Source organism: Drosophila persimilis, unplaced genomic scaffold, assembly GCF_003286085.1.
Source record: "Drosophila persimilis strain 14011-0111.01,24,50 unplaced genomic scaffold, DperRS2 tig00000191-arrow-pilon, whole genome shotgun sequence".
In the NCBI taxonomy this organism is placed as follows: Eukaryota; Metazoa; Arthropoda; class Insecta; order Diptera; family Drosophilidae; genus Drosophila; species Drosophila persimilis.
This window is the reverse complement of record NW_020825298.1, coordinates 10,415,070-10,486,308: the sequence shown is the minus strand read 5'-3', so window position 1 is coordinate 10,486,308 and position 71,239 is coordinate 10,415,070. Positions and strand designations below refer to the sequence as shown.

The 71,239-nt window shown below is 46.9% G+C and overlaps 5 protein-coding genes across 5 annotated transcripts; 2 read left to right on the top strand and 3 right to left on the bottom strand.

The window, feature by feature from the left end:
• Nucleotides 1-16,485: 16,485 nt before the first annotated feature.
• Nucleotides 16,486-19,176, top strand: LOC113565651 (ataxin-2 homolog; the record flags this gene model as incomplete). Its single annotated transcript, XM_026988297.1, has 1 exon — nt 16,486-19,176. A coding segment is annotated over one exon (2,691 nt), but the record flags the coding sequence as incomplete, so codon positions are not given.
• Nucleotides 19,177-26,065: 6,889 nt separating this feature from the next.
• Nucleotides 26,066-26,615, bottom strand: LOC6589202 (acylphosphatase-1). The gene has a single exon (XM_002014656.2). The coding sequence runs from the start codon at nt 26,587-26,589 to the stop codon at nt 26,263-26,265; it is 327 nt and encodes a 108-aa protein (XP_002014692.1). The 5' UTR covers nt 26,590-26,615; the 3' UTR covers nt 26,066-26,262.
• An 11,559-nt stretch (nt 26,616-38,174) lies between these two features.
• On the bottom strand, nt 38,175-42,066 carry LOC6589203. The gene is made up of 7 exons (XM_002014657.2): nt 40,857-42,066; nt 40,351-40,793; nt 39,963-40,294; nt 39,372-39,897; nt 39,049-39,315; nt 38,847-38,996; nt 38,175-38,790 (listed from the first exon to the last, which is right to left on the bottom strand). The coding sequence occupies exons 1-7, from the start codon at nt 42,025-42,027 to the stop codon at nt 38,656-38,658; spliced, it is 3,024 nt and encodes a 1,007-aa protein (XP_002014693.2). The 5' UTR covers nt 42,028-42,066; the 3' UTR covers nt 38,175-38,655.
• A 3,567-nt stretch (nt 42,067-45,633) lies between these two features.
• LOC6589204 (putative uncharacterized protein DDB_G0294196) lies at nt 45,634-46,492 on the bottom strand. The gene has a single exon (XM_002014658.2). It carries the CDS (start codon nt 46,440-46,442, stop codon nt 45,723-45,725), a length of 720 nt encoding a protein of 239 aa, XP_002014694.1. The 5' UTR covers nt 46,443-46,492; the 3' UTR covers nt 45,634-45,722.
• A 722-nt stretch (nt 46,493-47,214) lies between these two features.
• LOC6589205 (platelet binding protein GspB) lies at nt 47,215-48,670 on the top strand. The gene has a single exon (XM_002014659.2). It carries the CDS (start codon nt 47,340-47,342, stop codon nt 48,543-48,545), a length of 1,206 nt encoding a protein of 401 aa, XP_002014695.2. The 5' UTR covers nt 47,215-47,339; the 3' UTR covers nt 48,546-48,670.
• The last annotated feature ends 22,569 nt before the right edge of the window (nt 48,671-71,239 follow it).

Below are 71,239 nucleotides of genomic sequence, written 5' to 3'. Positions count from 1 at the left end.
GGGCGAAGCTTCGAAGGCAACAAGGAACACCAATCGAAGGACCGAAAACAGGAGCCCGTAAAGTTTTCTCAGTGTAAAATCGCGGGAAAATATGAACCCATCAAGCGAATACCTTCAAAAAAAAAGCAGCACTAGCTTCTGCTGCCCTCCAAAGGGTGGGGCATAGAGCCAACTATATATCACAATGTCGGCGCACTTAACATAGTTTATTCCTTATCCTTTATCCTCTATCCCCTGTCGCTGTCCCTGCCCCTGTCTGTGTCTCCTCCTTTGGCCATTATGCACACGTCGCGCATAACCATAACGATTATGTTAATGCTCCACAGGATGGGGGGGACTGGCGCTGGTTACCTGCTCATCACTCGCCTTGGCTTATTTCTGGGTTATTTACATGCCCTAAGTAGTTGTAATGGGTTTCCACTGTCGCGTGCGTGGCGCTTCGTGGCGCTTCGTGGCGGCGACAAAGTGTTGGCAATAAAGCCCCAGCCGCGTCCTTGGCGTCTGTCACCCACCGAGTGGCTGTAGAAATTCTGAATGGGGGCTGAGCACAGAGAGCTAGTGTGTTTTTTTCTTCTATTTTTGGACCACTGCAGATGTCTCTGGCTTATGAAAGGGATTTGGCTTATTCCGTGCGGCACTCAGGGGCGGGATAATGAGTGGGCGAAAGTGAATTATACAACCCAATGAATGGCTATACGGCAAATCCTTTATATAAAGGCATTCTCTGTCGCCCAGCCTTGGCGATTTCTATCCGATGAAATGTCATAAAGAAGGCATTACGAATCAGAGACCCAAAAAACTCAATTGCGCATGCAACGGGGCCCCCACGGGGCCCCCACGAGGCCCGGGAGGCCCGGGAGGGGCTTAAAAGCGTAAAACTTTCAATTTGCGTTAATGGCATTAAATAAAGTCACTCTCCTGCCACTCCCACATGCCCACATGCCCACATGGAGAACATTATCTCAGGAGCGACCCCCCTGTATGCGAAACCGAAACCGAATACGAGCCACTTCCATGGGCCGGCAGCCACTTAAAAAAGGTTGCCCTGTCAGGCCAAAGCCGCTCAAATGGCTCCACACACTACATCGATACTTTTGAGGGGGGGTGGAGCCAGGGGGGGCACTGCTTTTTTACTTTATTTTTGTATTTTTTAAATCGCATTAAAAATCATTGGAGCCCCCAACACGACACGAATGGAGGGGTGGTGGTGTGGGGTTGGGAAAGTAAATAAAAACTCGACAGAGAAAAATACCAACATGAGATGGGGGGGCAACGGCCAACAACAGTTTCGTTTTCGGCTTAAAGCAGGTGAATTCTTGGCCAAAACAACAAAACAACAAGAAATGATAAAGAGCCCACCCACTGGGCGGGAGAACAACAACGAAAAAAAGGATGAAGCCACCCAGGGAGTACCCCTCCTTCTTTGCCAGGGAGTACCCTTCCTCCTGCCCTCCCTTCTGGCCAAAACCATAACACCCTCTGGGGCAGGGTATTTAAACATGAAACTGCTTTGGGAGGCTACTGTTACCAAAGAGCCCGATGGGGAGGGGGCTGTACGGTGGCAGGGGGAGGGGGAGGGGGTGTTGTACTTTAGATAAAGTTGCCACAGCTAGATGTTGTTTTTTGTTAGACTTTGTTACCAACATTCGACATGCAATGCACGTAATGCCACAAAAACACACAGATACACACGCACACACACACACCGGCACACACACACCTGGCCAAAGTTTTCCTTCGGAGACTTTTATCCCCCAGTTTTGCAGGTTTTTGCTCTCTCTCTCTTTTTAGACGAGCCTGATATCTTGGTGGCGCGGGCAGGGAGTTTATAAAAAACGAGAAACACTCTACCATTTGCCAGGACAAACCTCAGATCAGCCCCCAGCCCCCACCACCCCCCCTGGGGGTAAAGTGTGTTTGTGTGGCAAGGCCGAATGCGTTCAACATGATTTGTATTTTACTAACATGCCGCTGTGTAAATCACAGGCACAGACAGCCAACCACCCACCCACCCACCGACACCGAGAAAACTTGGGCATTTACCAGCAGAGAAGAGCAAAGAAAAGGGTGGCCTTTGAGGCCGAAACTTGGAATACTCTGTAGTTACCCTTACATGGTAGTACTGGAGGTGTTTCCACCGATCTTCCACAGATATCCTGCCTATCGAGGGATAAAGAGAAGGCCCTAAGGAATATGATCTCAAAAATTTGCTAGAATTACATGGGCAGGGTCTATGGAGAGGCCTGGCTATGGGCTTGCCTTCTGCCAAAGAACATTTAGCCCTCTTCCAGTCGAGTACCCCTTGTGAGGGCAGCAAATTCGATTCTAGAGACCCACTTCGAGGTCTCACTGCAGTAATAATAATAAAGGGAATGGTTATTGTTTTCTATTAATTTACTTTTCTTGTCTGCTGTTACACGTTGTAGTTTCCATTGTGTATCTGTATCTTTTTTCGTGTCTGCATTTGATTTGATTTTATCGTTTGAAAGAGTGGCAGGCAGTGGCCATAAATGGTTTGGAATTCGATTGGGGATGGGGCTGGGGGGGAACTGACAGCCACAATGATTTAATTGAACAAAGGTGGCCTGGCCTGGCCGTTTCCCAAACAATTTGCATTGCCTCAAATCGGGTCGTCGTCGTTGCATTGGGCTTTGGGCGATACGGGTTTGGGTCCTGGGTCCTGGCCACGGGATTTCAATAATAATAAAAGCAAAATACTTGAGAGAGCCGTCTTTGGTAGCAATTGCGAAACATTTCTCATAAAATGCCCGCGCTTGCATAAATATTTAAACTAAAGCAAAGGCATGAAAGGCAGCAGGACTCCTCGCCACTCTTCTGCACTTAGGACTCTGTGAAATAAAAGCCCTCTACCCAGATGGTGGGCTGTAGTTGCCCAACAAGAAGAGGAGGAGGAGCAGGAGGAAGGAGCAACGTTTTGGCTGGCAATATTCAGCCTCTGAGGCAGCAGCACGCTGACTAAGTGAGTGAGTGATGAATATGTAGGGATGTAGGCCAAGCCCAGAGCAGGCCATCTGTCCTTGCGCCAGAAAAACGCTTTTCAATAGAACAACTCGAAACGGGCAACATGTTACAGATTGCTAGCTAAGACTCCGGCACGGGGCTGGGTCTCCGGCACGGGGCTGGGTCTCCGGCACGGGGCTGGGTCTTCGGCACGGGGCTGGGTCTCCAGCACGGGGCTGGGTCTCCGGCACGAGGCTGGGTCTCCGGCTCCATCACGGGGCTTGGTCTCCGGACTAAAGCTGAATGCATTGCGTGCAAGGCCTGAAATGATGCCACTCTCGAAATACTGTGTACTTTGTGGAAATTTATGCTAAAACCTTTCATTCCACTGGCTGGAAAATGCTGGAAAATCCTTCAACTATCGATGTTTCCACTTCATGGAACTTCCATTATGTTTGGTTCGATTTTGTGGAATTGTTTAGAAATCCCTGAATTTCCATTGAAAGCATTCGAACATCTTGTCTGTCAATTGGCATTTGTTCGCTTGCCGAGCTTGCCTCAATTTGTTGCACGCACGCACTTTCGACGCCTTTCGGTTGCACAACCGACGGCTGCGGCATGTGGCAGGCAGGATATAAGCCAAGTGTCTATCTCGTTGCCGTCATTCCAGGCTAATGTCTTCGCTCCAGTTTCCCTTTTCGTGTTCAATGTCTATCGTTATTCGCATTCGCATTCGCCTTCGCATTTCCATTCCCATTTTTGTTTTCCTCTCGGCCTTGTTCCTCTTTTTTTTCCCCCATCCATTGAGTCCTGTTCCTTCGTTCTTTCATTTTGTGCTGACACAGTTGGTAGTTTTGCTCCCCCCAACCCCCTCCCCTACACATCATTCAGGCCAAGATGCCAGCCGGGGGTTTCTGGAGTGTCAGCCTCCATCAAGATTGAGCGCGAGTTTTCCCCCTGAATTAATTATTTTATTAAAATGAGCCTTCTTCTCCACTCCACTTGCAGATCTCCTTCAGCGAACTACAAGCGAAACTCCACTCTGGAAAGGTATGTAAATGGCGGATGATATTTCCAGGAACCACTCCAGGTAGAGGCCTCACAACGAGTGGAAAATTCCTCATCATAGAAGACTTTGATATTCGAAGAGACACAAATTTCGACAAAGAGTAGATGTGGGGAATTCTCAGATATTTTTATAAGCTTTTGGCACGACTTTCCATTATCAATGCATTAGAAATTTAATTACCAAGTCCTTGAACCCAGCACCCGCCATGTGAGAGCTTTTCGGCTTAGCCAAAAGAGCAGCCTGCCAGAAAAAAGAAAAAAAAAACACCTGCCCAGGAGGCCACCATCACGAGACCACGTTAAGCAGCTTATGGCCGAAACTGATCAATAATAAACGAATTTTAGTTGGCTCCGAGTCGGAGGAGCCCTGCTGGCCCCTGGCTGGTGGGTAGTGGGGGGAAGGGAGGGGCCAATTTATAATCCACAAGGCAAACTGCAATTAAAACGACTTAATTGTTTATTAATGCGCACTTCCCGGGCTTGGCGTGAAAAAATAAATTAATTAGTTGCTATTTTAAATATGGCGCAGACAATTTAAAATGCCACGGCCCTGGATTCCCATCTCCCAATGCCGAGGGGCCCTCCTTTGATTTATGCTCCCTGCACTTGTTCGTTGAGGGCTGGGAGTGGAGGCCTGCATCGCTGCTGCTTCCGAGGGGGAGCCAATTTAATTGCTGGCTGGATTTTCACACTAAATCCATGTTTCCTGCAAACAGCACAGAAATAGCTTTGGTCTTGGAGCAGGGGAGGAACACGTACCCCTACGCGGGCTTCGGCGTGTCGTGTGATGATTAATGAGACAATTTTTATGACGACGAACAGTGGAGTCACAAGAGGTAGTAGGGGAGTCCATGCAGAGCCTCTACTCATTCCTTCAGGGTCTACAGATTCCCCCTTTTTCCATCCATCTCCCACAACTGTGCCCCCGACTGTCTCTGGCCCCGAAGACTTGTCGCTGCCACATGAATAACATGAATTGCGTTATGAAAAATGTACAACAGAAGTTCGTGCAGATGGATGGCTGCTACATGGGGGCTGGAGGCTGGGGAGGGGGGCCTCTTTTGGGGTCTGCTGCCATCATTACAGAGCTGAGCGATAAGCGACGTTGCATGCGGCGACGGCGACACCACTGACGATTGCAGAATGATGGATACGTCTATGGGAGATGGGAGAGTGGGTGCCTGCCTGCCTGCGACAGACAAGAATGCGAATTGATGTGGCACGTGGGTGCAATGCTGTTGACTTTGAAAGATTTATATGAAGAGCAACGTCGACAGCTAGCAAAAATTAGCTGCCACTCTGACAGACTGCCACATGCAACGTCCATGCGGCACAATTAACCCAGGGCCGCCGGCACACACAGACAGGAGTCATCGTCTTCGTCTCTCAAGGACCTCGTTTCGTGGCCATGCAAAAGTCAGGCAACAGTCTTTTATTCGTTAGACTCTTACAGATTTTCATCCACGGTCTCCGAGTCCGAGCGCTGGCAGCACTTCTTGACCCTGTGACATTTGGGCCAGGGCAGACACAGCTGCGGTATGTACTCGTCCATAGATGCCAGCGAGGGGGTGGCGCGCAGGGCCAACCCCACCAATAGGGCCAGCAACAAGCACTTCCAGCCGGTAATCATTGTATTCCACCTAAAGGCTTACCCTAGAGGCTACACCGAAGTTTTGAAGAGTGCGGAACGGCTTTCGGGAATCGGTTTGTTCCAGGCCCGAACCGTGCTGAAAGACCAAGACTTCTGACGCCTCAAAGTCCCGGGTTCTAGCCCCCCCCCCCAATCCCACCTTCCACACACTCGTTCTATTTCAGCTTTTTATCAGCTTTGGGTGTATTTGAACTCTGTTTCGGGATCGTATTCCTCCTCTTCAGACCAAACCAGCTGCGTACTCCCCTCGTTATGGGTTCGCTGGCAGCACAGCTTGAGGTAGGTACATCTTGGCCAGGGCGGACAGTGATGAACGGCACAGTCTAGGAGCGGCAGAAGACTGGCAATGCAGACGATTACCACAAAACCATAATAGTACCTCCAAGTCGATACCATACCTACAAAGAATACTCAGTTATTTGGTATATTCTTTACGATTTACTGAAATGCTGATTACCGAATGCCTGGGCAAATATTTCGACCTATCTTCGGCCCTTGTTCCACACGTTCTGTGCCCCAGAGCTTCGTTGTTGCCTGATTGTGTTAGGGCCGTGACAAATCCATTTCAAAACCCCAGCAGGTGGCTAGAAAATGGGTAAAATTAGCAGCTATTGGGGTGGAGGAATGGCAGTTCTCTCTGACAATGTCTTCTGGGAGATTTACTATAGTTTTGGGGTGATCTGGAATGATAAAGGCTGATAGATTGACAACTGAGGAGACGACTGACTGACAAAGGCCTACAACTGAATAATTAGGGCCCTCTCTTGGGCCTCGGGCGGCTCTCGCGCTCTCGAGATCGGCTCTCTGTTCTTGCACTCTCGGCATAGGGTAACCTAGGTGGCTAGATTGCAGCAAAGGAGCATTTAGAGATCAGACCAACAAGTTTTCTGCTCATTTTTTACATATTTGGAATCTAAAAAGACTGAAATTTCCCAGAAAATTGAACAAAACTTTGAAATATTGTTTCAGTAGGAGGTACGTCGTAGTTCAAAGCCTTATCCGCCTCAGAAAGGCGCATGGTGCCCCTCCAATAAAATCAAATAAAATGTTATGAGACACAACTGTTGTGCAGTCGATCAAAAGCGTTGCCGCTGATCTGAAATTCTCTCAGATGACAGTTGAGCAGATTGTCGACTAATTAAACGCATGTGCATTCATGCACCGGATCCCCTTATGGGAGGGGCGCACAGCATGAGCGCTAATTAGTTTCTGGGGCACAGGCACAGGCATAGCCAGAGAGGCCTAGATCAAACAGTTGACTTGTGGGACATCCCATCGAGGCGTTCGCGTTCGCGTCTCATCTGTCCTTCGGCGTGTCCAGGGGGGACAGAGCCTCTGTGCTCCCCGTTGGGCTCCCGCCTTTGTTAAATGCTCTGCATCCAGGCGGCAAACACAGCCCCCCCTTCGGAAAAGATCACAGGGAATGGCGACAGGTCTTTGGGGAAACTGAAAACTGTTATGGCAAGGAATTCATTCGATTTACCTTCAAGTTGCAGCTCCCCAATAACTATTATCGAGGGTTCCCCTCTCCACGGGTCCTCCGCGATAATGGCGCCAAAGAACTCAATGAATCAAATGTAATTCTCTTGGAAAATCGACGCAAAACGAACACTTGCACGGAATAATGAGGCCAAATCGCATTAGAGGCGGCAGCATCTGCGAAAGTCTCTAATTGTCAATGGCTAAATAATTGAGAGCAAAAAAGAAGGGAGAGGGGGCGAGGGGGCGGCAGGACATAATAGCATTAAGGCAAAATCCAAATGAAAATCACTTTAAATGCTAAACAGATGGCCGCTGGAAAATAAAATACAAAAAAAAACACACATAAAGCGCCTTCGGGCCTTTAAGCAGCCATAAAAATTTAATAACTTTGGCCCGGGCCCCGAGCCAGGGCCGAATGCAATTTTCTAGCAAAATTAATTAGTCAAACAATCCATCAGGACCTTAACGTGGCCAAGCTGGCCCCGAGACCACACAACGAAAAAAAAAAAAGGTAGAAAGACAAACAGGAAGCAGAACGTGACCAGCCCACACTTTTGGGACTCCTCCTCTCCCGCTCTCTCTCTCCTCATCCCATCTCGGGCTCATCTCGGGCCCGGCTCTCCTAAGCTGCCAAAATATTGACCCTCTCGAGAGTGTTGGGACACTTCAAAGGCGCGCAACAAATGTAATTTTAATCAAAAACTGTTCAGCCCCAGAAAATCCCAATACATAACGAATAAAGGACCTCGAAAATAGGGTCGAGCCGAATTTCGACCCGAATGGCAATACATATAATTCTGACAATTTATTTGATCCATATTTATGGTTGAGGTCTTTGGATGAAGTTTTAATGGCCTCGAAGTTAGGGCACAAGTATTTTCGATTGCGAGTATCGCCAGGACAACAGACAGACAGACAAGAGACATTTCGTGCTCAACAATTTGCTTGTTTAATCGACTTTTGTGCTGCACAATCACGAAGAGATACAAGATACAAGAGACGGCCACAGACAGGGGACCATTAATTTTTAAATGCAACTCTCGGTGCGGATCAGTCCGGCCGGACAGCAAACAAAAAGCGGCATCGTTGAGAGCAAGTGGCACTGCTAATTGCACTCATTCACACGGCAAGCGACAACAAAGACGGTCTGAAGTGGCATCCACAACAGCAGCAAAAGCAGGAGGAGCATCCTCAATGGCAAGGAGCGGCCCGGCAAGAGTCTTCCCCCTTGACGCACGGAAACGGAAGCGCTAGTTGCAAGGATATGTTGGCATAGTGGCACGGCACTGTGGAACGAAATGGTGCTTTCAGGTGGCATAAAAAAAGCTACAAATGGGCAAAGAATGGGCACAATCATTTGGTAGACCTCGAAAATTCCCTTGAATTCCCCTACACTTTGCCCCACTGTGCCTCGTGCTGTGTGCACTGTGTGCACTGCAATTACGTGCCATTGAGGCGGCCATTGTTAGTGCATTGCAGATAGCAAATATCCCGGGCCGAAGGCGTTGCCAGAGCCTGGTCCTGCTCCAGCTCCTGCTCCTTCGTCCATTGCCTATTTCCGAGGTAATTGTTATGCCAATTTTTAAGGCGAAATTAAATGAAAATCAAATAAAGTCTGGCCGCACACAAGACAAGAGACACACACACACACACACACACACAGCAGCGTTAAATGTCGACAGTCGATTTTCCAATCCACACACACAGACACATAAAAATATCAGAGCTCCTTTAGACCCCACTCGGCGCTCCCCCCGGCATTGCTCGTCATCATCATTCCGGCTTAGACTTTGGGGCGAGTGCAAATTGACAATTTCTGTGAAATTGCACAAATACGAGCCTGTGCTCCAATTTTTTATGGCAAATTACCCCCAGCCACATGTGTGTGTGTGTGTGTGCGGCAGGGGCGTGGCTCTGGCAGGATCCCAGGATCCCCATAAAACCGTTTGGTAGACGCTGCGCTTCGGTAGGGTTTTACGATTGGTTTTTTGCCGAAAAGGGGGAACAAAATAAATAAAATATAAACTGCGTTATGTTTATGCGCCAAAAAAAAAAAGGGGTGCAGAGGGGGGGCAAGGAAAAGCTATCAGGACATCATCAGGACGGCGTATAATTAAACATTACGCAAAGGCAATAAAATAAAAGACAAAAAATGTATATGATCCTGGGGGAAAAGGTTTTTTGTGGTACATTTGAATGGGATCGTGTGTGGGCTTTAAAACACAACCAATAGGGCCTTTAAAAAAAAGATTTAAAGGTATTTTGTATACCCCTTAGGGGTACAATGAATCTTGCAGGCTAGCTCCAATGATCCGTCAGTGAAAAAAACCCGCTTTATCTTCGGGAACTCTGCTTTGCGGATAGATACCCAACTTTACCTTGTAAAGCAGAACTTTTTGAATGAAATAACTTGGGGGAGAATTACACCAAAAAGGAATCAAGAAAGTAATTCACTCTTGTAGCCGAAACTTTGCAACTTTCTTGAACAACTTGCTTGAGAGGTCAATAATCTTTTGAGGGGGAAAAATGGTAAACAAATTTCGTTCAATTCTATGCAAAAATGTGTTCACCCCCCCCCCTGGGCAGCCTTTTGGCTCAATTAATCTGCATATAAAAGTAAGTGAAAAAAGCAAGGAACGGCTCTTTTTATATATATTGATATTTTATTAATATACATTTATTAAGCAACATGGAAATTATGTCCACGAACAGGGGTGGGGGGCGGGGGGGGGGGGGGTGTTTTTTTTTTTGCGAAACTTTAAAAGCAATTAAGAAGTTTTTTTCCTCTTTCTAGGAAAGTTTTGGCCCAAAACACCTCACGGCTCCTTAGGCAGAGGGAAATGAACTTTTCGGCCAGCAGCTGTGGCCAGGAGAAAGGCAACAGCATTAGGGCCAACCATACACTCGTGGCACAAACATAATGATAAGCATAATATGATGCTGAGAGCCGGCAAGTGTGCTTAATTTTGTGCAACTTTAGTGCCTTTAAGTTTCAGGCAGCCTTGGATACCCTTGTACGTTCAAATAGGGTATTCCTTGCAGTCCAAGGCCGTTTTTCTGTACGATTTATTCGCTACCCCTTTAACAGCGGCAAAATCAAAATACTCTCCGTGAGAGAGGGTAGGGAAAAAAAAGTTAAGAAAAATCCCCTTAAGTGTGCGCTGGACGCTGGAAGCCCGGGAACTTATGCCCCTTCCACGGCTCCACGGCTCCGTTCAGTGGCTCTAAGTGCACATGCCACAAACAGCTTAAGCTGCTAGGCAAATGTATTGTACAGCAGCCACCGACAACCGGCAACCGGCAACCGGCTCCAGAGGCATGCCACATCGCAATGCTCTCTGGCAAATGGGGGCCCAAGTGCTCAAAGGAATGCAAGGAGCCGTGGGGCCTGGGGCCTGGGCCCGAGACGAGTCGTTGGCGTTTATTTGCGTTTATAATGTGTGAGCTATTAAAATTTTAGAGGCTGTTAGTGTGGGCGTGTGGGCTTGTGCGTGTCTGGCGCTCTTGAATTAAAAATGTTCTCAGCAGCAGCATAAAATGAAAATTAGTTGATTTTTTTATGCGCTGCTCGCAGGGCGTGAGGCTCTTAAAGCTTTCAGCGCCAGCTGGCAAAGTTTTCAAAAAAAAAAATGTATATATATATATATTTTAATTGAAATTTTGCCCGGCGCTTGTTTCATATTCATATTTGTATTTGTGTTTGCTTTGGCAAGCGTAAAGTGGAAATTAACATAAAGCCAGGAGACAGGAGGGGGGGACGCAGTGCAGACATACCAAATGTCAAGCCGAAGCGGGCATACCCTTGATATTCATTAAGTTTCGTATGAAGTCTCTGCCTCAGAAAAGACTTACTGCAGGGACTGTAAATCAATGTCCAGAGGGAGAGAGAGGGAGAGGTCTTACTGCGCCTTTTTTCATCCTGTTTACCTATAGAGCAAGGGTATATTTTACAGACAGAAGGACGTTTTTTTTTATGTACTAAAGTATGTTTATATATACATACATATATATATATTTATGTTTAAGTAATTTTTTTTTTTTTTTTTACATTAGGGGTTGGTTTATTTTTAATAATACATATTCTTGTTTTCTATTACTTTTAAATTTTATGTGTTAATTTTTATATACACATTTATATATACAAATTATTATTAATCATTTAAATAAATGTTAATATTCATAAAAAAAATTTTTAAAAATTCAACAAATAAATCTTATTTTTTGTTTGTTTAATTTTTTTAAATATTAATTTAATATAAATATTAAATATTTCATTTAATTAAATGATTTAATTTAAATGAAAAAAATTACAAATAATCTTTATATCAAAATTTGTATATAAAAATTAAAACATAAAATTTAAAAGTTATGCCATAAACTTTTTTCTATAAAAATTATAATCGTTACGTTGCCCGACTAAAACATATAGTAAATATGAATTAAAATGTGTGACAAATCTTACAGATGTTCCACTCAGACTCTGGCTACCCTGACTACAGGGTATCCCAGGGTTTACCCACTCGCTTTGGTCGCTCAATCTTGTGCTTTTTTGTGGCATTTTTTGCACCTTTCGGATTCAGCTGCAGCTTATTTCTGATGCATATTTTATTTTGCCATTGCATGCGTAATTTTATTTGCTGCCACGCCCAGGAGTGCCCCCATCACCAACCCCCCGCGCTCTGCGGCTAGTTGCGGGCTCGTAATTCGTAGGGAAAGGTATAAGTTTTATGACCATTGCTGCGATTTCTGTTGCTGCTGCTATGCCAGAGCTCTGGCGGGTTGTAAAAAATGCATGCATTTTACAACAAAATGGAGCCCAGCCCGGTCCGGTCCGGTCCCTGTCCTGGTCCCTGTCCCTGTCCATGTCCGTGTCCGTATCCCTGCCCCGCACGGCCATGTTGTCGCCACTGTGGCTGCACCTGAGCGGATTGTTGTCGTCGACTCAGTGGCTTTGGGCCCGGCCAGAATATGCACGGCAATGTGCCAAATTAAGTGCTCGGCCTGCCAAAAAGAAGGCGAGGAGGGGGGTCGGCCCCCCCCGGCGACCAGCCGGGACAAGAGCCCCAGCCAGGACGTCGCTTAAGTTGTGTTGTAAATTTTAATTTTCACATGTTATGACATGTTCGTAGCGCCACTTTGAAGTTCCCCGGATTGCATGACCAATTCCGGTCGAGAGCGAAACAGGCGCGACGACTTCATTGCAAGGCCTTAAAAAGTAGAGCTACTTTTTTGGTGGAAATTTAATTTAGTTCCCTTTTTGGAAGGCACTGAAGTTAGGGGACTTGTGTGAGTCTTTTGGTACATGTCGGTTCCTAACATTATTCTCAGTGTATTCTGTTCGCAGGGTGCCCTTTCGTTGCCTTCTTTACCATTTACCGTTGGTTACTGTCCACTGCCTGGACTATTGCTGTGCTTGTTCATTCGCGTTCAGTTTCTGTCCCATTGCTGTGTGGGTGTTTGGGAGAGAGACGACAACTCGCTCAGAGAGGATCAAAAGCGTCGAGATGAAGAGAGCGCGCGTTGAGCGTGTGCTTCTGCTGCAATGTGTATGCGTTGGAAAGAGAAAGACCGACCACTGTACTCATAATTGCGTTGCACACAGTGAGTATCGGAGAGGAATAGTTCGGCAAGGCTCGGAGAGTGATTGGAGTCTGCAATGGGAACAGATTCGAATTGTAATAGAAACCGCACATACATATTTCTATTAATTTGACACGAAAATACTGCTTGTCTTCCTCCTCTCGAAGATACCACAAGCCCCGCCTTGAATCGTTTTTTTTTTATCGGGTGTACCCACTGTTTTTCGAGTGCCAGGTACTGCAGCCCGTCAAAAATCTCCCAAAGTTGTTTACTATTTCGGTTGGCTGAGCGAAAGAGCGAGACGGGGCGAGGCCGCCACTTGGCTTTGTGGTCTGTAGTGGTGGGGTGGCGGTGCTCTGTGGCTGATTTTCATTGTGGCGTTGCCAAAGGCAACTGAAGCGCCTGCCAAATTGCCGTTTGGCATACCCGTTGATAAGTTTTTAATTAAGTTTAAGCTTATTAGGCGGCAGTTTAGTTGGGCTGCTTAAGCATTTACTTTGACGACAGAGAAAACGGATATCTTGAGGTTTCAAGTGTTTTGTGATTCAGGTATTTAGCTAATTACAGCACATCCCTACATCCCTATATCCCTACAAATCGTTTTCCTGTCCAAGTCCATCAATAATTCAAAGGAATCGACATGACCCCGATAACGCAATGAATTTCTTATAAACTTTTCATTTGTCTGCGAGTGAAAGGCCCATTGATTTTTACTGGCCCAAACTAGAGGTAGAGAGCAATGGAATGAAATTGAAATTGAAATTATGCCCAATGACAGCAGTTTAGGGGACGTGTCAATGCCGGAGTCCGACAGGACATGGGACATGTGCAAAAATAAAATAAATATTTATCTATTTACAGCCAGTGCCAGTGCCAGTAGAGAGCTTGAACAAATCTCTCAAATTGCCCAAGGCTTCCTCGTTCTTGTCATCTTATTAAATCACACAAAATAGAAAAACTTCTAGACAGGCCAGCAGTGAAAGAGATAGATACAGATACAAAAGGGAGGACAGGGGACAGGGGACGGAGAGAAAGAGCCTTAGAGGAAAAAAGTGGGATAGGAGCCGAGAGAATGTTACTCGCATAGGAAGCCAGTTCAAATGCCTCTTGGTCTCGACTGTCAAATCATTTTGTGATAAGGATATAACAAATGTGCACACACACACACCCCCACACCCACACACACACACACACCCACACAGATACTCCACTCCACACATCTATCTATCCATCTGACTTGACTGTCAGTCCGCAGACTGTCTGTCTGTCTGTCTGTCTCTCTCTTTCTCTCTCTCTGCCTGCTTCATAACTGACAAATGAAAATGTCAAAAAATGTTTTGCTGACAAGCCAAGCAAATGAGAATATTTCGTGCTTCTGCATTGGAATATTTCTAAAAATTTAATTTAAAAACAAAAAAAAAACTGCCTTCTGCAAAATGAAAACTTAAATTCACAGAAAATGGCAGGCAAATGTTCCAATTAGTAAGAAAACTAATGGCTATACCAGAGGACTGGCAAATAGTATTTATAGTTGGAGATTGATTTTGTGGGCATTCGAAAAGGAAATACATTTTCATTACTTATAAATTGTGTAGAGAAGAATATGGCAAATACTTAATTCTGGGGATCTCCAATGGGAGACACGGCCAACAGGCCGTCCCTCTATTGTGCTCGGATTACAGTAATTATAATAAACATTTATATGGTCTATATAGCTCCATAATAATCCATTCAAAGTAGGCTCTTGTACATTTCTGTAATTAACATTGTGGCAGTCCTGGCAAGTCAAGTCCAGGACTCGGGCTCGATGCATGACCACCTGTCCGGGGATTCACTTCCATTACTTGTTAAGCACCAAAACATTTGGGCAAAGGACCAAGGCAGCTGCGGCCGGGTCTGAGGCCATAGAAAATACCCTCGCAATGATTAATGTTTGCTTATTAATAATGTCTCCATGCCCAAAAGGCAGGTCTTCAGGTGGGCCCCTGGGCAGCAAATCAAGTCAATTTGTTGGCCCAGGCATACGACTATCCATTAGGTATTTGCATTTGGCGCCAGACTGGTCTTCAACGGAAATTCTAGAGCCTGTCAGGCTGTCAGGCACGGCCACGGCTGGCATCTTTTTTTTTTATTCGGCTATGGTTACGCAGATCTGGTGGGGGCTTTTGTTTTATGGCAGGCACCCCCCCAAGTAATCTCTTGGTCCGCACAATAAACTTGCATTTAACTTAATTTTACTGTAATTTATTTGTTATTTAACTAGAGGCTCTGTGCGGCGGTACAATGCAATATGTTGCATGATTTATGCCCGACATTCCCCAATTGTTTATTGCCCGCCTGTCACGGCCCATTGTCTTTGGTTGTGCGCTGCTCTGTCTTTTGTTTTTGCCTGCCTAAAGTCCTTTGATTAATTTCGACAAATATAAATTTCGGCCCCCCCGCCCACACAGCTGTCTGCGGTGAATAAATATGAATAACAAGGACAAGGTGGAATATAATGAGGTGCCCCTAATAGGGCAAGCAAATAATTGCAATAACATCCAATTAAAGCCACGACAATTGCGGCTCAATTTTTTACACAGCCAATGCTCGAAATGCCATTATCCTTTCATCGAGGGGGGCCAGAGGGGGTAGACATATAAGTATTTGCATATCAGGGGGGGGAAAGTACCGTAATGAGATTGTTGTCGTTGCGGATGAAATCGAGCAATCCGATTCATTATGCAAGAAAACAAACACTCACACAGACAGACAGAGAGAGAGAGAGAGAGAGAGAGAGAGAGAGAGACACCCAGACAGACTCACTTTAAGCTGAATAATTGTGTCCAATCGTGGATATATTGCACACGATTGTAGGCCAATCGAATGGCTTTATTATCGGGAATAAATTATCTCGACCGCACTGTAATTTATGCTTCGACATTGTTTAATATTTCTAACAAAAACAGGATGGCCAGCGAGGCATATATTCATATATATTTATATTCAAAATTTAGCCCTCAACTAATCCCTCTTTGATGGTGTGTTTAATTTTCTTGCAGTGTCCCCAGGAGCAGCGACAGGAACAGGAACAGGAAATGCATTACATTATAATTTCATTAAGGACAAAAGCCTCTCTTTGCCATCAGTGAGACAACGTTGCCATCGGAGACAGGGCCTCCCCCCCCCCCGAAAAGGAAAATAGAAAGGCAGAAAAACAGACAGGAGAAAGGCAGAAAAACCACAAGACACAGGAGAGAAACGCCGCAAGAGGCGACAATAGCGAAAGCCATTGCCTACTTCTGGGCGCTGTCAGGGGAAAAAATCAAGAGGCTGGCATTTTTATGAAATTAATACAAAAGGAAAGGCTGTACAAGGAGTACAAGTGGCAGCCATGACAAAACTGACAAGGACAGGACAATGATGAGCATCACTCTGAATATAATGGCGACGCAGCCACAATGCGGGCCTTGCAACGGAGCGGCGACGCCCGTCGCGTAGAGACAGACGCGGCTGGCGGCTGGAGGACGTGACAAGAGTCCGATCAACGTTCTAGTAAAGCAACTGCCACACTGTGAGGGCTAATCATATTGGCGGCAGAGCTTCCAAGCCATATTTTTTGACAGGCAAACGTGACCAGGCGGGATCCCTGAAGGAAAATACTTAAAAAATCCAAAGAGTTCTTGAAAAATTAAACTCAAAGAGAGACAGAGAGAGAGAGAGACAGAATGTCTTTTGCAGCATTTGTGGTTTTGCTGCTCCTCGTGACCAGCGTCGCCGGCTGCCCGCCGGAGGTCTGCATCTGCAAGTGGAAGGGCGGCAAGCAGACGGTGGAGTGCGGGGCCCAGCAGCTGGCCAACATACCGGAGGGCATGGATCCGGGCACCCAGGTGCTCAACTTCAGCGGCAACTCGCTGCAGGTGCTGCAGTCGGAGCGCTTCCTGCGCATGGACCTGCTCAACCTGCAGAAGATCTATCTGTCGCGCAACCAGCTGATCCGCATACACGAGAAGGCCTTCCGGGGGCTGACCAACCTGGTGGAGCTGGACCTCAGCGAGAACGCGCTGCAGCACGTGCCGAGCGAGACGTTCCAGGACTACAGCTCGCTGATGCGCCTCTCGCTGAGCGGCAACCCGATCAGGGAGCTGAAGACGTCGGCCTTCCGCCACTTGTCGTTCCTGACCACCCTGGAGCTGTCCAACTGCCAGGTGGAGCGCATCGAGAACGAGGCCTTCGTGGGCATGGACAATCTCGAGTGGCTGCGGCTCGACGGCAACCGCATCGGCTTCATCCAGGGCAGCCACATCCTGCCCAAGTCCCTGCACGGCATCAGTCTGCACAGCAATCGCTGGAACTGCGACTGCCGCCTGCTGGACGTTCACTCGTGGCTGGTGAACTTCAACACGCCGTTGGCGGAGGAGCCCAAGTGCATGGAGCCGGCCCGGCTCAAGGGGCAGGTCATCAAGGGGCTGCAGCGCGAGCAGCTGGCCTGCCTGCCGGAGGTCAGTCCGCAGTCGAGCTACACGGAGGTGAGCGAGGGCCGCAACATGTCCATCACGTGCCTGGTGCGGGCCATTCCGGAGCCGAAGGTCCTGTGGCTCTTCAACGGCCAGGTGATGAGCAACGACAGCCTGATGGACAACCTGCACATGTTCTACTACATCGACGAGAGCATCGGCAGCAGCGGGGCCGAGGAGAAGCGCAGCGAGATCTTCATCTACAACGTGGGGGCCGAGGACAACGGCACCTTCTCGTGCGTCGGCCAGAACATAGCCGGCACCACCTTCAGCAACTACACGCTGCGGGTGATCATCAAGGAGCCGCCGGTGGTCAACGAGGTCTCCTTTCCGCGCGACTACATGAACTACATTGTGGCCAGCAGCGCCGGGGGCGGGATCATCTTCGTGGTCCTCCTCTGCACGATCGTGGTCAAGTGCAAGCGCACCGCGGAGCCGGCCAAGCAGCGCAAGAAGTGCGACCAGGTGACGAGCATAGCCGGCGGCACGGACTCCTCGGCGGGCAGCAACCAGGACACCGGCATGGGCATGATGAAGTGCGCCTCGATCCTCAACGACGGGGCGGACAGCTTGACCGGCAACGCCGGCATGCTGCTGGGCGACACCATGACCCCCACGAAGGCCACCAACGGGGCGGCTGGCGGGGGCATCATCCTGGGCGGACAGATGAAGCAGAACCTCCTGCTGTACGCCGGCCCGAATCAGGGCCAGCAGCAGCTCCAATTGAACGTCAACCTGATGGGCAGCGGGGCGGGCTCGCCGCCCCTGCTGCTGGGCAACGGGCACGGGCTGGCCGCCGCCTACTGCTCGCCCCCCGCCTCCCTGCGCAACTACCAGGAGAAGAACCCCGATCTGGTCAACGACGCCGAGAGCGTCAAGCACAAGCTGAAGACGGCCGTTTCGCTGGACGGCACCGGGGACTACGAGACGTCCAGCGACTGCGGCCAGTACGAGGGCTGCTACCAGCTGGCCGCCGCCGCCCACCCCCATCCCCACCAGCACCCGCACGCCCATCCGCTGATGGGACGCTTCACCCAGGCCATGACCACGCTGCCGCGGGGCATCCAACTCAAGTCGGTGATGGCGGGCACCCACCAGCCGGCGCCCCACCAGGTCGACGTCCACTTGAATCCCGTCTGCTTCCTGGGACAGGATGGCTTCGCCTACGACTACAGCAGCGCCCATTTGGTGCAGCAAACGCCCCAGCAGCAGCAGCAGCAGCAGCAGATGCAGCAGCAGCAGCAGCTGCAGCCAGCAGGACCCCAGCCGGCCGCAAACTTTTACCGAACACTGCCGCACAATCGGCTGCACAAACAGCAGCAGTTCCAGGGGGCAGCGGCCCCCAACTCGAGCCTCCGCTACAGCCTCGAGGCGGAGTTCATCCAGCGCGGCCCCGTCAGCTATGAGAAGTACCAGATGCCGAATGTCCGATTCACCGCCGAGGGCTATCCGCAGCAGCAGCAGCAGCAGATGCAGCTCCAGCAGCAGCAGCAGCAGCAGTTCCCCTCTCCCCCCGAGGGCTATAAGAGCGATCTATCGATGCTGCCGGCCCCGTTCCAGCAGTGGCCCAGCTGTCTGCCCGGCTACCGCTACGCCCAGTCCCCCACCCAGGCAGCCATCTCGCCCACCCCACAGGCCCAGGCACCACCGCCTCCCCCACCAGCAGCAGCAGCGGCAGCAGCATCGACCTCCACAGGGACTGGCACTATTCCGGAGCTGGACGAGAGCGAGGCCATCTCGCCGCGATTGGAGGAGACCGCCGAGGACGGGGACGGGGCTGGGGCCGGGGCCGGGGCCGGTGCTCCCCCAGACGCGTCTGCCGCGGAGGAGAGTGCCGGCGGGGGGGACACCTCGAAGCTGAAGCAGTTGAACGGTCCCCTGGCGGACAGCCCCGACGAGGGCTATGTGGGCGATGGCCAGGAGACGAGCGACATATGACAAGGCCCCCCCAACGGGGCCCCGCTGCCAGCTGAAGCTGCCTTAGACGATTCAGTGGCTCTGTAAATAGGCATGCTGATCAGATACACACACACACCCACACATATACAGACCTACCTACAAATATACCTAAAACTCTGGCCAAGACTTCAGTTGGTCCTTCCGGGCTTTCCCTTCCTGTTTGTTGGCTGTTGGCTGTTGGCTCTGTGTATCCCATCCGACTTGGCCAACACAAAACCCGCAAAAGAAGCAAACAAAAGGCAGACCCAAGTTTAACCCAATAATTGGCACAGCTAGAAATGGGAAGCCAAAGCCAAAGAGCCAAACCGAAGGATGAATACTCCATGACAAGATTTTTACCACAATTTTTGCCGAGTCTCTAAAAGAAGAGTTCACAGTTCTATTGGGTTGGCATTGGGGACCCGGATTAGGTTAGAGTATAGAACAATGGACCCGTCGAGGGGCCTAACCTAATAAAGCCGAAAAACAAAGACGAGCCGCTAAACAAAAGGCTCTTGTCGCCGATTGTTTGTTTCTGTTTGCCGGCTCCCTGCCTCCCAGCTCCCAGCTTCCAGCTCCCAGCTCCGTGCCTCGAGTGCCAGGCCCGGCAGCGTTTTATTTCCGCTGATGTAATTGAAAAACTTTTTCATTTAATATAAAGTTTTCAGCGTCTTTCCCCCCGGCCCCCCCCGACACAAGCCATATAAAGAATAGAAACAGAGACAGAGAGAGAGAGTTGAGGGAAAGCTGGGCCTACGAGGAGACATGTGAGTGTTTTTTTGCGGGTCTGTTGGCTTGTCGATTGAGTTGTTCATCCTCCTCCAGCTCTGCCAGCCCAGCTCCAAGTCGGTGGAGCACACTTCAGAGCCAAGTGGCATGTGTTTTCATCATGGCGACACCTGCTCGTTGCCACAAAGGACTCGAGCTCCGGCTCCAGGAAGTCCGAGTGTGAGGGTTCCGCCCCGAAAATCGCGAGTGGCATCAAGGGGTTTTCCCTTTGTAGTGTGTTCTAGTTTATGAAATTTTAATTTGGGCTACATCCGTCCCCCCCACCAACCCCCAAACCCCAGATCTCCCCCCCCCCCCAGAAAAATCTTCAATCCTGAGTTTTGGTAGAGCCGCGAAGAGAGACAAGTGTTGCCGGGTAGCAACCACAGTAGATATCGTAAATTAGTGATTAATTAAACGTGTCTAACTAAGTAAGAACTAACTAAACATAGGCTAACTCCCAAAAGACACCTTGAGACTTGTATCTAAATGTAGTTTCGAGGCAGAAACTATCGAAAATTGCAGTTTAAATGTTCTACAAAGAGTGTGTACATAAAGCATAAGAATATTTCGAAAAATCCGAAAAAACAATTAGCAATAGCAGACGAAAGTGGGAGGGAGAGGGAGAAGAAGAAAGCAATCATTTAAGCACAATATGGAATATTATTGTAAATTGCATAAATAAATCATTAGATCTAAGGACAAACACTACACTCTCCCCGGACACTCACTCCACACCCATAAATGTTTAAGTTTTATTTTCACCAAAAGAGAAAGGAATGCACCTAAAGGAATATAGCAACAAAAACTAAATTTAGAAGAGAAAAACCGAGAAAATTTTAGCCTAGAAAAAGCATTAAAAATTGTTTAAATCTCGACACAAAAACACACACACATACAGAGCCACACAAAAGAAATATTCAACAGAGAAATTTGCTGGTAAAAATAATTTTAAATATTCTATAACAAAAAAAAAAAAACATAAAGGAGTGGCAAGGAGAGGAGAGTATAAGTTAGTTGTTAGCAAAGCAAAAAAAAAAACACACATATGAATAAATAAAATTTAAAAAAAATATTGTATGAAAAGCCATAAAAGGCCAGCAAACATTTAAAAAAAAATAAATAAAAACAAACAAAAGAGAGAATCCAACAGACGAGCAACAAACAGAAAAACAATCTAGTTATTAATTTAAAATCTAAGTTAAATTACAATTAAAATGCATTATGATAATAACAGAGGCAAAAGTGTAAAAAAGGATAAGTGGAAATTAAACCAAATAAAACGCATTAAACTGAAGAATTTAATAAAAACTAAATTATGCCGCCGTTTTTGATGGAAGGAGGCAGCGCGATTGAATTGGAAATGTAAGACCATCGGCCAGAATAATGCAAAAGGGGGGGGGGGGGGGGGGGGGGGGGGGGGGGGGAAAAATCCAATAGAAATTGAGGAAAATGCCAGGCGAAATATTCAAGGGAAATTAATTGAGATAAATCGCAAAAAAAGAGCCCCTCTTGCGCCCCACCGAAGGGAGAAATTTAAGAAATAATATAAATATTCATCAGGTGCAAGTGTATGAGTGTGGAGCGTGCCTCCAATACAATGGTCTTGGTCTTACGTCTTGGAGAAATCAAGTCGTTGCGTCACAAGGTCGAGCCCAGGCCTTTGGCGCACACACATCACGCATACGCAGTGTCTGCCCAAAATGAGCACAGCTACGGGGCAAGGCCATAGCCATAGCGATGACTTGCACGGCTCAAAGAAGAGTCAGAGCAGAGCTCACACGGTCGCATTATACGTTCCAGTGCGCAATAATGTCATTAAAAGGCGCAAAAGGAAAAGCGACGAGCGAGTGCCAAAAGGGAAGGCACAACTGGGTCAGTTAATGCAGCCAGTTGTTACCTCGACCTGACATTTATGAGCAGAAGCAGCAGCAGCAGGGGAGAGCAGAGATAGTCGCCCCTCAGGCGAAAGACCTTTTTAAACGGCCAGCAATTAAAAGCAAGGTTTAAAGCAGCCAGCACCACATGAGTGTCGAAATTTATTGAAAGTGCCTTGAGCCCGGGCCCAGAGGCGACTAAGACTGGGCAAAAAATATGAGCCCCAGTGGGAGGGGGGGTGTTGGGGGTAGCCACAGTGCTGACAGCACCACAGAGAGAGACAGAGAGAGAGGGAGCCAAACCAAATCCAAGCTGAAATTGTGGCAACGGCATCAAAATCAAAGACAAGCACCAGGCTCCAGGCTCCAGTCTCCGGTCTCCGACCAAAAACCAAAGTCAGAGGCGCGCATAATTAATGTAGGCATAAAAACAAGTGACTTGTAAATATTGCCAAGGCAATGCAGGATTCAAGGAGGAGCACACACACACGCACACGCACACACGCACGCACACAGACGCATGTCGAGTATCTTTGGTGTGGCTACTTACAAAGTAGCAGCAAGGACGACTCCCCATGCCCGCCACACTGGGCCAGAAGCGAAAGACTGGCAAGGGAAAGTACTTGGTGTCCTTGTCGATACAATTTTGTGGCACTGTACCGCCCGAGTGGGCAAGACGCAGAGCCACTTAAAAGCGCACACAAAGCCAACTCCACAGCCTTGGTCCTTGTTTTTCTCTCTGTCTCTGTGTCTGTGTGTCTCTCTCTGTCTCTCTGTGTGTGTGCGAGATGGTCCTCCTGGTGGCTGTGGCCGTGTCTTCCGTCTCTTTCTTGCTGTTTGCCTGCGCTTATATGGTCTGGTGGTGATTGTGACATTGTAGCTACAATTACAAGCGGAAGCGACGCACATCAACGCACAAATATGGAGGCGTCTATCTCTGCTTTATGTATGGCTAATGCCCCACTAAAGCGGCGCACAAATTGAGCTTATCGTATGGTTATTTCCAGCCAACACAGAGCTCCTCTCTCTCTCTGTCTCAGTGTGTGAAAAATGTCGAGCCAAAGGGAGGGAGGGGGGAGGGGGGTGTGTGTGTGTTAGTTATTAACCAAAATTAATGTTTGTTATAAAATTCGGATTCCATCTTCTAGGAACTTGGTCGGTGTTTAGGCCAGAGAGCGAGAGAGTTGATTAACTATTGGGCGCAATACATATATGTATTTATGAAATCAAATTACTTGAAACTTTTCGGCCACAGAGCGGCTTTAGGCCTCGTTTCGGGCTGTCGCATGCACGCACATTAATTTGCATAACTAATGGCAGAAAAAAGGAACTTCGAGCGGCCCAAAACTCTGAAAAATATGTCAAAAACTGCAAAACTTGGGATGACACACAATGGACAGAAAGAGAGAGCCCGAAACGTGCCTGGATACGCATCGACCAGCTGCAAGAATGTCTTCAAAATTAATTCAAACTCATAAAATATTGACATTCAACAGAGTCTGTTCTAAAATGAGGGGGGGTGGTGGAGGGGGGCCCACACGTATTCCAGGACAGGACCCTGCTTCATCTCGTATTTGTCTAGTTGTCAATTTTTAATGTGGCTGCTTGACAAATCAATTCTGTGACTGCAACAAATGAAACGAACAAAGGACTACTTGGAAAACTTTCGGATCGGGCCACACAAAGAGCGGACAATGTCAACGTCTTTAGGATAATTTGATTCGGATGCCAGGACTCACAGGACTCTCAGGACTGGCTGCCTGCCTGCCTGTTCTCGGACTGTTTTGCCAAATTGATGGAATTTTAAATTTGTTTTGCCAGGCAACCGTCCATTGACTGGCAATTAGAATAATTTTGTCAGCTGCTGCTAGAGCCCAGGCCCCTGCTTTCTCTGTGGCTGGTGATGGGTGATGGGACTTAAATATTTGCCAAAATATTTAATAGTCACACGTCCAAGTGAGTTGAGGGTTGAAGGCCGCCGTATCTACGAATATTTGGTACATTATTTAATCAATTTAAGCCCTGGAAAACCCTCTCAACCGGAGTATCCAACAATCTGTTTAGAATCTCTCAACATTTTCCAAGCACAAACACAAATCACCGAATAACCAAACAGGTTCCTGCTCAAAGCCGCACACAAACACTCGCTCGCACGATGCTTTCTCCATGCGTATTAAGTGTAATTAACTTGGCCAGAAACTTTCACTGGGCTCAAGCAGGAGCTGGAGCTGGAGCTGGAGCAGGACCTCAAGGCAATGCCTAAGCCTTTGTTTGCTTATTGCCATCAGGCGCAGTCTTTGTTGTATAATTTAAATGGATTTTGTGGTTATTTTAAAGATAACCATTGCAGGCCTTATCTGCACCATAATAAGTCTAAGCACGGCATGTGGTTGCCACGCTGCTTGGGCCGGCTTTGCTTTCCTCTTTGCCGGGTTCCCAGTTCCGGGCTGGGGAGGACTGAGGGCTTCGTAATTTATATAAGTTCCGGTTGACCCAGTTAAAGGCTCAGCGACGAAAGGATTTACAGGCCAAGCAATTTGGCCACGATGCAGGCGTTTTTGCAATTGAAAAACTTCATAGCCGTCGGATCATTGTGTATTTTTTATCTAAATAATCCGCATATTTATTTTTAAAGACACACACATATTTTCGACCTCCCCACCCCACCCCACCCCACCCCCAATTGACAATTCACAAAAGCTCAACACTTTGGCTGTGAGAAAAAAAATCAATTTATATGTTAATTCGTAAGCAAAATCCACAACGCCCGGGGAAAAGTGTGTGAAAGCTTTTGGCCATCCGGCCGACACACGCTTTGGCTCTCTTTGGCCAAACAACACCGGAAAAAGGAAAGTTGAACAAAGTACGAGGTAGGTGGCAAAACTGACATTTGCCGGGCCAATGTGTGCGATTGGTGTGGGAGGAGAGGAGAGGAGGGCAGGCCAGGAGTGCCCTGACCAGGACCTGACCATAGCGTGGAGTTTGGACCAAGAAGCAGCAAGAAAATCATCAATAGCTTCCCTCTGAAGGCTCTATATGTAGCTTCTACACTCGTATCTCATAGAACCCCGTTTGGTCACCCTTCCTGACCCTCGTTGTTAACTTTAAAGCGTTACCCTTCAAGGGAGCGCAAAAAAAAGGCATGCTCATAAATCTCGAAAAAAGAAATACCTACAATTGTTGTATTGTCTTTTAACTTTTGGCTTTTGAATCGGGCACGGCAGCCGCTTAAGCCATGTCGAGTTAGCCTTAGTCCGGGTAAACAACTCTCTGCCCCCCACCCGACCCCACTTGGGGGGGCCACTCGCTGGTGGGAGAGCCATCGCATTCGCATTCGCACAAAGTTCAAGATTTAGATGCGTTAAGCGTTATTTATGGCCGCAAATAAATAAGGCTTAAACCATACGCAATGCCTCACTGTGGCGTTGAAAGTTTTCGACGTTCATTCCAATTTGGGTGTGTGCGTGGGTGGGTCTTATGCGGTGTATGGGTGTGCGAATGGCCAAGGGATGTGCAGAGCTGTCTAATTAGGAAACGTTTCCATATGGCAGGGGGAGGCGGGATGAGCGCGGCGTGGCGTGGTATTCAAATGGTCACAAAGTTGAATAATCGTATGTCTGGGATTTCCCCAGAAGAGTCCTCCACCTCTACCGCTACCTCTACCTTACATGTCGTTCCATCATTTAGAGCATGATCCACAGTCGGTTCTCAGTTTGATTTACTTGTATTCGCGCGGCACGACAAACGGCGAAACAGCACGCCAACTACTCTCCGAGCATTGCCAATCCCACGCTCTCCGACACTCATTGGGTGCAACGCAATTATGAGTACAGTGGTCGGTCTTTCTCTTTCCAACGCACACACATTGCAGCAGAAGCACACGCTCAACGCGCGCTCTCTTCATCTCGGCGCTTTTGATCCTCTCTAAGCGAGGCGTCGTCTCTCACAGCAACGGGACCGAAAGTGAACGCGAATGAACAAGCACAGCAATAGTCCAGGCAGTGGACAGCAACCAACGGTAAATGGTAAAGAAGGCAACGAAAGGGCACACCGCGAACAGAATACACTGAGAATAATATTTGGATCCGACACACACAAGTGAAGGATAGTTATTTTGAAACTATCGATAGAAAAACTCGACTCAGGAAAACGCTGCCAGACTGCTGCGTCTGCTGCGGTGTTGCCATTTTAGCCTTTTTAAGGCTAGAGCTGGCACTTTGCCTATTTTTGCCTTGAGGCAAATCGAACAAAAAGCAAACTTGCTGTACGTGTTTTAATTGATGGTATTTTGTCGTTGAAACAGAAACATTCTGGGACATTGGATCGTCCACTCGCTCACTGGGCATGATCGTAGTCGTATGTAGGTATGCCCCAGGGATCGCTCAGTTTATGCTGGATGGTCCTGCGGAAGCTTTGCCACAGATCCCCGCCGAAAGTCCTTTTACTTGTCCCCCTTGGCCTTCACTTCGAAGGCCGGATATGTGTACTCATCGATGGCCTTGAGGTTCTGGATGATGAACTCCTTGACGGCGGCCACGTATTCGGCGGCCGCCAGGATCAGCTGCTTGAAGGCCTCAATGACACGACCCTCGCCCTGCAGCTGCCCCTTGAAGCACTCCTCAGAGACCTGGACGATGTAGCCGCGCAATCCCAGTATCTGGGCCTGGGCCGCAGCGAACATCTCGAACGCCTCCTTGGGGATTTGTCCCTTAATTTCAAAGTCGCACGTCATTATGATCTGGCTGGCATCTTCCTTGGCCTTGGACATTATCACACAAATTTTGTACACGATGTAATTTGTTCCAAAACGGAGTTGTTGTTGAAAAACAAAAACTAAATCTGATGTTCAGGGCGACACGAGTGTGAAAATTGATCGAAGTAAAGACGTCAGGGGGTGCTTTTCTTCCCCATGAATCAGCCACGAGGCCGTGGAAATGCCTGCCAATAATTTCTAGAAAATATCTGCAGCCTGCCACTGACGCACAAATCATTAAAGTGAGAGTTTCCCTATCAAAGGAATCAGAAATTAATCAAAAACATTTAAATCTACTTACAACATTGAACATTCAATTAATATTTGAACACATGCAGACTCGTCGTACCCTTTTTTTGTTTTTGTGTTAGCCATGTCCATTCATAATGGACAGGACAGCAGCGGCTGTAAAGTAAATAAAATAATTAATTGCCGAGCTGAATTAAGCTGTTCATAATTTTCACAGCCAGTGAATGGCAATGGCATTGCGGGGGGCAACAAAAAAGCCAGGAGACACTGACTGAACCTTTGAACACTGAACAGATCGCATTATGAATACGTAAACAAGCCGCACTGTTGTTTGAACTAATTAATTTTGAAAATTTAAATACGAGCCAAGCTAATTACGATAGGTTATGCCACATGCCGGTGCAACAGGACCACCCACCACCCCCCATCCCCACCTGCCTGTGCACTCAATAAATGCGATACAAAATTGTTAATTAAATTTTCCAAAAATGAACTTCGTCGAGCGTTGAGCGGCAAATCAAATCAACTGCCTCTGCATCAACTGCATTATTAAATGGTAGTAGTACGCCTTTTTGGGGGGGGGAGCCGGCCAAAATCAAGGCCGGCCGCAGAGAAATCTGTTCAATTTACCTTGGGCAAATGCCAGAGCCGCCCCGCCCCGCCCCGCCCAGCTCAGCTCTTATTATATTTGTCAGCCACCATTCGAGTGCCGACGTCCTGCAGTTTGATGAAATTACCATAAATAAATTTTTGCATAGACGCCATTGGAAAATTTGTCACAAATGTCCACTGTGTGCGTGTGTGTGCGTGTGGGGGGGGGGGGGGGGTGCCCCTCTGTACATTTTGCAACAATTTCGCGACTGCGCGGAAATTGCAATTAGAGTCCGCGCCGAGCATAAATAACTTGCAAAATTGTACATGGCCTGTGCCCGCCGCTCGCAGAGATTAGAGAATGGACTAGGGGATACCTCATAGCCCAATGCCCACAACAAATTCGAGCTCTATTTCGTATGAAGTCTCCCATCTAACCCATCAGCGTTTTCCCCACTGAGAGGTGCCAAAGGACAGTTGGCCTGCCCATCAGTTGGGCACATAAATTATACCAACAAACACGGAACGCAAAAGGCAAACAAAATTGTTACGGGCCATGGCAACCGAAGCTACACAAATCGAAATATCCCATATATATTGGGGGAAAGGGCTAGTAGAAAGGGGCGCCGGAATGAAAGTGGAAGTGGGAGTGGCAGCAGCGTAAAATGAAAATCCAAGCAGCCCTTGTCAGCATGATTAATGATGACGTTTATAGAGGCAACAAACGGGCAACAGCCAGGGGCCAAAGGGCCACCGGCCAAGGGAAAACACTTCTTCCTTCCTTCTTCCTGGCACTCGAGAAACTGGGCGCTCCCGGAGAGTGTCCGTGCTAATCCACATCATGACTGCAAATAATAGAACTTAATCTATTTTCAATATGGCAGCGGCAGCGCAACGCAAATTAAGAACTCATCAATTTTTAATGCTTACTCAGTGGGAGATGGGCAAAAGTTTTGGGGCCGCCGCCACCCACTTGAAAATACACCCCAGGGAATTGTCCCGGCGAGCTCCGGGAAACTTTGTTGCCGCCCCCCAAACCCTGCCCCTCCCCTGAGCATGTCTTGACCAAGCTTAAGCTTATATCTTGGCAAACAACATAAAAGTTTCACACTTTACCCCGGCCATGTCCTGTTGTAATGCCGGCAGGATGTTGATGTTGTGTGGGGCTTTAAAAAAAAAAAAAACTTAAATTTGCCCAAAGATTCCTGCCTCAAAGTCCAGCCTACAATCAGCCAGTGGCCCTCAAAGAAATCGGCCCATAGTTTTGCCCTTCCCTGATGGCCACTCTCATTAGCATTCGTCCACTCGACACTACAAACAAATCCCCCCCCCTGTCCTCCGTCCATCGACCCCCCAATCCAAGCTCATTGCCAGCTAAGCGATTTTAAAGTCGCGAACTGCAAACATCTGCTTTCGGGGGGCTCGTCTGTGATTGAAGGCTGGTCCTGCGTTCCGCTGGACACAGGATATGCTGTCAACCGCCAACAGCAAACACACACGACCCCCGAAACCAGTCACAGACCCAATTCCCAGTCCCAGTCACAGTCCTAGTCCCATTCCTAGTCCCAGTCGCGGTGGCAAAGAGTGGAGTCGCCTTCCACTCTCCGAGCATACAGAAACAGAAACAGATACAGTGCCAGCAGATACAGCTGCGAATAGAGGCCCAGCATGCTGCTAAACTAATTAACTAAGCGCAGTCTGGGGCAGCTGTGGCAGGCTGGGGGCAGGCTGTGGCAGCGTCACCTTCGCAGCGGCTGTCGTCAGTGCTGTCGCCGGCCGCATCCGGCTTTTTCTTTCCGTTTCCCGACTGCAAAAGTGCGTAGTGCAGCCCAGCGAGGGCTGACCCAGGACTACGGCCCTAGCTGGCTCTTCTTTCCCTTTGGAAAACCCTGAGCAGCCCTCGCTTCGACATTGCCATCGACTTTGGTTAGTGTTTTTGTTTGGCGGACATTAGGCGCGGGTCTGGGTCTCGGCAGGGGGGGGCGGGGGGCAATTTCCAGTTGCCAACTCGGCACTCACTTGTTTGGCAATTAATTTGCCGGCGTCTGTTATTTCTTTTCCCCGGCATGAGTGTTGGCAATCTAAACACGGTTATTCGCTAATTAGCAAAAAACAAGCACACAGATACGATTCCAAACCCCCCCCCCCCCCTTCCGGATTCCGGGGTAGCCCCCAGAGCCCCACAGAAGTTGGAGTCGGAGCGAGGGCGACGGAACGTTACATTTCCCTGTAGTTGTTCCGTGTTTGTTTTCGGTAGGTGCTTGGCCTCGTTGCCATTTATTGGAACCCCCCAGGCCCCAGCCCCACGCCCCCAGCCCCCGCCCCACACCCACTTTGCTGGCTCCTTTTTTCCGAGCTCTCGCATAAAATTAGGTCGCCATGTAATTAGCTGCTGTTGCTTTAATTTTAGCACTTCAGATTCCTTTTTGCACTGCAATTGCATGGAAATCTTCAAGTAGGAAAATTCTAAATTCCACCCAAAGCAGCGGCACTTAAAGGGTGCAGAAAACGTGGCCTCTTCGGGCCTTTGAAACTTTCAAAAGAATTATTAATATTTTTTTGGTTAAAATTCTGTGCTGTGGGGGGAAGTTTTCTTAATGGCTTTGATTCCATTACGCATACGCCGCATTGTACGAAACTTCTAAACGAATATTCAAAACACTTGAAAATGTTTACTGGCAAAGCTATTAGAATATTTTCCAGCATATTTTAGTGGCTCGACTGCCGTCTCTTGGTTGTGTATTAAAATGCCAGAAATAATTTTCTAGTCGCAAAATTTTCTTAGACTTTGGCAGTCGCTCAGTGGCAGGGCAAAAAGGGGTTTCAAAAAAGGGGTACAAAATATAGAGAAAAATTTATATTTAAATGTTTCAAATATAGCAAAATCAAGGATATTCTCTAGTGAGCCTCAATTGACCCTCAAACAAACCTTAACTCTCGATCTTCTTCTCTGGAAAATTCCCCCCATTGAAAACCAGGGTATCTCTGTGTCGTTACCCCCTCTTGAGCTGCTTGTCGTTTTAGTTTTCTGCCGAGGTGTGGCTCGACTTGAGTTTCGTTGAGAGTTTTCGTTGCGTACACATGGATAATAAATATTTGCTTTGGTATTTCGATATGAAGTTTTATGCAGTCGGGGATTTTGGGGGTTTGCAAAGTCAGCACGACAGCACGACAGCACAAACAGAAGCACCGGAGGGAATCCCCGGTATATCTCTGCACAAAGCGCATAGTTCATAGGGAGTTCACGGGGGCCACACTCTCTGGGAAAATGCTTCAAATGCTTCGCCAGTTTCTTCCAGGCCAAAAGAGTTGAAACATATCAATTTTCCATATTATTTATGCATACACAATTTATGCTGCCATTTTTGCTAGAAGCTCGCTTTTCAATTTACTCAATATCGCACATGGCCATAAATCCCGCACATACTCGGACGAGTAGAGTGGAGCCCCCCCTAGAAATCAATTTAATTATGTGGATCCCTGATAACTTAAGCAACTTAATGTATTCTTTATGGCGGCCACATCTATTCAACTGCATTTTGAATATGCTGAGCGATGGCAGAGGCCGGATCAGAGGCCCTTCGAGCCAATATCATGAATAACGATGTAATAAAATACGTGATATGGAAACCAAATTCATCCGCCACATGATGAACTATGCGAGTGTCTGAGTTGTTGGGGGGGGGGGGGGGGGGGGGGGGGGGCTGTTGCACTGCTGGGGGGATAAGCCAGAGCCAACGCATAATTCTTGAGTATTTTCTGTGAATTAGCTGGCATTTCTGTGCCATAAACAGGGTCCTGGATCTGTTTTCTGTGCAGGAAATGCTTGCAACTTTGCAGCCACAAATGCAACGACAGAAATATGATGAGATAATGCTAGAAAATAATAGCTGTGACTACACAGAGGACCCCACCCCACCCCACCCCACCCTACCCTCTCTCGGCCACATAGGCTCTAAGCCCTGCTCATCGGGGGACACATCTCTGGTCAAAGTTGGTTGCAAAATTCCTCTTCTGTCCCTGGCATACCTCCTGGAATAACTTATGGACCCCCGCTGGGACTCCACACAGCCTGGCTCCAGGGCAAAAGTTGCGCTCAGTCTGGCTGCAAATCCTGTGACAGGCAGCAGCACAGACCGGACCCAGGCCGGGCCTCCCCCCCATAGCCCCCGATAGCCCCCAGGGGCCGGTCAAGTCCAAAGCGTCTGTGTTTCTGCATATGCAAAATGCAAAATATTCGCTTTAGCTGGAAGTAATTTTTTTGCTTTCGGTTTTAGACCAGCAGCCAGGCAGGGCATATAGATCTGGCCATAAGCTTTAGATATAGAATCTCTGCAATCCTGGAGAGCGATGGTATAGGAGCTTCTATTTGGGTTGCAGGCGAGCTCTAGAATGGATTTTTGGGAGGAGAGGGACACCTAATGGGACACCATGGAGCTTATATCAAAAGGAGTTTCTCAAGGCGATTCTTGAGTATATATTTAATTAGTTTTATATTTTTTTTTCTTATTTATTATTTATTCAATTTTCTTTTATTATTTATTATTTACTGTTGTAGTATTATTTATTTAATTTCTGTTTATTATTTATTTATATTATTATTATTTATTTACTAATTTTGTATATTATTACTTTTAGAGATTTATTTGTTTATATTTAATTAGTTATTTATTTAATAATATTAATTATTTTTGTATTACTATTTATTATATTATTTATTTATATTATTATTATTTATTATTTATTTACTATTTTCTTAATGTTTGTATTATTATTAGAGATTTACTCTTTTATATTTAATGAGTTATTTATTTATTTATTAATTTTTATTTATTTTTGTTTATTAATATGTATTTATTTATTTGTTTATTAATTTTTTTTTTTTTTTTGTTATTATATATATTCTTATTATTTATTTAGTATTTTTTTATTTATTTTTATTATTATTAGAGATTTATTCGTTTATATTTAATTAGTTATTTATTTTATTTATTATTTATTTTTGTAGTATTATTTATCTATTTTTTTTATTATTATTAGAGTTTTTTGTTTGTTTATATTTAATCAGTTATTGATTGTTTATTTTATTATTTATTAGTTAATTTTACTTTTTATTTTGTCATTTATTTATAATTTATTTATATTATTATTATTTATTATTCTTTGTTATTTATTTCCATTATTCCCCAGAGCACCCCTCAGTCGTGGATACCCGTCTCCCAGTAATTCTTATTTTATTTTCTGTTTACGTTGCTGTTTTCGTTTTCATGCAACGTCGCATTAGGCAAAATGCAAACCACTTTCCCAGTTTCCTCTCTCTCCCTGCCGCTCTCTCCCTCTGTCTTTCAACAACAACAAAAAACGAGTGAGGGGGCGGGGGGGGGGGGGGGAACAATCAAGAGCGGCAGAGAGAAATAAAGAAAAATTCTGCATAAATTCGTTGCAGAGCTTTCCCGTTAAATGGCCGCCGCTTCTGGGCTGTCAAGTTGGTTAATTTCTTCTCCAGCAAAGACTAGCACTCGTCCTCGGACAGCGGGCAGGCTTTAAGGACCCGAGAAGAGGGCTAATTTAATGCCTGGCACCGACAGCTTGACATAATGCCTCGATTACGCTGACACCAGCACGAAAGCACACAATCGGACAATCGGAGAATCGAACAATCAGACAATCAGATATATGCGAATCAATAAAGTGTAAATTGTAACATTAAATAGTCATTAGTGTCTAGAGCCATTTGACCGGAAATTAATCAAGCAATAACCGCACACACACACACACACGCAGGCACACACACACACACACAGGCACACCCGCAATCACGCAAAACCGCCCGAAAAGGGTTAATGTTTGGTCAAGCTTTTGTACATATCATTAAACACACACACACACATGCACAAGGGGAGGGGTGACCCCCCCCCTCACCCTCCTGATTGCGCCTTGTAGATATGTCAGACAAGTGACGGAAACTGTTTATTATTGCCCCACAGAACGGAAAAGGATAAAGGATGTGTCGGACCCCCCCTTCAGCGGGTCGAGGGGTGGTGTGCTTCGAGTGCCCAAAGAAATTGTCAAAAATATATTTTTGGGGCAAAAGTATGTCGGAGCATTGAATAAATACCATAAATGGATGATGCCCTTAAAGCCGGAACTGCTAACAACATCAAAATCCAAGCAGGCACTGACAACAGCAATTGTGCTCAAGTGGCAGCAACAAAACAAGTCCCCCCCCCCTCCACACACACACACACACACACCGACACACACACATATCCACATCCGGTGGCTAACTTCCGTGTGTCAAGAAGCGCTCAAGCATTCATTTATGAATTTTTATTATTTTTTATCTTGCCACATGGCCACTGCTTGGGGCTGCCTCTCCCTCTCACTCTCCCTCTCTCGCTCTCTCTGCTTGTTGCCTTTTATATTGTTTTAGAGAACAGAACCTGACAGCTATTGCTGGGCGAGTCCTGGACGACCAGATCAAAGACATGTTGAATGCAAACAAACTTTTGCGGCTGCACGCAATTAAGTTTTACGGAAATCGTCTATTCGGCATCCGATTTTAATTAAAATCGTTTTGTGTCAGGTAAACATGGCGGCTACAGGCCAGAGTCGGGGGGCGGGGGGTGGCCACGGACACACAACTTATTGAACTTTTGCGGTGGGGACTCAAAACTTGACAGAAGAGAGGCCCCATCAGAGCACCTCAGGCGGAGGGCAAGAGGTTTTCGATGTAAGTTGGGAGAGGAGGGGGCTCCTAGAGTCTTGGAGGCTCCAAGGTGCTCTGCCTTTTCTCTCAGTGCACCGGGAGTGCATCAGAAGCTAAACGCTGTCCGCTGATATTCATATATGTGCGGGTAAACAGCAGCCAGCTGAGTAGCGCCAAGCAAACACAAACACTCCAACAAATATGGCCACCCACAAGCACACACAAACACTCACACTCACACACACACACACACTGGCACACACACATATGTACATTCACGCGTTGATTTCTCAAAACCAAAGTCAGCCAGCCATGAGACCAACAACTAGCAACAAGCCAGAAGCAACGACCAGATGCGACTGTGGGCCAATGGGGGGGAGGGGGGGGCAGTGGCTACAGTTTGTGGCAGGCGACGCATGCCCTTGTCAACAGAGCTCCGCCAAGGGTTGGGGCAGGAAGAAGCCACAGATAGACAGCCATAAATATGAATGCATGCCCCACCGAATGGCGTGAGGGACAGGCACTGGGGGGCACTGGAGGCACTGGAGGGCTGCTGCTTGTTATTTACAGCCCGGTCTCGGTCTCGGATCTTGTGGCATAATTTAAGCACCTTGTTTAGCCACTGTTTATGGTGCTGCCATGTCACTGCTTTTGAGGTCATGAGGTCAACACACAATCGCACTTTAAATAATTTATAAATGCTACAAATCACAAAGCGCCGCATTCCGAAAGGGATTTACTTGTGGCACTCGCCAGGACACGCCCGGGCGATACTTACGCAAATCAACAAACAAATCAACGCGACAAAAGTCTGAAATCCTTTTTCGGTAGCTTCCTCCCAACGATTTCCAGCTACTGTCAGCAAAAGATACTTTTTTCGGGCGAACAACGTATGAAATTGTGAAATAAAAACCCGCCACCTCTCGTTCTTTTCGGTGTTTCGGTGGTGGGGGGTAGGGGGGCGGGTGGCATTATGCAAACAAGACGGAATCCTTGGCAGGCACTAAGAACCCTTTTCCCCCAGCATCCCAGTCTCCCGGCTCCAACGCGTGTCTGGTTCTCGCGCTTTTGAAGTTGAGAATTTGCAAACACTGGAACACGTCGAGGCCACCCGGGGGGGGGGGGGGGGGGGGGGGGGGGGGGGGGTCACAGGTGAGAGGTGCCAGGGAAAGCAGCTGCTGTGCGTTAACGAAGAGGTGTGTGTGCGCCAGTCTGGCAGTTATGATTTTCAAGTGACAGCAACGCACGCACGCACGCACATATATGCCGTAAGTATTTCTGAAGATGCCATCAAAGTTTATCAGCATTTAAAGGAGACACGGGGCAAAAGATACACCGACTAAGATCATTTTAAGAAGGCAGATTCCATCAAGCAAAAGGTAAACTAGACAGAGAAGTTCCCTTACCAGTTCCCCACCAGCTTCCAAGCCAGACACTCGCACTGCCTTCTCTACAGAGAGACACAGGGCAAAAGATAGCCCGACTAAGAGCCTTTTTGGGCCATAAATTCCACTAGTTATTCAGTAGTTATGCTTCCATGCCCGACACTCGCCCAAAATAAACATTAAAGCACTGCATTAATCGGCGTCGCGTATCGTTCAAGGCGGGCATATCGTATTGATCGGGAGGCCATTAAATATGCATTTGCTGATATCGTCTAAATCCGCAAACGAAAACAGCTTATGCGGTGTTTGTCGCCCCCCTCGAGGCACCCCCTTGGAGCCACCCCTCGAGCGTGTGTGCGGTTGACAGTCGTAAAGAAAATACATGCAAATCCGAAAAATCAAACAAGAAAAGGCACCAAGTCGCCGCTTTAGATACCTTCACCCGTCGATCGGCGGTCCCTGGCGACCCTGGCAACCCTCTCGGCATGGAATAGAACCCCCCCTGTTGAAAGGGTATTGAACCAACAAACAGAACAATAGAATTTAAATGATTTTAATGCGAGCATTGAATTTTATTGAAGGCATTTTCGGCGCCACACGGGTGTCCATATGAATACCAACCAGCCGGCGTTATTCCGGGGCCCCCAGGCTCTTCATTCGCACTGACAATAATAATAATTGTCAATTGCAGCAGCTGTCGCACGGGCCAGGGACCGGGCACGGGCACGGGCCTGGGCACGGGCTTTTTTCATATTCAATTTCAAATGAAATTTTCATGTGGATCCTCCCTATTCGGGCTTCATTTTGGTGTAAATTTCACGTTAATTCTAGGGCAAATCTCTGGCTTTTGTAGTTTTTATGCGAAGATATGTGCTAGGTTTAATCCCCTATACTTTGATTAGAAATAACTTCAGGCTTCAAGGCCTTGGGCGCCGGCATTTGGGCCGTGGCTGGTTCGGTCTGGCTTTAATTTCATTGTTTGTGTGCGGCCAGAGGCCCCGTGGCCTAACTGCATCACTTTGAGTGCTGTCAGACACCGAAACTTTGGCATAATGCAAATGGTAATGACATGTGCTCTCTGGCGAGACCCCAGACCCCAGACCCCACAAACAACGCACATAATAGGCACATAACAACATTATCATTAGCACAGCAGAGGCAGCACATTAAATTGCAATTGCTGTGCTTCCCCATCGGTAGAGGAGCGGCATGTAAATGCTTGTGTCTAATTGATTTTGTTGCATCGGGCGACAAAAGCCCCGTCCTTTCGACGGGCCACATGGCGTATGCGTGCCCTGAAAACGCATTTTAAAGCAGTCCTGCCGTTGCCCCCCACCCCACCCCTCTGGCACTGTTTGCTCACAAATTTCATTTTGATGAAGCCAATGTGTGCTCAGCAGCCGAGAGTTGGCCTTAAACTAGCTCAAAAGCCCCAGCCAAGTGGCTGGCCAGGTCCCCAACAGTCTCCCGGCCCGGCCCGGACAGACAGCCCCGTCATTAGCATATGTAGTTGAGGCTCCCCAACAAGACAAGCAAAAAACTGTACACCACTCCACGGCCACACCTACACGGCAGCACACACACACACACAGACACACACACACACTGGCAGGACCTTGGGGCCGGTTTGAGTTGAGCTGACAGGCGAGCTGTCAAAGCGGATTTTGGAGCACTCGCTGCCAGGTAAACAACAACAGGGCGTCGCGGCACGGCACAACGACCCAAAGATGCTCTTTCGATTGGGCAAGACGGCTTCAAGATGCTAACTCTCTTGGAACAAGGGTCAAAAGGTAAGAGTTTGGCTAGAAAGTGAGGCCACAAATGTGAGACTCTGAGGGGAAGACAATCTAGGGATTGCTAAGGGGAGAAATGGGAGAAATTAATGGCAAAAAAGTGGCTTATAGGTGTAGCAAGGCAATAGTAACCATAATTAGAGGTCGGCCATTAGCAGGGCGGCCACAAACAGCTCGCTTTGGTCTCTATCTGCCACTCCATCGATACACTCTGTGGATGATACCCATAGTTATCCCATAGCTATTATCGGTACAGAAATATCGGTGAGGCAAGAGTGAGGGCTTATCGAATCGGGCACTTTGGGCAATCAGAAAGCGCTTCTAATAAATACAAAAAATTCTAGAATAATTATAGACAGAGAATAGAATAGATATAATCCACTTGGACCCCGAAACAAAGCCCATAGCACACACTCTTTGAACAGCCTACACTTGTATATTATAAACCCTTAAAAGGCTATCAAAAATATCACCATAGACCCACTTAGAAGCTTAGCCAAAGGCATTGTTAAATCCCTGAAAATTATATACATTTCAGAGCTTTATGCATCCCTAAGATGCTAGCATTGAAATATATATATGATCGCTGGGGAATATATTTCAAGGAAATGCCATTAATAGTCAGCCATATATTTTCTACATATTTTATTGTAATGAAAGGCGATTATGTAGGCTGATAAATGCAGGATTATATGAGGAATATAATACAGTCTTTACTTTGAGATTCCTGAAACAAACCCGTAAAATCCCAGCTCAATAAAGCCTCCCTTTTCTGTACCCTCCACCCGGAAAATACCCACTGTTTTAGCAGTTTAAAAACCAATTAATATCTTCAAAAATTAATCTATATTTTTAGAAATAAATACCGTTATTTCCAGGGACAAACTAATTGCGAATTCCTCTAGACCCTGGCGCAGGGGAACGCATGAAAAAGCAAACACCTGTCAGGGGTTTGAGTGTTGGCCAAAAGGGTTTAACAACGTATCTCACTTGTTTCTGTTTCTGTTGGTGTTGTTGCTGTTGTTGTTGCTGTTTCTGTGGCGGTTTGCCCTTGGCCAAAAATGCATTGTTGTTGGTGGCTGGCGTCGCTGCGGCTCTGCGGCTCTGCGGACAAGCGCCTGTCCCACATTTGGGACCAAATATCTATGTATCTATGTATCTACGGGTGTATGCATATGCATAAAGTTAATTTATCCTAATGCAGGCAGGCTGGCAGGCAGGCAGGCAGGCGTAGGCCTTTGTCTATGAGTGATAAATGTGGCTAAAACCCGAGGAAAGGCGTGACAGGGCTCTCTGTTTACTTGGGACACCTTTTGCCTTGGAAAATATGCAAATCTTCTTTAATATTGTGTATTCAGAGGGCAATAAAGTCCTTCTTCTTCATCACCTCGGCGGGATTGCCGTCGTCGTCGACCAACAGATGGATGTCCGAATAGTTAATCTTGTCCAGCTCCTCGTAGATTCTATCGTGGAGGAACATCTCCGGGTACTGCGAGACATAGACGGGTATATTTCCCGGTTATATGGCGTGGATAGGGGACCTACCATTTTGGCCATTTTCCAGCATTCCAGGGCGGTTTTGTTGCGATGCAGGCGCAAGTTGCTGATGGCCAAATAGCCCCAGACATCGGGCACAAAGACCTCCACCTCGGTGCAGCGTGCCAGATACAGAATGGCCTCCTCCAGGCGATTGAGCTGTAATACAGCTCTCTACAGTTCAAGGACTCGTGGCAGGGTCTATGCTTACGTAGTAGAGGGCCAGGCCCTTGCCGTAGCTGACGAGGAAGTTCATCTTGTTGCAGTGCTGAGGACACTTGTCGTAGGCCTGGTTGGCCAGCTCGTAGTCGCCGCGATCGAAGGCCAGCCGGCCCAGCCGCATGACGCTCACCTTGAAGTACTCCCGCTCCTCCTCCTCCTCCTCGATGGTCAGCAGCTCCCTAAAGTAGCGCATGGCCTCGTCGTACCGCCCGCGGGTGTACTCCACATTGCCGTTGATGTGCGCCTGATAGTGGTGCTGGGTGGGGCATGGCATGGCCTTATTTACTGGAGCATTCCCTGTGCCAGGCTTACCATCAACTTTCCCGCCACACTTTTGTTCGTGGGAAACACCTTCACCTTGAACGTCTCGTCTATGTTTCGCTGGAGAATCTTGAGCGTGCTCGTCACTAGATACGCCTCGGTGGTCGTGAAACTCGATTGGATCTCGTCGAAGACCACCTCGGCAAAGCCGTAGGCTCCGATCCGGGCAAACGTGGTGAAGACCGGATAGAACTTGACGTGCATCATGGTGCTGGCGCTGCTCTGCTCGAACTCCTCGGGCAGGAAGAGCTCGAAGAGCGAGACCGGGGTGCCGGCGAGATTCTTTCGCGGCACTCCGTACAGATTCTCGAACCGCAGGCGCGTGAACTCCATGCCCGGCAGGTAGTCGTGCCGCTTGTAGTAGCAGTACAGCAGCACGTAGGCGTCCAGGTCGAGGGTGTTCTTGGCCACAAACTCCCGCAGACTGGCGATCATGCTGGCGTACGCCTGCAGACGCCGCTCCTCGTCCTCCGACTCCAGGTCCAGCATGTAGTCGATGTAGAGCTTGCCCAGGGAGCTGGTGGGGGGAGGGGTGTCTCGTGACTGAGTCGTCGTTCTCTGTTTTCGGGAGCTGGGACTCACGGAAAGTATTCGCCCACCCAGCCGCCGCCCACGGGGTTCCGGAAGTACCTCGAAGCCTGCCGGAACTTGGCGTTCTCCAGGCTGTTCAGAAAGTTGTAGAAATTGAACAGCAGCTGGTGGGAGTTGCTGTCCCGCAGGTCCTCGAAGATCTGGCCCGCCAGCTCGCGCTCTCCAATCAGGCACATGAGGCGCACCTCCTCCATGAGGTGGATCATGTGCAGCTGCTCGTACTCAAAGTTCACCACACAATTGCAGACGCTCTCCCAGCTGCAGGCGGCCAGCAGACGCTCGATGCGCTCCATCAGCTCCTTGTACATGTGCGTGAGCATCGCCTGAGGAGAGTCTAGGCCCTTGAGCATCAATCTAGAGGGTGGTGGGTGGTGCCTACCCTGAACTCCAGGTTCGTCTTGGTGGGCATGCGTATGTTGAAGTCGCAGCCGCAGATCTTCAGCAGCAGATTGTTGAGGTTCGCCAGCTGGCAGCAGAAGTAGTCCTGCCCCTCCGCCATGGTCCGGAGGTCCCGCTTCACAATGACCGCAATCATGTCCGATATGAGATCGTCGAAGGAGCGGTACAGCTCCAGCAACAGATTGTGATCGTCCTCGGCCTCGTTGAGGAACGTGTGGTCGAAGCAGCGCAGCAGCTTGGCCCTCTTCAGCAGGTCCTCGTTGTACTTGTCCAGGTTCTCGTTGCGCTGGACAATCGACTGGAAGAAGCAGATCTTGACGCTGGCGAACATGGGACCCATGTCCAGGGTGCCCCGCTTCACCAGGCTCTTCGTCGAGTCCATCGGGTAGGGATTCAGAGTGCTGGCAAAGCGGCAGTAGTTCACTGGAGAAGAGGCAAGGAATTGAAGGAAATGAAACCCCTGAAGGTAAAGCCTCGAATAGGTACCGTCTGGATAGCCGAATATGCTGGGATTGAGCACACCCTCGTACAGGACATTGGCTGGGGACTCGTGGTACAGTTGGAGCAGCAGTTCGTGGCTGTTGTGGAGCACGGCCGCCTCCAGGATGCGGCGCATCTCCTCGTTGAGCACATAGCGGTGCATGGAGTTGTTGACCAGGGCCAGGTCCGTGAATATATCGATGGCGTTGCTGCCAAAGTCGACGTCCTTCTCCCAGAGCAGCAGGCGGAAGACGCGCTGCAGCTTGACGCGGATATTCGTGTCCATCTGATTGAAGCTGTAGCTGCGGAAGGGATTGATGTCCCGCTTGATGTTCTCCCACACAATGCTCGTGTTCTGCTCGCTGATCACCTCCGACCCGAAGCCGTAGAAGGTGCAGAGCGGCACCACCAGCCGGTCGCCCCGCTCGTCGGGCACTCGCGCGCGGAAGGATATGCTGAGGCCCAGCTCGGCGGCCATCTGGTGCAGCACCTCGGGCACGTTGTACACCGACTCGAGGGTGACGAAGGCCAGGTTGGTGAAGTTGAACTCCTTGAGGATCGGCAGGATGGAGTACATGTGCCACACGGTGCAGGTGGTCGTCTGGTCCGCGCTGGAGCCCTTCAGCTCCGGATACAGATACACCGTGATGTCGCTGATGAAGCGACGCCGCTGGAACAGCTGCAGCAGATCGCAGTGGCCGCGCGACAGCATCTCCAGATGCCCCTCCGTGAAGCCCCCCTCCTCGGCGTCCCCCTCGTCCCAGGCAGGCTCTTCGGGGCGGGCACTCTCCTCGGCTGGCACGTCTAAGGGCGTGGCTATGGTGTCCCCGATCAGATCGGCCTCCTTTGGCCTCTCCTTCGCCGCCCTCTTGGGGAGCCTGGGCACCCGCCGGTAGAGCGTGATCACCAGGGGATTGTCGCTGAACACATTCATGTCCTCCATATCGTCCTGCATCACGCCCAGCGCGAACACAGGCTTCTGGATGGCGAACTCGTGCTGGTAGATGATCGTCTCCGTGGTGTAGCGCTCCTGCATCTTCTGCAGCGAGTTCTTGGCGTGGTACAAGTGCAGCTCCAGCGGGTGCTCCGACTCCGGCAGCATCTTCGTCTCGTTTAGCTGAATGTACAGGAAGACCCTGGGCGGCTTCGGCTTCGGCGGCACCAGGACGTCCGCCATGGAGCCCTCGTTGCTGGCCGGCGTTGCTGTGGGTCTCTGCTTCGAGACTCGCGAGGAGCGCACCACCGAGCCCTTGCTTCTGTTGGTCTTCTCCATTTGGTTGAATAAAATATATATTTAGCAATAGCTAGTGGAATATTTTCAGTGTTGAAGGGTAAGGCTTCGATTCCTGTGTATCTGTGGGGGGAACAATGTATCTGCTCCCATGTCCCACCCTTTTGGGCCCCTCCTTTCGGCCCTCGTTGGTGTATCTTTTTAGGTTTCTAAACAATAAACACTTCAACAAGTTGGCCCCCCCCTCCGCACTGCCATCGCGGCTCTTACTGCCGGCTTTATGGCTCCCAGACATACATATAAGTTTTATGAGACACGGTTGGGTCGTAAACCATATTTCGGCATTCGGGATACGGCATTCGCGATACGGCAAAGTGTTAAAAAGCGTGGGCCATGATGCGGCGGCGGCGGCGGCGTCTTGAATTTTATATCACAGCTGGAAAATTACATTTTGGCCAGACGACACCTTGAGATCTGATCAGACCTGCCCCTCCCCTTTATATGGATATCTGCAGAGCTCAGGAGATATTATTTACCATTTCTTTGTCCCAAGAAAAGAACTGGAACCGAATTGTTTTCCCCCCGAAAAACTAGCAGCAAAGAAAGTCAATTTATTTGATATAATTTCCATGCTCTTTGCAGCTCTTTTCTGGTCTTTGTTTTCTTCGGGAAATTAAACTTTTAACCAAAGTTTGCGCACACATCAAGGAAAAAAATAAGAGAACAAAAAATTAACACTTGACCTGTGACTTGTGCTCTGCAAATGACGGGGGGCGTGGTGGTGGGTGGGTGGTGGGTGGTGGGGCCGGGCATTAGGTAAACTTATGCCATATATTCCAATTTATTGCCTGCTCGAGGCTCGAAATGTTATTATACCCTTTTGTCACAGCTGAGAGGGGGCTATATAGGTTCTTGGGGATGTATGTGACGGGCAGAAGGAAGCATTTTGAACCAACAAAGAAGGTGTATCTGCATCTCTTCTTGATTAACTTCAACCCAGTTGAAAAATGGAATGTTACCTGGATTTCTGAGTATACGATTATATGATTCAATGATTCAGCCATCTCCCGCACCTTTAATCGTTGATCTGCCAGTACGAGATGGTGGATTTTTGTTACATTGTCCTCCGGGGTAGCCATTTCCGAGGCACCTAAGCGACGCCACCACGTTGAAACTCGCTAAAACCCATTGTTGAAGATCGCCATCGAAGGAGACGAGTCTCCGAACACAGCATCCAAGCGCTCTTTGATTGCGCTGCCCGATTTCCCTCCCAAAATTAAGAATCTTTGACCGATATGGCTATTTTTCCATTCCATCTTTTTCCACGCCCGCTTTCGCACTTTCGCAAAAAGAATCTACGAGTCCGATTCGGCTAAAATTGTGACAATATCCATCTACAAGAATGCCACACAGGTTAGAAAATCTCTTTTGGGATACTGGCACCATCGGCTGATTAGGCTAAGTTCGTCTCAGACCATCTTCGTATAAACCTTCTTCAGATATATGCCCTGGTTGTAAGGTCCAAAGATCCAGCGGCATCTACAACTTAAAAGACACCACAACCTAGTTACTAACCAATAGATATATAAATTGGGAGTTTTTGGTAGAGAAATGAGTTCTTTCTTCTTCCGACACGACTCCTACCTTCTCGATTTGCCTTTCATTCAGGACCAGGCTTCGATTCGCACAGGAGTGGCCGTTCACTGGATTGTATATGGGCGTATATTCGGTATTTTCCCAGTGTGGCCTTACATTTATGGCTTGTGAATATACACTACGACTGCTCTATTGCCTGATATACGCTATATAAAACTAATAAATGTTATATAGGGTTTATTATCCCATCGACCCACAAAAGCCAGTAGAAAGAAGGATTATTTCCATCAATAATAAACTCATTTTCCTAGGGAATATTTCCATACATTTGTCTGTTTATTACTGGGTATTTTCCAGTCGCAATGCCCTGCACTTCGAAGGCCTCCATATTTGTTTTAATGTGGGTCAGGCTTGAGCCTGTGGAATTTGCATGTCCGAGAGCCGCCCCCCGTCCCCCTCCCCCCGGGCCCACTCAAGATTCCGTGTGCGAATTTGTGGGGATCCCGCTGGGCTCCCCCCCAGCTGAGGCTCCAGCAGGCAGTGTCAAAGGAAAGAAAACTTAAAATGCAGCGCTGCCATCTTTAATATAACTTAATCCTTTTTGTGGGGGGGGGGGGGGGGGGGGGGGTGGCTATGCACACACTGCCCCTCACTCCCGCCCCCTCTCCCTCTCCCTACCCCTGTCGCTCTCCCTTCCCCCCTGTGTGTGTTGTAACTTGCGAATTATGGCGCTAATACCACTGTGTGCTTATGAGCCCGCTCTGCAGGCATGTGTGTGTGCGTATCTGTGTGTGTGGTGTGTGTGTGTGTGTGTGTGTGTGTAATGCAGCTCTTGTTACTTTAGCAAGTTGACTTTGGGGATCATCATTAGAGAGAGGAGGAGGAGGGAGAGGGAGTGGTTGCTGCGTTTGAGTTTCTTATGTTAAATGCCTGACGACGACGACGACGACGACGACGGCTTAGCTGCCTCGGCCGTGGCATGCCACAAAGGGAGTTATTTGTGTAAAGAATTTTAATTATAGTCAAAGATTAGTCCAGTCACAAATCGTAGACCTTGAGGGTTTCCATTGGCTGCCATTCTAGCCCCAAATCTGCCTCCTTTTTCCTGAAATCAAATCTCTTACCCTTTCAATCGTTTAGCCGAGATCTTTGGGCACAAATTTAAGCTTTTTCCAAACAAATATGTTTAATAACTCCGCCAAAGCCCTGGCTTTCGGTGACTTTGTGGCAGGCCACAAAAAAAAAGGCAATGAAATCATCTCCTAATCCACTGGATTTATGCGAAATTTAATTAAAAAATAAACAATAACTATTTTTCGGAAATTCCCTTTTAAAATTCCAATCAATACAGATCTGTATCTGTATCTTTTAGGCATCTAAATTTCAGCAGTATCTGCTGGCTGCAATGTATCTACCCCTTTGGCATTCAGGGTATCTGCTGGAGCAGGGGGTGGGGCGGTGGGGGGCAAAAAAAACATCCAAAACCGCAACAAAACCAGCTACACGCTGATACACAGGCCGGTGGGTGTACACGTACTCCACACACACACTGTACCTGCAGCCGTGACAGTGCCCCGAGTGTCAGAAACAGCAGCCAGTCAAGAGCCAGGCAAAAGCGAGGGCGAGGGCGAGTATCTCCCAGATACACACACAGACAGAGCCCGTTCCGGGAAGGGAGCTCTGCAAAACGGAATTTGCAAAATGTCACGTATGACGTTCGTTGGCAACTAAGAAGGAAATTTACCACTAAATGATGCCCAGGAAAGGGGGAGGAGACTGGTTGGGGGGGGCAAAACCAACCTCAGTGCTCGATGATGTGTAAAACGGAAGGCAGACAAGTTACGGCAAATTATGACAAAGTTTTCCAAATGCAAATGGCAAAAAATCCACCAAAAAGGTCTCCAAAGAGGGCCCCAAAGAGCCCCAGAGAGAGAGAGAAAGAGAGAGCGTGGTGGCTGTTTTTAGGGCTAATTCTGCTTTGAAAACTTTAATTTTGTTGTTCTCGCGATATCTTTGTTCTCCCCGGAAAACATGGTCTCTGCGCCTCAGTCGAGTGGACTCCAGCCGAACGAGTACGGTCTGTTGGCCACCATTGGCGGCATCATGGCATAGCCGGACCAGCCCCCGGCATCGTTCGCATTGGTCATGTATCCGTAGCTGTAATGTCCGTCCATGGCTGATTGGAGTTGCAGCAGCTGCTGTAGCTGTTGCTGGTACTCCTGCTGTTGCTGTGGCATCCCCTGTTGCTGCTGTTGCTGCTGCTGTTTCTGTTGTTGCTGCTGCTGCTGTTGTTGCTGTGGCATCCCGTAGCCCCTCTTGCTGCCCCTCGTTATGTTGGGGGCACTCGAAGTTGGTGGTGGACACTGAGGTGGATACTCGCTGAGTGGGGAGTGCGGAGCGCGGTTCCGCGGCGGCTGGGACTGTAGTCTGGTGCGTGTTTTGGGTCCGCACGATTGTGGATGCCGCGGGGCCATGTTCGGGTACCCCGATCCAGTCTCATGTTGCTGTCGCTGTTGCTGCCGCTGTTGCTGCTGCTGGACTGGTTTGTGCATCATCGGCCAGCGCTGCTGGGCGGCAGCCTGTTGAGCACCGACGGGCGCCTGCATGGGTACACCGTCCACCAGAACCGGATAAACACTGCCACCAAAGACGAGGCCGTTGCCATATATTAGCATCCCGTCGGGCGGTATTTGGGGGATTTTCTGCTCTCGCTCCCGCTGCCCCCGCTGCTGCTGGCTGCCCGCCGACTTCTGTGACCTGGACATGATTACTGTTCACCTGACGCTACTCAATTTCGATGTTCGAAACAAATACTATATACTGAAAAGCAAAAAGCAAGGCCTCCTACGTTCCCCCCTTCCAGGCGTGCTCATTAATATTTGCCACATGCCAGAGAGGGCGACGGCGACGTTTTGAAGAGCCAGCCAGTCGGGCAGACAGGCTTTTGTTTATGGCTGTGGCAGTCAAAGGATCTCAGGCCTTATCAGCACGTAACTCCCCTTGAAGATGCTGCCTGCTGCTGGTGGCATTTTTAATTAAAGCGAGTGAAGGACTTGAAGTGCGCTGCCTAGACGATGCCCGGAGATCCTTTGTTCCGAGGATTTCTCAAGCTAATCGTGATAAAAGTCGGCACAACAGTTTCTTGGCTACAATTTATCGCCCAAGTAATCTTTATTCAGACAAAAAATACTCTAAATATTGAATAAATCACGGAATTAGAGTGTTCCGCGTAGAACCCCTTCGATTGGCAGGCCTTTCTGGGGGGATTAGCAGGCCTTTCTGGGGGGCCCTTAACCTCAGTTCTCTCAAAGTTCTCTACGTCTTGCATCCAAAGGGATGCTACGCACATCGATGGATGGCTTTTGGATATCTCTCGGATATTTGGGTACAAAAAAACCCCCATTTCCCCATAGAGAAAGCCCAAAACTCGCATTAGAAACCTTTTGAATATGTGAAAACTGCCTCCATCGACCTTTCCTTCACCCGAAAAGTGGGGGGCTTTAAGTGTACCGAGATTTCAGTGTCGCTCTCCCACAGATACCCCAACATTCAGAGCATTTTGAAATTCCAGCAGCACAAAATTCAATTCGGCTAGCAATAAAAAACCCCACACGGAGACGAAAAACCCCAGAGCGTTCCCCCCAAAAAAAACAGGCAGGAAAATGGTCAACATGTCTGACATCGACTACGAGCCCTTCAATCCGTTCAACGTGGGGCCGCCCAACAGCGGCAAGCGGATGGAGTTCAAGATCCCCACCGCCGTCACGTATCCGCCGCCGGTGTTTGCCGTCGTGCCGCAGGACAAGCAGGGCTACATCAGGCGGTCCGTCTCGCAGGACTCGCAGCTGGCGGCCAGCTCCCATCTGAAGATTGGGCCGTCCAGAATCGGGGAGGTGAGCGTTTCGAGGGCCATCAAGGAGGAGATGGCGGCGGCCAAGCGGCAGGCGGCCTCCCTGGACGAGGAGGAGCGCATCGATGCGGGCGGCATCTCGAAGATGAAGCTGGCCTCCTCCAGGTCGGGGATCGACTCCAAGTCGAAGGTGTCCGTCAAGACGCTGATGCCGGTGCGGACGAGGCGGCAGGTGGCCCCCGGCGACGACCAGGCCAAGAACCGTTCGATATCTGGCTCCAGTGTCAGCAAAAACGGGAGCAGGGTGTCCTGGGGTCGGGAGACCAAGTCCCGCTCGAGTTCCCCCTCCAAGCGGAGCAGCATCGGCGCCAAGCGGAGCGGCACTCGTTCCCAGTCGAGCACCGCTTCGTCGAAGGCCTCGCTGGCCCGATCGTCCAGCAAACTCAAGCCGAGGTCGAGCACAGCCTCGACCGTGACACTGACGGGCAAGGTGTCCAAGCAGCGCTCAAGGACGGACTCTGTCAAGCCCTCAAGCTCCAAGATCAGGTCCAAGGAGGAGTCCAGGGTCTCGCTGAAGTCAAGGACTAGCAAAAGGCCCTCAGATACTGTATCTGTGCGCTCTCGCACGTCCAAGACTGGGCATAAGCCCACCGAGACGGCCTCCCAGCGCTACATCAAGGCCAAGGCCACCTCCGAGACCTTGTCCCAGCATTCGGTGCAGTCCAAGGTCAAAGAGGCCTCTCGCTCGGCCTCCAAGTCGAAGACCCACCCATCGAAGGTCTCGCTGAGGGCCAAAGTCAAGGCTGCCGTCCCCAAAATGAGGTCGGCCAAGGCCCTGGCCGAGGACACGTCTTTGGTGAGTCGAGCCGCGGCGATCACCGAGCGCCTCAAGGCGGGCAATGAGGACAACTTCCGGCGCTACAGCTCGGTGATCCACAACCACTCGATGAGGGTGCCCGAGAAGCAGTTCCGCGAGGACCGCATGTCCTTCTGGTTCCAGGACGCAGTGCTGTCCTAGGCAATGGCTGGCCCCCGCCCCGCCCTTCGCCCTCGGGAAACCTCCGCAACATTCCGCAATAGTTTACGATTTATTTATGCGAATCGAATCAATATAAATAAATATATACAAATTAGCCGTAAAAAGGTGGGCGATGGTTTATCTAACGGGGTTTTGACCTGGCCCAAAGCATAACCTGATTTGCGGTCCAGACTCTTTTTTTTTTTTTTTTTTGAGGTGCATTCAGCGCTAAAAATGTGCGGTTTTGAAAGCTCTGGGCCATAAAAAATGCTTTAAAAAAATATAAAAAATAAATGTGCTTAATTTAAAAAAAAATATATATATTTGCGACTGTAAAACGAAGTTGGCTTAAACATTGATTCAGGCGAAAGCGAGTTAAAATATGCAAAAAGATTATAAATGGTCTAAAAAAAAAAAGTTTTATGGCTGTGTTTTAATTACAATTATTATTTGGAGTAAATTTTATAAATATAATAATTAAGTATTAATTACAAAAAATGACAAATTTAGCGAAGAGTTTTCTACGCTTGAGGGCGAAATAATAATTAAAAAATCTCAAAAATGACATTTAAATTATGAAATATTTAATTAAAATTCGTAAGGGACAACCGTGTACGGTTTAGCCGACTCTTTTTGGCGGTGCATTGTGGTATTTATTGCCGGGGCAGCCGGCTAATTGCAGCAGCAAAAAACGTCGGTTAGGTGCTGGCCTAATCAGCGTCAACATTTGGCCAAGAGCAAAATTGCACGGCGGCCCGTGCTTGGGTTGTAACAATTATAACAAATGCTTGTGGCTTTCATTTAATTGCATGTCAATTTGTAAGCCTCTCGGCCTCTCGGCCTCTCGCGGTAAGTAGGCCACAATAAATGAGGAGTCGAGAGTCGGCGGCATATTTATATGGAAATGCGGGGATTTTTATGCGAGCACTTCCCTACAATGAGGGAAACAACTGCAATAATGGCCAGGAATGGCCCAGAAATAACAACTTTGCTAAAGTGCAAAAATCCAGCCACCGCCCAAAAGGGCTCCGAAATGAAACAAAACGTTCAGAGAGGGAGAGAAAAATATATTTAATACGAAAAGTTTTGCAATAACGGAAATGAAATGGAAATGGACGCCCGCCAATAGACATAAATGTGACTCTGTGTGTGTGTGTGTGAGTGGGTCACTGCAGGATACAAATAGGACACGGCACCAGGAGCAGGCCGTGTAAAACAAAAGAACCATCGCATACAATGCAAAAAAACAGAGAGAGATCTCAAAAGTAAAACCAACAAACAATATCCGCAAAAAGCAATTGCACAAAGGCACCAGTCCAGTCCATAAAATATTAAAAACTATACAAATACTAGACACAAGGTGGCGGAGATACTTGCATTTACCTGGGCCTTTCGAAGGGGCCTGAAAGCCGAGCAATTAGTTGGGCGGAAGGACTCTCTTCTGGGGGGAAGGACTCTATAATTGATGGAGAAACTCTGCAGAGTTTGTTTTCCAACCACAAAACAAAGAGGATCCCACTTGGGATCCCCCTTCTATATTTACTGACTATATTTTTGGAACATTGCTAATTTCGTACAAGTTTGAATGGTCGTAGAGCCGACTGTAGTAGTGGAACTTCTCTTCCATTTTGGTCATATCGCGCTTCACTCTCTCCCTTAGTCCCAGCTTCGGCGCCTTAGAGCCGACTGTAGTAGTGGAACTTCTCTTCCATTTTGGTCATATCGCGCTTCACTCTCTCCCACAGTCCCAGCTTCGGCGCCTCGGTGGCAGCCACAACATTGGCCTCGTTCCCGCTTTCCTTCTTGGTGGTTGTCGAGGGCTCTTCCACCAGGCTGGGATCGAGGATCAGGAAGTTCTCCTCAGTCGAAGAATACATCCATTGATTGTCTGATTTTGTTGGCTTCTCTGCAGCTGGCTCGAAGTTTCCCGCGTAAACGAAGAACAAGAACAACACGATCAGAATTATGGCGCCGAAAATAAACTTCTTCGCTTTGAGGTTCTTGAAGGATACGATCTTGTGGATCTTGATTTTTAGTGATTCGAGCATTTTCGGTTTTTATTTGCTAAAACCAAACAATTGTTGACTCGATTTGTTTTTTGGGACAACAAAAGTTAGGAGTATATCAGTAGAAGCTTGGAATGCTTTGTTTTTTTGAAACTTATGTTCGTTTTTAGAGCTCCTTTCTGTTTAAAACTCTCCTCTTTTCGACTATATTGTATAAATAACACCTCATTGATGTACCTTTCTAAGGTACACTCCTTGCAAACCACTTTAAGCCCTTGAGATGTGGCCTGGAGAGCAAGATAAGGAAATGGCCCTACCTGCTAGACTCTGGCCAACAAGCTGCTCCTTTATAAGGCTATCCTGACGCCCATTTGCAGAAATAGACCTAATCGAACCTCTGAAGCCGATTGGTGCATCCGTAACTGTGAAATAGCCCAGGACCTCAGGGTCCCCCCTCATGTCATAAACGATACCAGTTACCAGATAGAAAGTTACGCAATCCCCCAGACGTTCTGTCCACTACCATTCCCTCAACCTTCCCCACAGGAAGATATAATTTTCACCCTCTAAGCCGTCCCCATTTTGATGTCTACCTTGATGGCCCACATTTTCTTTTGCAAAATCTATGTAACTGAATATTTTCATTGACTGTTACACAACATAATTGCAAAATAATGCAACAATAAACAGCATTGCTGGGAGCCCTGTTGGTGCTTTTCAAGTATCTGGTATCACTGCAGATACATCTTCTGGCGACCACACAATGTGCTCCAACAGCGAGAAAAAAAGAATGTACATATTTGTGTCTCCAAAACAATTTTCGTACAACAATTTAGTGAATTAAATTTAAAAATACCTCTAAGAATGCTTAAGAAGCCTGTGAAAAAAAACTTTACCTCCAAATACGATAAAAAAAATATCATCAGCTACAGATATTCTATGTATAGCCGTAATAAAAGATATTCTCCAAAAGATACTAATTATTTATCGTACAACATATTAGGGAAATACCCTTGAAAATGCTTTTAAGAAATCTGTAAAAATCTATAGAAAATATTCCTTAAAAGATAGTAATTATTTTTCATACAACAGACTAGGGAAATACACTTGAAAATACTTTTAAGAACTCTCAATCTGTAGAAAATATTCCCCAAAAGATACTCATTTTTTCTCGTACAACCCCTAAAAATACTTTAAGGAAATCTGTAAAGAATATTCCTGATTTCTTGTACCACAAATTATTGAAATACATTTGAAAATGCTCTCAAGAAATCTCAATAAATCTGTAAAAATATCTAAAAAAAAAAAAAAAAAAAAAATATATGTCCCGGAAGATAGTAATTATTTATGGTAAAAAAATTAATGAATTCAATTGGAAAATTCTCTTCAAAAATCCGTAAAAATCTGTAGAAAAATATTCCCCAAAAGATACTAATTTTTTCTCGTACAACAAATTAGTGAAATACCCTTGAAAATATTCTTAAGAAATGTGTAAAAATCTGTCAAATATATTTCCCAAAAGATAGTAAATTTTTCTCGTATTAAGTGAAATACCCTTGCAAATATTCTTAAGAAATCTTTAAAAATCTCTCAAAAATACTCCCCGACAGGCAGTAATCATTTCTTAATTAAAGCTCCCTTTTACTTAAGGAAAGCCACCTTTCGCTCAGTGATTCTGTGAGCTGTGCAGAAGCACATTCATGCAGATGATCAAACAAAACCCCACTAATTAATTACTGACCAAAAGGGGGAGGGGGGGCTGGGCACTGAATCAACACTGTCTTGCAAAACACACACTTCCATCTGTCGCAATGCAGATATTAGCAAACACACACACACGGCAGACACTCGAAGGTGCATGTCTTTTTGTGCAGGACACACACTGCGTATGCGTAATAAAATTGAATTAACGCATTTTGTGGCACACATGTGGGCGTACCATAAGGCTCCCTGTTTATTGGTCATAAATTTTGAAGGCAAGTTCCTGGCACACAAAACTGCCAAAGGGCCTTGTCATGTCGTCCGATGATTTACTTTTGCAATTATTATGATTTCCATTCACCGACAAAAGGCGTAATATTAGAATAATTGTCCAAAGGAAAGTGTTCTCTCAATAGAACTCGACCTCGAGGCCAATTTATGTTTGGTCGCCCTTAATCAAGCAAGAGTGCAAAGTCCTCGGTATTCAATTGAATTTGTCGAAAACCGAATATGGCAAAATGTTATTAGGTCTGCGCCTCGGGGGCCAAAAGGCAAAACATGAATCCGTGTGAATGTGCTCTTAATTGAAGAGCCTCTCGACAGAGGAATACCCACTAGCCAGTGGAGGATGCCCGGCCCTGGGGAGACACGTGGCATAAATTCATTTAAATTCATTGAATTTAATTTGTAAAAAAAAAAAAAAAAAGACTACAACACTTTGTGCAACTTTTCCGCTTTTCTATCCACGTTTTCAATTAAGTCTAAATGCAGTTGATTAACAAATTCAATTTTCATGCAGCGCGGTCGAGCGGCAGCGACTTGCATAATTATCAGACGCGGCATTAAAACATTTACATTATCCGCAGCATTATATATGGCCGTTGTTGTTGTTGGCGTGGCGTTAAAAATTAATTCATAATTTGCATAATGATAAATGAAGAACGCTTTTGAACGGACTACGAATCGGGGCAAAAGTGAATTTTCAGGAGAGCAGAAACCAAGTCAACGGCAAATGATTCATGGTCCCCCCCCCCTCCCACATTGTGGTGCTCCCAAGTCGTCGTCGGCTCTGATTTCATAGTGAAAGTCAACCCGAGTCATTTGTCGTCATAACTTTTGTCATTAAAAGCAATCCTGGCGCGGAGACTGGGCGTGGCATCACCAGAGCTACGTGCTGGGGACAGACAATGGCGTAGAGGAGGCCCCCCCCCCCCCCCCTTCCCCCCTACCCGTCTGTGTATACATTTTTCATAACATGCTAAATACGAGTATGCGCTCTCCCTCTCTCTGTCTCTGTCGCTCCTTTCTTTCTTTCTCTGCGGGCCGTGCAAGTCACGTTCCTTAATATGTCTTTGTGTGTGTGTGTGTGGCAGGATAAGTGTCCAAGTCTACGACTTTGCCTGTATGGGTGTGTGTGTGTGTGCCTAACACATTTTTAATTTATTTTCTTGCCACTTCTGTCAGGGAAATACGCACACAAATACCAAGAAAGGAGATCGGCTCTCCTTAGAGGCCGAAGATCTGAATACTCTGCCGATTAATCGAGGCTAAACGATATATTCCTGACATTTAAGAGCCCCCTCCCCAAAAAAACCAAGTTTTTGCCTCAAGGAATTCTTTTTAAAGGATCTTTTCCCTAAGGCCCAATGATCTCCTCATTTCTAGGCCTTTGATTTCCGCTTTTTGGCCAAATATCGCCTCTCATTTGTTAGTGTATTAAAGAGTATATGTGTTTCTTTTCTCCCGTTTGACTGTCGGTCTTAGCCGCAGCCTCAAGCAGCGGGTTAAGAGCCCTTTTGAACCCTCGAGTGCCGGTCAGGAACAGGCTCAGGCTCCGCCCCAGCCCCAGCACCAGTCTGAGTCTTAAGTCTTAGTCCCCGAGTGGTGTCATCCCCCCCTCCCCCCCCCCCGCAATGAACAATGCACATTTTGCTGTCGCCCCAACGGCGTGAGAGTCACAAAAAGATGCCAAACTCCTAAATACTTGAATAAAGGGAAAACTTGCCATCAAATTATACAAATTTCAAAGAATTTCGAATGTTCGAATGGACCCCCCACTATATCATGTTAACCCCAATTAATCCCACCAAAATAAGAGGGAAAAAAAGGAAAGCAAATACTAAAACCAGATCAACTAAATAAAATTCCATGCCGAGCCGTAATCCCTTGAAATTAATTTGTAGCCAGTGGTTCGGTGTCTCGGGACTCCGTAGTCGGGTCTTACCATTCCGTTGGCCATTTTAATTGGTTTGCGAGCACATAAGCCGGCCATAAGTCGCCCAGGTGGGGCCGCAAAAGGGTTGGAATTGTATGTATTTATACATTTGACTGTGTTCAAGATGCAGTTGGTGGCAGGCCTGGACATTTGTGGCAAATGGAAGGCGCTTAAGATTAAAAAGCGTCGCCTGGACTACAACCACAGAGCAAACACAAACACAAACACAAATACAGATGAGAGGGCAGGAGAGCAAATGAGTGCTCTGAGGGGCAGGAAGAGAGACACAAAACAAATATATGTACTGCAGGCCAAAGGCAGGCGGTAGTCGGCGAAGGGAATACCCTTGGAAATAGGTCTATAAAAGGCTCCTCCCTTGTGCTATCTACAGGGTATACCAGTGACGACCCCAGCATCACGTAGCCGCCCACATGTCCAAAAGCAAACATTTTAAAGTTCAAAAGAAGGTCCTTAACCTGCTGCCGGGGGCGGTTTCCACTTGCACTCACGTACATCAGTCCTTCAGCTGTGCTCCCCCGCCCCTGCCCCTGCTCCCGTGGCAGGGATTGTGGCTTTGTGATGTTGCAACTGCTGATGCTGCAGCTGTGGGCTGCTAAATGAAGTGAGTGTCAACGCAAATGCAAACAAATGGGAAAAACGCATAAAGCGAAAAGCAAAAGGCGTCGCAAATCAACAGAGGACTTCCATCAAGTCAAGCTCCATCCGTCCCCCCCCCCCCCCCCCCCCCCATCCCTTCCAGACGAACGGGGTCAGTGCTCTGGGACATGAGTCCCATTTTTGTGTTTAGTTTTAATAATATTAATGCACACTAATGTGCACAACAAAATATATATATTTAAACATTTTCCGGCCACAAAAGGGGTTTTAATGGGTTCCCTGGAAACTCCACTTTTGATTGATTTAGGGCGTTGAGTGCTCAGAGGATTAAAGATGCCTAAGCCGGGCTTAAACTGGCGACACTTGAGAGCCCAATCAACCGCCGATTGTCAAAGGGAATAGCCTACGAATGGCAGGGATTATATATGATATAACAAATGAATTAATAAACCTTTGGGGAGGCTTCTTTGGAAGCTCTGAGGCCACTCTACTCCAGGAAATGCCTAAAACTTTTCCAACACACTTCTGAGAACTCCTTTTTGTGCATTCGGCTTATATGCCGGGTCTAATGGGTAATTATTTTTTGCTCCTTACGCTTTTCCATTTCATTAGTTGCCTCCAAAGTCGCTCTTCAAACAATGCCAGAGCTTGAGTGAAATTTTTAATTAAGAAGAAAGCAAGCAAAAAGTGGAGCAAAGACTTCGATGAGTGGAGTGGAGCCACCGAAAAAACTTGGACTCCAGTTTCGGGCCATTTGTTGGTTTAATAAACTTTATTTTATGCATTTTGTCCGCTTGCCGGAGCGGAACTCGCTTTTCTGTTTGCATTTTGCTCTTTGAATTTTTATATATATTTTATATATATATTTTTTGGAAAGCTCATTAAGCGCATTTGCACGCTGCTGTGAATCGATTAAAAGCAAAAATAATATTCATTAATCGCATAATGAATTTATATTGAATTAATATTAAATTTAGTTGCCATTATCATGGGCCTGGCCCAAAGTCAAATACCAAAAAAACACACAACAAACAAAAGCAACGACAATGATTAATTCCATCTACGGATGGCCGCTCTGGATTTTGTGCTCCAACGCTTTGCTGGATTAAAACATCTGGCTTATTGCACACACACACACACACACACACACATTCATGAATAAATATTAAACAAAAATATACATAAGTTTCGAATTGACAAATTCTTTTGGAAAAATATATCATTAATATGGGCCGAAAATTGCATTTAATTCAAAGGAATTTTTCGATTAGATTTGAATGATTTTTTGCCGAAATTTAGAGGAATTTCATAACCGATTTGACAAGCTTAATAAATATTGTTTTGCCCCCCTCGACTAAACATTCCAGGGTACATTTTGGGTCCATAAAAATTGGCACAAAAATATTGCATTTAATTCAAAGGAATTTTTCGATTAAATTTGAATAATTCTGTGACGAATTATAGAGGAATTGACAAGTATTATTTTACCTCCCTCGAAAATACATTCCAGGGTACATTCCAGGTCCATAAAAATTGGCCGAAAATTGCATTAAATTCAAAGGAATTTTTAGGTTAGATTTAAATAATTTTTTACCGAATTATAGAGGAATTTCCTAGCCTAAATATCCATTAATATTATTTTACCTGCCTCGAAAATACATTCCAGGGTATATTCCAGGTCCATAAAACTTGTCCGAAAATTGCATTTAATTCAAATGAATTTTTCGATTAGATGTGTCGAATTTTGTACGGAATTTTAGAGGAATTATTAAATATTATTCTACCCCCCACCGACAAAACATTCCACGGTACATTCCAGGTTCATAAAACCTTCCTCAAATTAACATAAATATTTTCTATGAATTATTAAAGTATCTTGAATTGTTTGATGAATATAAAATGTCTTTCCCAGGGTACCATAGAACCCAGTCCACAGGAATTTTTCGAATATTTACCCCCCTCGAATATAGATTCCAGGGTACTTTATCGGTCCATAAAACTTGCCCCAAATTAACATAAATATTTTCTATGAATTATTGAACTATCCTGAATTGTTTGATGAATATAAAAACGGCTTTCCTATTCCATTTGATTACGGCCCATAAATAATACATTTAATTTATGGCAATGCATTATTTGCGTAATAATACAAATATTTATATAATTTTTGCCATATATTTATTGACTTTTGTTGAGTTTCTTTTGTGCCTGCGATACGGGGCGGGGGGATCCTTGGCTACAATCAGCCACAGACCCTCTACGATGCGAGTATATTTATTCCCTTATGCGATATATATGTGTGTACGTCTGTGTGTATTTCCGTTGCATTGTCGCCAGATCGCATTACACAATGGTGTGAATAAATTGAATAAATGGCAAATTGCATACAAAAGAGCCGCCAATGGAGCACCTGACGTCTGACGCCCTTACCAATCCCCTGCCTCCATGGCTCCCTGCCTCTCTGCCTCTTGTTGGCTCCTGGCATACGTCTTTCGTTGCATTTTCCCTGAAAGGAGCAAACGTGTGAGAGAGCATAAATGAAAGGAACTACTACAGAGGGGGAGGGGGAGGGGGGAGCTCCTAAGCTTTCTCGGAGAAGGGAAATACGAACTTTGAGGATATCTCCCTGCGACCCTCCATTCGAGTGGCTTTATAAACCAAGTTAAGGCGACAATTTTCCCCTGTATTTTCCCCTGCCTCACATGTGCCCCCCCCCCAACAGCCCTCCTCTCCCCTCTCCTCCACCTCATTCCCTTTGAAATAACCATTTCGTGCTTAACCATTCAAAGCCATCGTGGAAAAGGCTTTAAACTACGCTTTGATTTTCACAAAAGGTGGCTTTGATTCCATTTTCCGCGTTTTTTCCTTCCACCAGAAACCACCAACTAATTAACGACGACCCCTCCTGACATAAAGGCAGGTTATTAGGTCATTTTTGTAATACCTTCAAAGCGGAAAAGCGCACAAGGGAAGAGCAGAAGGAAGAACGAGACTAAATATCGACTTTTCTTTGAGTACTCCCCCAATTAATGGGGAAAAAAACACTTGACTTTGAGGCTCAGACTTGGCTCGGGAGATCGCGGGTCTCAGACAAACAATTAGGCTGCCCATTAATCATACGCCGCGTTGCCAATAAACTTGTTGAGGACATGAATCCGGCGACAGTTCAACGACATTCACATGCCACACGATCTCTCAACTGCCGACTGGAGGGGGAAGGGGGGGCTCCTGGCTTCTGTTGACTCTGCATTATCTTAATTGTGGTCTGTGTAGAGTCTGGCACGTGTACACGCGCTTACAGGGTGCCTGGGTGGCTGGGTGTGTGCTCTGTCGAGTGTTTTTTTGGTGGGAAATGCAGCTAATGGCATTGCTGGGATGATGGATCGTCAGCTGGCGGGGAAAATCGCCTACAACCGACAGAACTGGGGCAGTGGCAGTAGCTTCTTTCGTGTAGAGTCCTGCTGTGGCCTCTGGTCCAGCAGATCCGATCCTGGCGACTCTTAAACTTCACTCAGGACCATCTCCCGATTATCTCCATTATGATGAAAGGACCTGTAGACAGCAGACAGCAGACAGCAGGCTGCTTAAATATGCAGCACACAAACACTCTCACACCCCCATATGCACACAGACAGACGGACAGAGGGACGGAGAGCCGTAATTCGCATGCAAGACACATCGATTCATTGCCCGAAAAGCAAAGGCTGACAAAGTGCCTGCCCAATGACCCACTGAATGACTGACTGTCGCACAGAGACTCGGAGACTCGGAGGCTCGGAGACTTCCTGACAGCCAATAAATGTCAGCTTGGGCAAGCTGATGCATGAATATAGTGTCTCCCCAGGCAGGACCAGGACCAGGGACCTTGGGGCGCCTGCTGCTGTGTCACAGATAATTGACAGCGAGGCGATGAAGATATTGAAACAGACAGCTGCCTAGATACGGCCTGCCCTTTAAAGGAAAGCGAAAGTGCGTGAAATATCAACCATACCATAAATATGGTATCAATTGGGCAGGCCATGAAAAGTTCTCCAAGTCCTTGACATGTGGAGACGAGGCGCCTAGCCTTCTAATTGCCGAAAACATGGTCAGAGGTCAGCTAAAGTCAAAAGTCTAGACAAGCAACACCCGAATGGGCCACATTAACAGCAAGTGTTACCATAATCTGTGTCTCTGTTGGCCCTGCCAGTTCATTAGGGGGTTTGAGGCGGTCTAATGCGATATGGAAAACCGTTTAAGGGTCCACCGTCCTCCGTCCACCGTCCTCCGTCCGCTGGCCAATCCGATTAACTATGCATGCAAAAAAGGCCATGCAAAATATGAGATATGGAAATGGAATGCAGCATTCGCCATAAAACACACGTCAGAAACTCATTTGGCAGGCGGCAAGGACTCGATCCGAGTGGTCTGCTGGCAAACCAAATATTAGCTCTACCGCTGCAGAGTTTTTCAATTAAATTCGCCGAATGCTTCTTCAATCGTGCATTAAAATGAAAATTTAATCACGACAGAGGCAGAGGCACCGCCACCGCCACTGGCAACGAAATGAATCCCATCCGCTGACCCGACGGCACCAGGGGGTGGGGGGGACAATGGGGCGTATACGTATTCCGAGGAAATGTGTAATTAAATTTTTCTTTCGCTTGTCATGGCCGGTGCCCCGGACAACGAAGGAGGTTTTTATGAGTCGCAGGATTAATGGATAGCCAAGGTAGTAGTGCACTCTCTCTCTCCTTGTCTCTGCTGGATGCTTCCATCGAGTCCCCCACGGTAATGGGTATCAATTAGTCGTTGCCACACGTGTTTGGCGTTCCTTTCACGTTCATTATTTTAAAATGCGCATCACAAGTGTTGGATATATATTTGTTTATCGCTCGCCCCGACTTGCAGCCCCGTTTAAAATGGCTGTGGCAAGTCTTTGACCACACATGCAACCCCCCCTCCCCCCCTCGACACGGGGCACATACGATTTTCCACGCTGATAGAATGCAGTTGCCCGTTGAATGAAAATGAATGAATGAAGAATTTTCACTTACCCCATACGGTAGCAGGCAGCAGGCAGCTGCAGTTGCCACTGCCACACACACACTCCCCCCCCCCCCTCCCATTCATGTCCATGACTGGAGCTTTCTTATCTGTGCGGAGCGCGCTCGCTGCATTTATATTTAAATGTATTTAAACGACCGACAATTTGAGAGCATCGTCGTTGTCAGAGCCAGAGCCATGGAGCCACAGAGCCACACAGCCGGATGGCTCCAAAGGAGCTTCATAGTCCCCAGCTCATTTATAGTCTGACCAGAACAGAACAGAACAGAGCGGGCCCAGAGTAGGGCCCAGTGCCTGCTCGGGCTTTGGGTTTGGCTTTGGCTTTGGCTGCTTTTTCACAGATAAAAAGTAAATATGTGTGGCATTGGTTAAGGCGGTTCGCGGTTGCATTTTGGCTTTGGTTCGGGCGTAATTTTTCATTTATTTTAGCCACTAGCCCTTCTCAATTAATACTGCCTCCCCCGCCATTCGACACATTCACTTTTGCAATGGGAATTTCATAATTTTTTGGCTGCCAGTGGCAACTAATTGCGCTGCCCCTCGTTGCCGGGGCATAATTAACTTTTCGTAAAAGTAAATAGAATCTTGGCCAAAAACTGCAAACAACAGACAACAGCTGTTAATGAGTGGAGTTTGCTGGAAAGTTTTCTGCAAAATGCAAGAAGTCATTGTTCTCTCCAGTCCCCCAAACCCCCCCCAAACCCCCCCAAACCCCCCAATCCTCAACCAGCAAGTGTAAGTAATTTACGCAGCTGGCAGTCGCTGCTGACTTTTGCTTAGTTAATATTTGCCAAGTTTATGGCGAGTGGAAAAGTTGAAGGGGTTGAGGTTTCGGCTGCTGCTGCTGCTGCAAGTGATATGGGTAAGAAATATTGATTTAACGTAACACAAAGCCGCAGAAGCGACAGCCCCAGACCCGATGACGCTAACAACGATGAAGGCAGACGACGACGGCTCGTCGTTCTCGTTGTTGTCGTTGTCGTGGTCGTCGCCATGTCTGCTGCCAGCAGCAAGCCGGAAACGGAAACTAAAACAAGTGAAGGATATTCCAGGGACTCCAACAGCAACGACTAGACAATGCTCTTTGAAAGCCAAGCCCACAAGGCCCCTCCCAGACCCCCGACAAAACTCTAGGTTTTTAAGGGGGAAAATGCTGGACATTTTTACGGTTTGGCAAGTGTCAACATTGTTGTTGGACGAAGGGGAAACATCGCTGTCAGTCGCTGGCAAGACAAACATTTTATTTATCGCTTCCTTGAGGGGCGCGAAAATTGCCAGCGAAAGAAATGTATCCTCCACTCCGCCCTGAACAAGACAAAAGGAAAGCCACTCCCCCCCCCTAGTCCTGGCGAATGCAGTTGCGTAATTAACTCGTTTCAAAGTGAAGACATCATCATCATCATCATCCTTTTTCGAATTGCAGTCGAGGATCGGGTTTCCAATGGTCTCTGGGGGAGGGAGGGGGGCGGTAGGGGGTGGCTGCTTATTAGGTTGGACATCTAAATGGAGTCGGAAACACAGCACTTGCCTTTGGTCATGTCCTTAGCAATTTCATTTCGTTCTCAGAGAATTTCCAAAAATTTGTTGCCCCCACAGCCCCCCCCTGAAAGCTGAAATGACAAACAAAATGCCACAAAATTGTGGCAAATGATTTTTGAAATAGGCAATAACGGAATGAGGCCTTTGAAAAAATCATAAAAAAAAAAATAATTGAAAATCGAATATTCTACCAAAATGCCCATAAATTGCCTTGGAAAAAATATTCCACATAGATTTTTCCCCATATTTAAATTTATTTAGCTTGAATATTGCCAATTTCGGAGAGGCTTTGCGCTCGGAGAGCCTGTGAGAAACATTTAAAAATTAAATCGAGAATTGCAGGCGGCTCTTAAGCCCGGCATTTGGCAGACAAACAATGAAACTTGAGGCTCAAGTGCAGCAAGGCTCTTATCGGGTGGGAAAGTGATGCGAAAGTTTTAAGCGTCTTTGCACGCATACAATTTCTCATGAGCACCAAATACAATTGCACAATAAAATACTCTCTCAGAAACAGAGCCCCAGAGCCAGAGCCAGGCCCAGAGCCAGCGCCAGAGATGGGCCCGAGACAGAGGCAAACGCAATGGAAAAAGCTTAAGCGAAAGGATTTTAAAAGCAGCCCCGCCTGCCAAAGGTTTTTATTTTCTTTTTCTGTGTTTTACTAAGAGCTGAAAACTGTTTTCCCCCCACCCTCCCCACCCCCTGTCAGCGAGGAGGCAGCCCTCCCCACCCCCCTTCACTGAGGAGGCAGCCCTCCCCACCCCCCCGTCACTGAGGAGCCAGCGACTGGCATGTCATAATGGCTGCGCTGCCTTTAAAATGGCCTGCCAGCTGACGAAAAATAATGTTTTTATGGCGCTTCAAAATGTTGCCGAAATGAATTCATTGAAATTAAAGGTAAAACGCCCAAAACTTTGGGCCATCGGCAGGCATTTGATTAACTCTTGCAATTGCCAATTAAAATGGTCGTAACGGCAAATCACGTACCGAATGGTGCCTCCCCCCCCCCCCCCCCCTCACCCTGTTTTTTCCGTTGTATGCAAAGCAAAGCCATATGCCTGACCTTACATATATTTCACTTTTTATTGAGTCTACTATAAAACACAGAATGGTAAATAAATTGTAATTTTACTACTCGCAAAATGCATAATTTAAGAGGCCCCCAAGTCCGCAGTGGGGCAGTGAGGGGGGCCTCCCAAGTCCACAGTGGGGCAGCGGGGCAGTGAGGGGGGCCTCCCAAGTCGAGGCTAAGCCATAAAAATGTGTATGGCAAATAAATTTTAAGTGAAATACTTGTAAATGAAAACAAATGTAGCACACACATAAAACACAACAGAGTCGAGGCGGGGACCCCAACAATAACTGGTAGAAAGGCCACAAAATCCGATATTACGTATACGCCATGTTCTCGTGTGTGTGAGAGGGAGAGAGGGGGGGAGAGAGGGCTGCTGCCCAAGGACACTGAAATGTTTGTCTTTGGCTAAAAATTTGCCATAAATCGTACCGGCCCCGGCTCCATGCCGACGATAAATATCGAAAATCAACTAAAAATACCAAACAATACTTTATTCAATTTCTGGTCGAAAAGTGAGACGGAAAATGCTTTTAATTGATATGCGGATGTGGATGCGGCTGCGGACTAAGCATAAATTTTGCACTCGCATAATTTATGCCAAAATAAACACAAATTAATTTCGTATTATTGCTTAGTTGGCCGCCGGGCGCCCCCCCAAGGACGGGAGAAAACTGCTGAACAATGGGAAAATTATTAACATATTTGTTGCACTGCCCTGCACCGCCCTGCACTGCTCGGCAGTTTTTCTAGTTTATAATTTAAATAAATTTAATAATAATAATTAAATTCGTGTCACGCTTGGCTGATTCCGATGACCCTGCCCCTGATCCTAATTCGTTTTTAAAAACTAAATTCGAAAAATTCAAAAAACTCGTACTAAATGGCACTGCATTTACATTTCTAATTACAACCGCAAACAATATCGGGTGTATCGGTGGCCATTAGAAATGCAAATTGCGACAAAAATAAATCTAAAGAAAATAAATTGCTAAAAATAATAGTTGCTATAAATAAATATTTCATATGCTACGCTGGCATTAACAGCTGTCGCGCTGTGCCAATGAATATTCAAATAACAAGCTTTAATCAATGCAATTTTTGGCCCACACACGGTACAGTACAGTATGCACCGGCTACTGTGACCGCAGTGGGACATAAATTCCATTCGCCTGACAGGTGAGCACCAGAGACAGGCGCTGCCGCGACCGCAAAAGCGACAAAGGACACCGTTTGTGGGGCTGCCGCCGCCTGTTTTTCGGGAAATTATTTAGCAAAACACAGCAACAAACCGCAAAAATATAAGAAATGGAAAATGGAAAAATGGCAAAATGTTGGGACTAAAAAAAAAAGATGAGTAAAGTTGAAACAGAAATCTATTTCGCAAGCGTTTCCATCCTGGCTTTCCATCCAAGCCTCAGAGACAATCTGCAAAAAATTGCACAATGTCGTTGCAGGGAACTACAGCCAGGCTATGGACAAGTTTTGTACCCCGTACTGGCTGAAATATCTAGGAATATGTGGAGGCCTCTCTTTTTTGGTTTTTCCTATGCAAAGCCCAACAAACATAGTCCTTTTTTTGGTACACAAATGGGCAAAATACAAGCTGTTAAAACGTTAGAAGAAAAGTCTAGACATTTGTCGCTTGAGTAGTAAATTCGAACTAAATTTTACTCCTAAAATCCAAGAATTATATATGATCTGAGAATGAGGTTCAGGTCACTGCGGGTGGCATGCATTTTTTGTTAATAAATGCAGGGCTCGTTGTGGGATTTGGTCTTTCTTTGTATTGCTCGTGTCCAGTTCGAGCCCATAAGATGATATAATAATAGGGTTGAATAAAAGCTTTCGATGACATATAATTTGATACATTTCAACAGCATAGATGAGTGTTATTTAGGAAGTATTATGGACAGGTGTTTCTCCACTTGTTAGTGGGTTTACAGATCTCTGATCACAGATCAGCCGAGCCGTCTTAAATTGTCTATTTGATGTAATTTCCTCACTTGAATTTATAGATCTGGTTTTTTTTTAACACAATCCTATTGGTCATTCATATATGAAAAATATTTATATTTTATTGGATATATTATTTATTTATATTTTATTGGATATTTTATTTATATATTATTTATATTTTATTTGGTTATATTTGATTGGATATATTATTAATTTATATATTTTTGGATATATTATTTATTTATATTTTATTGGATATATTTTTTTTTATTTTACGGATATATTGTTTTTTTGAATTTTTTTGATACATTGTTTTTTTTTATGGGACGTATTATTTATCTATATTTTATTGCATATTTATTTATATTTTATTGGATATATTATTTTTCTGTTTTTTATGGGAAATATGAATTATTTATATTTTATTGGATCTATTATTTTTTTTATTTTATTGGATCTATTATTTTTTTTATTTTATTGGATATATTATTTATTTCAATTTTGTGAGATATATTATTTATTTATATTTTATGGGATATGTTAATTATTTACATTTTATGGAATATATTATTTATTTCAATTTTATTGGATACATTATTTTTTATATTTTATTAGATATATTATTTCGATATTGGACATACATATATTTATATTCTTCTGGGCTTTAGAGGGGTTTAAAGAGGTTCCCTTCTGCTTGCAACAACCAATATACCCTCGCCCTGGCCTCTGACTACAGGTCACAAAAAGTTGCAATTGTCATTTCACGTAAAATTATTTTCAATTTGAGCTTGTCATAAGTTTTATGTAAATGTTGACACACACACACACTCTCACACACACACACACACGCACAAGAGGCGAAACTTTTGTACGGCGGAAGGACGTAGGACGACGGGATAATGGCGACTCTTTTTAATGAGTTTTGGTATTTCGGTATTTTGGTATTTCGGTATTTGGGTATTTCTGGAGGAAGTGCAGAAGAGAGGTCGCAACTTCCCGACTTGCATGCTAATAAATAAACGATGATCCTGATTGACTGCATGGCCCTGATTTGTGGTGCCCGCAAATGGATGGAATGGATGGGGCCCATCGATGGGGGTGGGGGGGTTGGGTGGGTGTAGGTGTGTAGGTGTCGGTATCCCGCCACAGATGCCCCTCAGATGCCAAATTATAATGTGACGCACATTAAGCGACACGTTCTCTTTATCATTTGCATGCTGCTGGCGTAATCATTGCAGAAAAAGAGTGAGAAAATAAAGAAGGGAAGGATTCCCTTTAGTCGCAGCGCCATCGGAGGGAGGTGGGAGGAGCTGCAGCAGGATATCCTGTCACGTTTTCAGTTGACTTGACTGCTGTGGGAGTGTGCGGAGGAGTACTTAACCGTTCAAGTTGCCGAGCTCCGGCTGGCCCGCCTCCGGGCCACTGTCGTCAATGTCTGTGGCTGCAACCAAGTCTGGGGGGGGTGGCTAGCCCTGTAGTGGTGTGAAAATTAAAGGAATTCCGTTATTATTTTGCCTTTTTTCCACTGCACCTCTGCTGAGGCACTGCTCAGGCACTGGAGTGTTTCTTCCTCAACATCTGCTTTTGCCTCTTGCCTCCTGCCTCGTGCCTCGTGCATATTTTGTAGAGCACTTCGTCGCAAATTATGTCGGCGCAGCGAAAGCAAATGTTGCATATGCATGTGGCATGGGCCATGTCACAAGTACTTAGTAGACTCATGACAGTTTCTTCTACATAAACAACAGCACTTCGTCGTGGGCCTGGGCCTGGGTCCTGGATGCTGGCTGCTGGCTGTTGGGTTCTGCATGTGGATGCAACGTGAAAGTAATTTGCAAAGTAGAAGCAGACGCAATGCTGTTGCAACTCCCTCGCTCGCTCCCCTGGCAGGTTGCTGCGTGATGTCTTTTGCTGGCAGCTCATTATGTGGTGGCTTTTGTCCCGCTTTGATATATGATTATGACGCCCAGGATTAGGAAAAAAGCGAGAGAGACGAGACCCACACAAAGTCGTGACTTAATGAATGCATATAAAGGCGGATCACACTCAAAGGCCTGCCTGCGTGGACAGTTCCCCAAAACATCGGGGACAGCCTTTAAGCTGGAATACTTGGGAAATTTAAGGTTTTTAGGAGCCCCACTCTAACAATTTTTTGGTAACCCCAGCCCGCAGCCATTTGAAGCTCTCTCGATAGCAGAGGCCCAAGGTCCTCCCTCTCGCTCTCAGTTTTTCGAGTTTATTCCCGCTTTTAAACGGCTTTTATCGGGCCAAAACCGCTTGACTTTCGCCATCATCAACCATTTATAGACAAGCCAGAATCCACTGAAAAAAAGCCCACCTAGTCGGCTTTGGCCACCAAAAACGTTTCCGTTTGGCAGCAGGCAAAAGATGCAGTCTTTGGGCCCCCAAGGGGGGGACTGAGCCCCCGCTAAGCTCTCCACAGACTACTGTCGTCTAGACGGCATTTGTCATGCAGCCAAAGATACGTTCGGGCGAACCAAAAATATACCAAACTTTAAAGACCAAAATCCAGATCACCTTTGACCCCAAAGACCAGGCATTAAGCGCACTCGTTGCGGGGCTAATTAGCTGGGAGGCTGCTCATTAGTGTTGCCCTGGCCTTTGCCCTTTGGGTATTGGTAGTTGATTCAAAATCAAAATGTTTTTTCGTCTAATCTTTAGAGGGTCATTAGGGGGAACGGCTTAAGGGGGTTGGCGGGGTGCAGGTGGCAATAATTGAAAAACTTTCAACCAGCCTACTAATTAAAAGTTTTTTTTTTGCTTTCGCAGAGTCATAATCGGGAAACGGAAGGAACAACCAGAATGGCGCCGGGATTCTTCTGGGTTTTGAAGTTTATTAAGAGGCCTCAGCCATTGCCCCCCCCGCCTTTGTTCATGACTTGCTGAAAAACTTTGGGCCTAACACGATTATGCCAGGGGGGGGGGGCCAAGGACTGACTTATGGCCACTATTTGTGGCACACAGAATATTGATTGAAACTGTGTGGCAGCACGCTGCCATGCCATTGTCTTTGATGACATTGGATAACTGCAGTTCAATGCCTAAACAGAGAGAGAGGAGGAGGAGCTGCTGCCACTGCTGCTTGTGGCATGCCTGCTAATGAAATTGTGCATTCAATCGAGTGGAACGATGGGAAAAGTCAATAAAATTGATGTAGCATAGAGGGAGAGGGAGCGGGGAAGGGGGAGAGGGGAAGCATTGCCAGAAAATGCACACAGATCCGAGAGGATCTGGTTAATGGAACGGGTCTCGAGCCAAGTCCAAGTCCGTCCGCTGGCAAATGAACTGCCGGCTGGAATGGAAAATCGAAAATGGAAATTGTTGATGGGGAAAAGCACAAAGCCAAACTATTTCGTCCATGGCAATTGCAATCAGGCAAAGAAAAAGACCCAAGCAGAGCGGAGGAGAGCGATGGAGAATTAAACTAATATTAAGCATGCCCCCCCCGAATGGCACTCCATTAAATATTTAAAGCGTTTTCCGCCACCTCACACGTACAGGGCTTGTCGGGGTGCAAGTATTTTGAATGATGGCCAAATAGAAGGCGCCACGACGGTGCGGACCCAACTCAAAAATGGCCAACAATCGGCAATGGCTGAAAACCGGTCCGTTACCGGTCACGGAAAAGCGGAAAAGCGGAAAACCGGAAAAACGGCAAGTGCACTTAGCTAATAAATCTTTAATGCTGCCAACATTTTTCTGCAATGGCGGCTTTCCATTTCAAGGTTGTCCTTTCAAGTGCCAACCCAAGGAAAGCGCGAGTGCTGTCAAAAAATTTTTCTTGAATAATTTGTGTGCAATTTTTTTTTGCCAGAACCTTCGTCTGTAAGCCAATTATGGTATTAAAAGTGTGCACAAGTCAAGAGGCATGGGGCATGGGGCTGGGGGCTGGGGCAAGGTCGGGTCAGAGTTGGGACCGACGGGCGACTGCATTTAAATGTAAATTGAAATTAATTTCACTCGAAGCAAAAGGCCCGGCCACCATCCACCCGTCTTGGGTTCGTTTGATGTGGGTTTGGGGCCACCATTTCAGGCAATAGTTGGGCCAAAGATGAAGGAATCGACACATTTTTGAGGGTTATTTCCTCAATAAAGTATTAGCTCTTTAAGTTACTCCCCCTACGCCCCCTACTCCCTCCTTTAAACAGCAATCTAACCTTTGAGACCCTAAGCCTTTGTTCCAAGAACCCAAAATCCACGAAAACGTGGCTCAAACCTAATTGATTTGACTTTTAAATGTTCGTTTTATGGAAAAAGAGTCACCAGGCATAGTTCTTTCTTTTTTTTTGGGGGGGAAGCTAGCAAAGAAAATCCCCAAATGGGGGGCTCAGGACTTCCGGCAAAAGCCACTTGAAGTTAACTCCCTGGAATCCCATTCTAATAACCCTAAGTGCTTTCAAATTTCAAATTGAAAAGTCAACAGAGAGAGGAAGAGAGAAAGAGAAAAGTTGGGCACACAAAGAGGGGGCAAGGGGGGAAGGGGGAGGGGGGTAGGGGCGAGCGTATAGCGCGACTTGAAATTACAAAAGATTAAAAAGTGAAATATAAATATTTATCTGCGGTACTGAAGTCGAGACATCGCCAGGAAGACACGAATCGGCATGGAAAATAGTGCCAGCCGCCCCACCACCCACCACCACCCCCTCTAGGATTTGGTCAAAGGACCTGCAAGTGGGCCCTGGACATCCTGAGCTCATGTAAATCCATTTTAATTAATTCGAGACAAAAGGTTACTCGCATTTCCCCAGCATAATAATGAACCCTGGCGGGCTCCCCGTAAAACCCTTGGGTGCGGCCGGATTTCGCTAAGGATTTGCATTTCATTTCGAGTGCCGAACTGCCGCTCGACTGATGCTACAAATTAAAACTGTACGATTAGAATAAATACTAGACAAAGTCAAATTCCAAGTGCCGTCCCGGCAGTCTGGAGTGGCGTCTGCTCCATCAATAAATGGCACACAGAAATCTTTCGTGTTACATCAAATGGAGATGGTTGAGTGGATTTGAATATTGATTGCAGCTTAGCTCTCGTTGAAATCGGTCTATTTGCATATTGCTTTTTGCACGACACAAAACTTTTCGATAGACATCTTATCCGCTTTTGGCTCTGCCTCGGGGCCCCCCGCCCACAATGCCGAGTAAATCAGCTTACGGAAAATTACAGGCCACTCGAGCGTGTGGTGTTCCCAGGCCCAGGCTCTTTGGAGGCGCCATTACAAGCACATATCTGCACTTGCTTAACTACATTATGCCCCTTCAGCAAATAAAATAAAAACCCCCACTGGAGAGGGAAACTGCAAAGTCAGGCTGTACTCGCAAAAAGGCCTAAACCGATTGGGCCAGTGTGCAGGAAATTTTGTCAGCTCCCAGCTAAAACTCATAACAGTTTGGCAGCTCTGCTCTGGAGCCCGGGCCGTCCCTTGGCATGCCCTCAGAGACCAGCCCATCATTTATGCCTTTGAGCGCATAATTGCCTTTAATTAAGGTGTATTGGGGTCCGGGTCCTGCCAAAGGAGGGCCACCCAAACAAAAATTCGATATCCCAGCCCCAGAGCGGGGCGGGGGGGGGGGGAGAGTGAGAGCTGCATTTGGGCTCGCAGTTGAGTTTGCAAATTGCCGGCTTCTGGCACAGCTGCTCCGTACTTCTCTTCCTGCCTGCTGCTGCCTACTGCTGCCTCCTGCTGGCATCGACAGAATTCATCCAATTCAGGCCAAGTGTCTTTGAGCTGTCATTAAACGCCAATCTACAAATTGACAGTTTTCCAGGTCCCCCCCCCCCTTCCACCCTTCCCCAATGAGCTGCAGTTCGAACTTGGCAGCCACCCAAAGGCAAAGGCAAACATAGTTTAACTCAAAACTATTTGAGCAGCTACTTAAACTATTGAATCGGTAGGATTTATAGGCAAACGGAAACGCTGAATTAAGTATTCTCTTGGCGTATTAATTTCCCCAAATTTCTTAGGCAGAGCTTTGCTGGCAACATTGAGCGCCCTGATATAATCATAGTTATCCAAAAAGCTATCTTAGTCTCTGTTCTTTAAATAATTCTATAGGCATTTACTAAATAGTTTGTATCTTGGACATTATTGAAGCAAATTCATGCCCCTAAAGAACTCAAATGTAAGGAAGTTCCTATCTCAGGGCGGAGTACAGCCTCTCCGTCTGTCCAGGGCCTGTCCAGGGTAGAATCTAGAGAGGAATCTGAGGCACGCGGATGGGGTGGGACACGCACACGTCTCCTGTCTCCCTGTCTCTATGTCTCACGCACGCTTACCCCCTTCTTCGGTGGTCCCTGGTTCCTCTTGGCTCTGCTGAGCATTCTGTGGCTCCCTTTAGGCACCCTTTAGGCTCCCTTTAGGCACCCTTTAGGCGCAATTTTTGTGCAATCAAAAGGTGAGTAAAGATTTGTGATGGAAATAACTGATGAAGCCCCTTTTTTACCATCACCTAAATGGCTTCCATAGAATTGATCTGTTTAAAAATCACTCACTGATGACCAGTTCTTGTAACTAAAAGGAAAGGG

Coding starts and splice junctions, on each gene's coding strand:
- LOC6589204 (XM_002014658.2), bottom strand. CDS start 46,442: ATGTCCAGGTCACAGAAGTCGGCGGGCAGCCAGCAGCAGCGGGGGCAG.
- LOC6589205 (XM_002014659.2), top strand. CDS start 47,340: ATGGTCAACATGTCTGACATCGACTACGAGCCCTTCAATCCGTTCAAC.
- LOC6589203 (XM_002014657.2), bottom strand. CDS start 42,027: ATGGCGGACGTCCTGGTGCCGCCGAAGCCGAAGCCGCCCAGGGTCTTC. Junction 39,316..39,371: donor GTGTGGCGGGAAAGTTGATG/GTAAGCCTGGCA, acceptor TGCCCCACCCAG/CACCACTATCAGGCGCACAT. Junction 38,791..38,846: donor GCTGGAAAATGGCCAAAATG/GTAGGTCCCCTA, acceptor TATGTCTCGCAG/TACCCGGAGATGTTCCTCCA.
- LOC6589202 (XM_002014656.2), bottom strand. CDS start 26,589: ATGTCCAAGGCCAAGGAAGATGCCAGCCAGATCATAATGACGTGCGAC.